Raw genomic sequence first — 70522 nt, forward strand, 5'->3', positions numbered from 1 at the left:
TGCTTCCCTGTGGGATTAAATGAGAATCTCTTACTTAGAACCACCCCTGGCACAGAGCAAGTGCACAAGAAATGCTCTTTAGAAGTGAAAGGTAGGTAGGAGTGGCGTGCACATCCCCCTAATCGCGGCACTTGGGGGACGGAGGCAGGAGAATCCGGAGTTCAAGGCTAGCCTGAGCTACATAGTGAGTTCAAAGCCAGCTTTGGGATACATTTGGCTATGTCCCGCCCTGCCCCTCGGCAAATAAAAGGGTGAAGGGTAAGGAAGGAAGGCGTGGAGGAGCCTCATGGTCCTTATTATACCCTGCAGGGGGGGAGTCAGGTCTCTCGCTTCCAAGAGTGATGGGCGTGGCCAACCCGGAGGACCGTGGCCCTGGCTTCAAGGGTGGACCAATGGGGGCGCCGAAGGGCGTGGCCCTGCCTGGCATGGGCGTGACCTTGCGCGAGTGGGAGGGGCCAGGACGCTGTGGGAGCCTAGGCTGAGAAGATGCTCGGGCCAGCAGCCACCGCCACCAGCCCCGTCGCCGCTGCCGCCCGCGCCCGCAGCCCCCCGGGCCCCCACTAGCGGCTGCCTCCGCTTCTTATCACCGGCCCCCCGCCCTGAACAGGGCCTTGGGAGGGGGGCTCGGCCCTCCGCATCTGTGGGGAGCCCCCAAGAAAGGGCACAGGGAGGGTGTCCGGTCCCCTCTGCACCCCACGGGCTCAGCCAAGTGCCGGCTTCGGGTGATCTTTGAGAGACCAGGACCCCACCCCTCAGTTCTCCATCCCAGACCCCCTACCCACCCACCCTCTCCACCCTGCTCTCCCCCCCCCCCCGTCCTCCCAGCTCTGTCAGCGCTCTCCCCCCCCAGCCCCCTCCCGCTTCCCTCCCCGCCGCTCCCCTCCCCCCTCCTCACCGCCCCCTCCCCTCCCCCTCCCTCCCCTCCCCCTCCCCCGCCCCCCCACCATGAGGATGATGGCCGCCGGCGCGGTGCACGGCCTCTTCACGGCCTCCGCGGCCCCGCAGCCGCCGCCGCCCCCGCCGCCGCCGCCGCCGCCGCAGCCCCAGCCTCCCCAGCAGCCGTCGCCGCCGCCACAGCAGCCGCCGCCGCCGCCGCAGCCGCCGCAGCAGCAGCAGCAGCCGCCGCCCCAGGCCCCCCCCATGGAGCCCGAGGCCCCGGATTCCCGCAAGAGGCCCCTCGAGACGCCCCCCGAGGTGGTCTGCACCAAGCGCAGCAACACGGGAGGTGAGGCAGGGCTGCGGGACCGTGGCGTGGGGCGTGGGGGGGGGGGAGGAATCGCGCGCCGAAGGGGGCATCGCCGTCCTCCATCATCCCCCCCCCCATCCCTGGCTGGCAGGTGCAAGTGCTCCGGGGAGGGGAGGGGCGGTCCTCCGCGAGGAGCTGGGGACCCGGACGGACCCCTTTCTCTTGTCGCTGAAGCCCCTGGGGCTGAGAGCTTTGTCTGCGATGAGAGGGGCTGGGGGGGAGGGGGTGGTAAGTGTCCTTGTGGTGTGGGGGGGAGTTACGGATGAGGGGCGTGGGTCCCTTCTGGGCCAGGGTGTCCTTGAGGGGTGTGTGATGTGACCCTTTGGGGCAGGGGTGTTCCCCCGGGTTTGCGTGTCCCGGTTGGGGGAGGGGAAGGAGTAGAGACAGGCCTGCCGACCGACCGACCGGGAGCTTCTGAACCTCCCTCCCTGGGGATGTCCTGAGCAAGGGCTGTCCCGGAAAGGGGCGGGTGTGGACAGTATGCGGGACCGTGCGTGGGGACAAGCTGGGTGGGTGTGTTGGGTGACAGGGAGGAACGGGTGGGTGTGTAAAGCTGGAGGGGAAGATGGAAGGGCAGGACAGGTGTGTGTATCTGTGAGGGTCCTGTGGGGCCTGGGTATGTGACATGAAGAGACCATGGATATGGCAGGGCAGGGGGTGTGAGTATGTATGTGAAAGACGGGGCTGAACACAAGACCCTCCGGGGTGGGTGTGTGACAAGAGAAGGGATGTGCTTGTCACTCCGGAGGGGGCTCTCGACACACGAGCGAGAGGGGTGTGTGTGACGTGCAAGGGTGTGTGTGTAGGGAGGCAGAAAGGATGGACTCTGGGTGTGAACCATGAGAATATGTGTGGACTGGGGGGACAGGGGTTCTACCAGGTGGGGTACCAGTGCGAATGGATGGGGTGGAGTGGGACCAGGAGAAGCTGGTGCAGGGATGTGACAGGGAAAAAGGGTGTGGGTGTGACTCCAGAGAGGCTATGGTTGGGCGTGACACATGGAGGTGTGCAACGGTGACATCAGAGGGGGTGTGTAACTGGGGGTGGTGGGGGTACGAAGAGGGAGAGCTGGGGCTCGTGGCTGGGTGAAACCCGTTGAGGGTGTGTTCACAAGGAGAGTGAAAAATGGAGTTCCAAGTGACTTAGGGATGTATGCTCGGGACACCCCGGATCCGGGAGATGTGCGACACCCAAATGTGTGTAGATGTGTAACGCGGGGAGGTGTGTGTAGAAGAGCTGGGTGTGTTACACCAGAGATGGGGTGGGGGGAGATGCAAGGGGGTGACAGCATGGGTGTGCATGTGTGTATGAGGCAGCTCCATGTTAGATACCTCGGAGACGCGTAGGCTGCACAAAACGGACCCTCTGTGTGTGCCGTCTGTGAGAGGTGTGTGTGTGTGTGCACAGCAGAAAAGGCTAAGCAGGGGACCCGAGGCGCTGTCCTCGATGCCAGTGGGGACAGGAAACAAGTGGGACATGGGGGAAGCGAGGATCTTCAGAGCTCTCCGGCTCTCTGATAGGAAGGAGACCCCCAGAATAGACAGATTCTCCCTCGTGATCCCCAAACCCCCTCTTCATCTTGTTTGAACAAGGAGCGCATATAACCTCCCTCCAGCTTGGCTCAGCAGCAGTCAGGTGCCGACTCCCCATGCCTCCCCTGGAATTAACGGGAGTCCCTTCCTTCTTTCTCTCTCCCCAGGCCCCCTCACCTCAAGCCAGGTGGGACAGGATTCCAAGTTCCCTGGGATGCCTGGGAGGGTGCTCAGCAGAAATTGAAGGAAAGGGAAGTTGGGGGAGGGGTGAGAGAGAATTTCCTGCCTGTCTTCCTGCCCCCACCCCTAGCACAAACATGAAAATGTCCAAAGCCGGCTTCCTTTCTTCCTTCCTGCCCTGGTGCTGATGCCAGTCTCAGTAAGGATCAGGGACCCAGATCTGGCTAGGCGGCAGTTGCCGTGCGTGGCCGCTGGTGACCGTCCCTTCCAGTGCTGCTGTGGCAGGCTCTGAGATCCAGGTGAATTTCTCAATTCAACACTCTGAATTGGAGTATTGGAGGTGTGGTGTGTGTGTGGGGTGTGTGTGTGTGTGTGTGTGTGTGTGTGTGTGTGTGTGTGTGTGTGTGTGTGTTAGCCAGTGAGGGAAACTGAGGCTCAGTGAGATGAAACAGCTTATCCAAGGTCACAGGGCTCCTAAGAGGCAGATCCAGAATTTATTGAACCCTGGACTGATTGGTTGCAGGTCACCAAGACTTAATCACTGGGATTTCATGTTTCCTTCTACAGTGGCAAAACTAAGTGGAGTCTTTAGGGACTGTAACCTGCAGACCCTCCCCTACCTCCAGACCATATCTGGGGAAACTGAGGCCAGGAGATACAAAAAAGCGGTCCTCTATTGAGAGAAATAGTCTGGAGCAAGGCAAATGTCGGTGACTTTGATCTCAGATTTGTTAGTTCCTTTCAGTGGAGGACCGTGGTGGCTGTGGGATGCTTGGCCAACCTCTCCCTCTTTCTGCGCCTCTGTGTCCCCAGCTTCTAAATGCACGCATGACAATAACGATATTGATAATGTCATAATGGCTAGCATATCATTGCTTAATGTCAGACATGCAATTCCATCTCATTCTCCCAACATGCTGTGATGTAAAAATACCAATAAATTATAATCACGGCTAACATTTATGGTGCCAAGAAGTATTATGGAAACTATTGGACATGGGTCAGTGAATACTTCCGATTCTGTTACCCATCTTTCAAATGAACGCTGAAGCACAGAGAGGTTTGGGAACTTGGGCAAGATCACTCAGCTAAGAAGAAGCAGGACTATGATTTGAACTAGGGAGGCCAGCTCCACGGTGTGGACAGATTCTATGGAGGATGCCTTATTCAGAGAGGACACAGGTTCAGAGTGGTGGAGGACTATACCAGGGCATGACAGGTGATAACAGACCAAACAAACCTTGTTGTTAGGGGCATTGGGGGCGGGGGCAGGAACTAGTGGCCTTTCTGGCTGGTGTCTGGAAACCTGGCTGGCTGACAAATGTCACTGGAGGGAAAGGAGGTTACTCAGAGCAAGAGGACTCCAGTGAAGAGATTGGAAGAAAATCCAGCCTTGGGAGTTATTTGAAAAAAAAAAAAAATCAAAGAAACTGCCTGTAATCCCAGCTATGGAGAGGCTAGCGTGGGATGATTGGAGATTGAAGGTCATCCTGGGCTACACAGCCAGACCCTGTCTCAAAATAAAAAAGTAAAATGAATAAACAAATAAAAAATGGAGCTAGGGATGTAGCTCAATTGTGGAACCTTTGCCTAGAATCCTCTCGTGGGGGCCTGGATGCATGTCACAGTGGTAGATCCCCTGCCTAGAACCCCCCAGTGAGGGGCTGGGGGTGTGGCTCAGTGGTAGAGCCCCTGCCTAGAATCCCCCAGTGAGGGGCTGGGGGTGTGGCTCAACAATCAAATTCGTGCCCAGCATGTGCAAGGCACTGAGCTTTATACCCAGTACCAAGGTTTTTTTTTTTTGGGGGGGGGGGGTGACACCTGTCTGGTAGACTTAAGAGTGTCCCCAGAAAGAGCCTCAAGTGGCCTAGCTGGTACAGGTGCTTTCTGCACAAGCCTGGCCATGTGGATGTGATTCCTGGATCTCACGCAAAGGCAAAAGGAGAGGCACACCTGCAAAAAGCTGCCCTCTCCCCTTCTTGCACACATCGTGGCACATGAGCGCACACATACATCATGCACACACACAATAATAAAAAGTAAGTGTAAGAGTGTCACCTATTAGCCGGGCGGTGGTGGCGCACGCCTTTAATCCCAGCACTCGGGAGGCAGAGCCAGGCGGATCTCTGTGAGTTCGAGGCCAGCCTGGGCTACCAAGTGAGCTCCAGGAAAGGCGCAAAGCTACACAGAGAAACCCTGTCTCGAAAAATCAAAAAAAAAAAAAAAAAAAAAAAAAAAAAAAAAAAAAAAGAGTGTCACCTATTGTGCAGGCTGTAATTTTTGTTTGTTTGTTTTGTTTTTTGATTTTTGGTTTTTTTTGTTTTGTTTTGTTTTTCGAGACAGGTTTTCTCTGTAGTTTTGCGCCTTTCCTGGGTCTCGCTCTGTAGACCAGACTGGCCTCGAACTCACAAAGATCCACCTGCCTCTGCCTCCCAAGTGCTGGGATTAAATGCGTGCGCCACCATCGCCCAGCGCAGGCTGTAATTCTTAAGCTCTAACTTCAGTGACCAGATCATCTTACTTGGCCCGCCATCGGCAGGCACAGACATATCTCACACCCCAGGAGCTCCCCACCCAGATCTCAACCCCAGAGTCGCTGACCCCAAACACACACACACACACACACACACACACACACACACAGAGAGGCCACCAGGACAAAAGCCCTGGATGGACAGAGGCTGGAGAGATGGCTCAGCAGTAAAGAGCACGTGTTCTCACAGAGGACCCAGGTTCAATCCTCAGTGCCTGCACAGTGGCTCACGACCGGTTGTAACTACAGTTCCTGGGGAGTCAATGCCTTCTTCTGACTTCCGAGGGCACCGGGTAATGCATGTGGTACACTTTAGACATTTTTAAAAGATATTTTATGTCTTTGAGTGTTTTGCTCACATGTGCTCACTTAAGCAAATCACTTAATACATATAAAATATATAAATCTAAAACTAAGAAAAAAAAGTCATGGAAGGAAAACTTCCTTGCCAGCTTCAAAGCATATCACCACCGTGTGTTTGGCATGGGACTCTTAACAAGGGATATCAATGCTCCAAACCTCAGTCTCCCTTCTGGAAAATGGGGTCAGCAGGATTCACTGCTCTAGATAAACTGACTGGTCTGGGTGGTTCCGTCTAGTTACTGAAATTCCCTGTGCAAGCCAGACATGGTGACCCGTGTTGGTAGCTCCCCAACTTCCCCCAGCATCCATATAGGTTCTGGGGATTCAAACTCCAGTCCTCTTGCTGGAGCGTATTATCACTACTCCATCATGGCTTCCAACTCTGCCACCAAGAATATGGAAGAATAATCCTTTCTTAAATTATTTTTATTTTAAGTGTGTGTGTGTGTGTGTGTGTGTGTGTGTGTGTGTGTGTGTGTGTGTGCATATGCTCATGTGTGTGGGTGCCCTCAGAGGCCAGAGGTATAGGATCCCTGCCTGGAGCTGGGGCTCCTAGCAGTTGTAAGCCGCCAGATGTGGGTACTGGCAACCAAACTCCAGATATTTGCAAAAACAGTAACTGGCTTGCCATCTCTTTAGTCCCAGAATAACCTTTTTTTTTTTTAAGTGAGACTTGCCCAAGGGGGCTTTACGCTTGCTTTTTGTCTGGTTTGTTTTGTTTACAATCGTATTACATTTATTCATTCAAGTGGATGGGGCACATCAGGTCAGCTTATGGTTCTTTCCTTCCACAGTATGGGTCCCAGTCATCAAACTCAGGTCTTCGGATCCGGTGGCGGGCACCTCCGCTTGATAAGCCACCCTGCCAGCCCCACCCCTTCCTCCCCTCCTCTTTTCTTCTATTTTGGTATGCTGTGGAATTGAACCCAGGACTTCACATAGGCTAGGCAGGTGCTCTACCCCTGTGCTACATCTCCAGGCCCACTGCACCGATCTCTCGGTCTCTCTAAGAGCATCACACCCTCAGGATGTTACTCTGAGCAGGCACAATCCAGACAGGCTGCTCTTCTGCACAAGCTAGCACATGATCATTCATGAAGAGACCCAAATGCCTTGCCGCCCCACCCCTCCCCAGCACATGCTTCCACACCATGCCCTCGATGTTTCTTGGCTTCCCCCAGTAACCACCCCCTCCACCACCAATGCTTCCAGTGACATTCTCAAACTCACACCCTGGGCTCCTCTTGCCTTTGTACAACACATCAACTCCCCCAGCCCCAGCCCCCACCACGAACAGGTACCATGAGGACAACACCCCAACTTTGGTTCCCTCTAGACATAGTATCACCCAAAACAACCTCGCTAAGATGTGTGCTTCTTTGACCCCACGTGCATGCTCATGTGTGTGTGTGTGTGTGTGTGTGTGTGTGTGCGCGTGTGCGTGTGCGTGTGCGTGTGCGTGTGCGTGTGTGTGTGTGTGTGTGTGTGTGTGTGTATGCATGGAGGCCAGAGGAAGATCTCCAGTATCCTCTCTATTACCTTCTGCCTTATTGAGTTGGAGGTCTCTGCTTGAACATAGATCTGGATTATTTTCGGCTAGGCTGACAGCAGGCAAGTGCCAGCCAGCCTCCCGTCTCCACCCACCACAGCACTAGGTTTGAGGCATACTTGAGTGTGAGACTTTTTGTATAGGTGCTAGAATCCCATGGTTGCACAGAAAATACTTTCAACCACTGAGCTGTCTCTCCAGTCCCAAACGTTTTTTGGCTTATATGCATGTGTGTGAGTGGTGTTTTGTTTTGTATCAAGACAGAGTTTTGCTGTGTAGCCCTAACTAGCCTGGGTGGTGTAGCCCAGCCTGGCTTTGAACTTGGGGCAGTCCTCCTGCCTCTGCCTCTGGAGTACTGAGATTAGAGACGTGTGCCACTACGTCAGCCTGGGCTCTAATTTTGTCACTGGTGACCCCTGGGGAACTAAGCCACCTTACAGGATCCACTCGGTGGCAATGTCCCACTCTTGCCTGGAGAGTCCAGATCTCTTGGGTAGGCCAGATTTCTCTGTAAGGCAGTGTACTGGGTGAGTGTACCGGAAGCATCGTCAAGGGAGATGGGCGTGAAAGGAAGTGTTGGCCGGGGGCCTGGTAAGCGGGAGGGGCCAGCTTTGTCTTGAGGTGGCCATGCTTGACACTGCACCCCGGAGGAGACCGGCGAGAGGGGCGTGGGAGCTTTCCTCATCAACTGCTCTGTCACTCTGTCACTGTCACTGGGCTCTGGGAGCTGTGTGGACGAGTGTGAGTCCTGGCCTCTGGCCTGTCTTCCTCACGGGCACAGAAAGCTCAGCATTGGCTGTTCAGACAGGGAAAGAAAGGCCTGTGAGGTCTCCGGGTTCCAGGTTCAGCCAAGGTCAACGTCTCTGCCTTTGCTGTAGGAAACAGAGGCTTGGCTCCTTCCCAAAAGAGGTGGACTCCGTAGTGTGCTGTGCCCCAAACAGGGAGGCTAGGTGGAAGTTTCTAGAAAGGACAGGTGACAGACAGAGGTCCACAGTGGGGACTTCTGGAGTTCATATTTTTGAGTCTCTATAGTCAGGAGGCCTCATCACCCACAAGTGTTTTTATGTTCTTCTTGACTATTGTGAGTTTATGTTGATACACTGAAAGAGGTAAAGCCATTTGTAATTATTGGCAATGGTTTTTAAATCTCATCCCAACTCTTTTAGTGGGCTATTTTCTTTGAGTTAATTCTGTGTGTGTGTGTGTGTGTGTGTGTGTGTGTGTGTGTGTGTGTGTGTGTGAAACAATGAGTTTTATTATGAATTTTTAACATTTTAAATTACATGTATTCATTCATGGTGTGTGTATGTGTGTGGGTGTGTCTGGGTATGTATGCCGCAGCACACATGTGGAGATCTGAGAAGAGTGGCTGATAGACTGGGGGGCAAATGCCTTTACCTGCTGAGGCATCTCGCTGGCCCCTCGTTATGACATTTCCATGAGTCTATCACATAGATGATGGATGAAGGGGTAGGTGGATGGATGGATGGGTGGATGGATGGATGATACATACATATACATGATACATATATGTATAATTTGAGGTAGGGCCTTATGTAGTCCAGGCTCACCTTAAGCTCTGTAAGTAGCCCAGCATGACCTTGAACTCCTGATCCTCCTATTTCCGCCTCCCAAATGCTGACGTTACAGGTGTGTGCCACTGTGCCCGGTTTACACAGCACTGGGGACCAGGTTGGACGTGGGCATCCCACGGGCTAGCCGAGCAACCTGCCTTTGAATACATCTGCCTTCCCAGGAATTAGATGGATCCTGCATCTGAGAGAAACTAGCTATATTTTTGCTTCGTGTTGGGTTTTTGTTCCTTGTTTTTCTCGTCAGAGACAGAGTCTCATGTGGGGTAGGTAGGCCCACAGCTCTCTCCGCAGTCCGGGCTCGCTTCAGTGGGGCTGGGATTAGAGGTGTGCCCCATCAGGTCCTGTTGTGGTAGCTGTCTCCCTTCTGCCACAGTTGTTTGTTTTAATTACATTTATTTGGTTAATTACTTATTCACTTAGGGTGTTGTGTGTGTGTGTGTGTGTGTGTGTGTGTGTGTGTGTGTGTACGTGCCTGTTCGGTGGGGCACAAGTGGGGGTCACAGGACGGCTTGAGGAGCTGGTTCTCTCCTTCCCCCCAGGGGGACTGAGGACTCGAACTCCAGTGGTCACGTTGGAGGCAAGCGCCCTCACCTACTGAGCCATCTTGCCGGCCCAAGTTTCTTTGGTTGTTTTTTTAAAAACAGAAACTCCCTCTGCAACCCAGGCTGGGCTGGACATTTCAAATACTTCACCGTCCTGAGTTCTAGGATCCAGGATGTGCACAGCCATGCCTGGCTTGAAATCTTCTGAGCCATCTCGCTGGTCCAGAATTTCCCCCCTGTCCATACATGTGTTCATACGTCTTAAAAGTTTAAGGAAAAGGGGCTCCCTGCTGTATCCCCAGCATCGAATGCCAGCACGGCCCCCGAGCAGGTGTTCAAGGAAGACTCATTGCAGAAAGGGAAGGAAGAAGGAGAGGAGACGGAAAGATGTCGTGATTCAGGGGTGCATAGGAGGGCAGAAATCAAGTTTACGACAGAAGAAAGCTGGAGAGAGCTGGTGATGGCTGAGCAGGTTTAAAAAAAAAAAATACTTCCCACCCAGCTTGATGACCTGAGTTCACTCCCCAGGACCCACATGTAGTTATTCTCTGACCTCCATACTCACACCACGGCACCCCTACAAACACACACACACACACACACACACACACACACACACACACACACACACACGGGGAGAGAGGAAACAAAATGTAATGACAACACCCTACAAAGGAAGGTACCAGAGAGATTTCCGGACAAGAGACTAGGCATGGGTTGCCCTTGTATCAGAAGGCCTTCCCCAGGCAGGGTGGGAAAGTGCTGGCCTGTAACTCCAGCTATTCTGGAGACTGAGGCAAGGAGGACTGTGAGTTGAAGGTCATTCTGGATAACTCAGTTAGATCCTATCTCAAAATAAAAAACTTTTAAAAAGGCTGGAAATGTAACTCAGTGGTAGAGCACTTGCTTCAAATCTGACCATGTAGGAGTTGGGGCATGGCTCAGTGGTAGAGCCCCTGCCTAGAGTCCCCCAGTAAGGGGCTGGGGTGTGGCTCAGTGGTAGAGCCCCTGCCTAGAATCCCCCAGTGAGGGGCTGGGGTGTGGCTCAGTGGTAGAGACTCTGCCTAGAATCCCCCAGTGAGGGGCTGGGGGTGTGGCTCAGTGATAGAGCCCCTGCCTAGAATCCCCCAGTGAGGGGCTGGGGGTGTGGCTCAGTGGTAGAGCCCCTGCCTAGAATCCCCCAGTGAGGGGCTGGGGGCGTGGCTCAGTGGTAGAGACCCTGCCTAGAATCCCCCAGTGAGGGGCTGGGGGCGTGACTCAGTGGTAGAGACCCTACCTAGAATCCCCCAGTGAGGGGCTGGGGCGTGGCTCAGTGGTGGAGCCCCTGATTAGAGTCCCCCAGTGAGGGGCTGGGGGTGTGGCTTAGTGGTGGAGCCTCCACCTAGAATTCCCCAGTGAGAGGCTGGGGTGTGGCTCAGTGGTAGAGCCCCTGCCTAGAATCCCCCATTGAGGGGCTGGGGTGTGGCTCAGTGGTAGAGCCCCTGCCTAGAATCCCCAGTGAGGGGCTGGGAGGGTGGCTCAGTGGTAGAGCACTTGTCTAGTATGTAGGAGGCTCTGACTTCAATCCAATTGTTAGTACCACAAAAAGAAAATAAAAGAACAGGTGAGATGGCTCAGCGGGTAAGACGGGCACTGCCGTGTGTGGTGACCTAAGGAGAGGTAAAGAACCGGCAGCGGCCCCAGATTGTCCTCTGACCTCCGTGTGTGCTGCATACATACAGAGAGAAGGTGGGCTAAAGAAGAAAAAATCAAAGAGGACATTTCCAAAAAGTGGGTCACAGCTTGGGCAGACTAGATGATGAGGGACATAAAGTTCCCCCTCTTTCTCTGGCTTTCTACTCACAGAGCACCCATCATGTGCTGAGCACTGAAAGGTACTTTACTACAAGCTCTTGAAAGGCAGAGGCAGGAGGTTGGTGGCGCAGGCCTTTGATCCCAGCACTCCAGAGGCAGAGGCAGGAGGATCTCTGTGAGTTGGAGACCAGCCTGGTTTACAGAATGAGTTCCAGGACAGCCAGCCTCAAAAACAAACAATGGATGGTCATAATGATAGCAGCATATGGCGTGGATAAGTGCTGTGTGCCCAAAACATACTAGCTGCTTTTCGGGTCACTGCTGAGTGAATGATTATATCCCCTGGAAGTCAGTGCTACTGTGTCTTCAATTTTACTGTTAGGGAATTGAGGCTGGAAAAGAGGTGAGACAAAGTATCCAAAGCCATTTAGACTTTCAGTAACAAAATTCACACTTCATTTGTGATCCTCTGCCTGCTCCATATGGAAATCGCCAGCTGGAGCTTGAGGGGTCACAGGACAGAGGGAATGAGGTGTGGACATCCCAGCTTTCAGAGATGATAGACACTTCTGAGCACCCAAAGGGAACCCGGGAGGGATAGTCGTCATGACGCAGCCTGTCATTCCAGCACTTGAGTGACTGAGGCAGGAGGATTATGAATTTGAGGCCAGTCTAGGGTACATGGCTAAGCTGTATTAAAAAAAAAAAAAAAAAGAGGAGGGGAGAGAAGAAAGTGAATGGAGCAGGGGTCCTGATGATGGATGAGAGGGCTCCCTGGGGGAGGGGGGAGGTTAATTACCTAATAGGCTTAATGGTCTGATTAGGCCATTTTAAGAGGATTGCCTTGGGCTCAATAAAACCCTTTTATTCTTGACTTCCTCCTCATGCTTAGAAGGCCAGGTCCAGCCACTGTGCCCCACACCACCATACAAAACATATTAGGATCCCAGATCCCTCACTCTGAAGGACCCCTGCTGAGGTGGAAGAACTTAGCACCTACCCCATCCAGGTCAGCTTTCTATAGTTTGTGCAGGGCTAGAAGTGGAGCTCAGGACCTGGAACAGTAGGTGGACGCTCCACACTGGTGCACTCTGGGCAGGGGCTCTACCACTGAGCCACGCCCCCAATGCCTCACTGGGGGATTCTAGGCAGGGGCTCTACCACTGAACCACACCCCAGCCCCTCACTGGGGGATTCTAGGTAGGGGCTCTACCACTGAGCCACACCCCCAGCCCCTCACTGGGGGATTCTAGGTAGGGGCTCTACCACTGAGCCACACTCCCAGCCCCTCACTAGGGGATTCTAGGCAGGGGCTCTACCACTGAGCCACACCCCCAGCCCCTCACTGGGGGATTCTAGGCAGGGGCTCTACCACTGAGCCACACCCCCAACCCCTCACTGGGGGATTCTAGGCAGGGGCTCTACCACTGAACCACACCCTAGCCCCTCACTGGGGGATTCTAGGCAGGGGCTCTACCACTGAGCCACACCCCAGCCCCTCACTGGGGGATTCTAGGCAGGGGCTCTACCACTGAGCCACACCTCCCAATTGCAAATAACTATTTTCTTTTATGTGCTCTGGGAGGCAGCTTTGCTCACCCTACTACCATTTGGGGTTTTGTGTTTGATGGTTAAAAATAGGCATTCTATACTTAAAAGAAAAAGTTGAAATCCCTGGGGGACGGTAAAGCCCTGAAGCCTTGGAAGCAGAATGGCCCGACTCCCTTCCTTTTCCCACTTTTTATCCCAAGCCTACTGTGTGCTGTTGATGGTGCAAGGGACACAGAGGTGCGCTCTGTGGGTGGGGTCCGTGTTGGCCCTGTGTGACAAACTGCTCTGGATGTATGAAGCAAGGTGTGTGTGTGGGGGGGGGTGCCTTCACTTCTCAGTGTTGCAGGAAAGGTTGTGAGAATAAGTAACATTGCAGTGAAGTCCCCCAAAATGAGAGGAAGTGCCAGGCAGAGAGCATCTGCAAAGGCCTTGAGGTGGGAGGGAACAGGTAATATCCGAAGAAATAGAAGGACAGTGAATCTGGTCCCCAAGGGTGATGAGGAGGCGAAGATGAGACACAGGGTCATATTACAAAAGGCCTCCCACTGAAAAGGCTGTAGAATTTTCATCCTGGGAGCACCGAGGGCTAACTGTTTAGAAGTTAAAAGTTAGGTTAGAGATTTGCCTTAAGGATGCACTAACTAGGTGTTTCACGTGTGGCTGAATTACCGAGAACATCGGTCTATAAGAATGACTGTCCAGAGGTCAGCAAGCTGGCTTAGCAGGAGCCCGTCGGTGGTGGCGCACGCCTTTAAATCTCAACACTAGGGAGGTAGAGGCAGATGGATCTCTGAGTTCAAGGCCAGCCTGGTCTACTAAGCGAGTTCCAGGACAGCCAGGGTTACACAGAGAAACCCTGTCTCAACAAAAACAAAACAAAGCAAGATGGCTCCATAGGTAAAGAGGCTTGCTGTCAAGCCTGAGGACCTGAGTTCAGTCCTCGGGTTCCTCACCGAGGGAGGAGAGAACTGACTCCCACAGGTTGTCCTCTGGCCTATGTAAGGTAAACCTTGCCCTTTGGAACCACGAGTTCCAAACCCATAAGGAATCCTATCTCTTGTCTCCACACACGTGCAAACATGTATGCATTCCCCCAACGGTGCACAAAGTGAAAATCTCCAATCCAGCCCTCATCGGTCCATTTCCCCGTCGTGGCTCCCTAAGTCAGTCCACTGCCCCTCGGGACCTCTTGTAACACCTGCCTCCTTCCCCTTTGCCCTTACGATCTGTTCCTGTCATAGGCATCAGAGGAATATTCTTGTTTTGTCTTGTTTTCAAGATAGGGTCTCATATAGCGCAACTCGAACTCACTGTGTAGCCAAGGATAACCCTGAACTCCTGCCTCTGCCTCCCAAGTGCCAGGATCACAGGTGTGCACCATCACACTCAATTTATATGGTGCTGGGGGTCAAACCCAGGGCTTCATGCATGCTAGGCAAGCACTCTGTTGTATCCATAGCCTAAAGCCAGGCATGGTGGCATGTGCTTTAATCCCAGCACTTAGGAGATGGATACAGTTGGATATCTATGAGCCTGGTCTACATAGTGAGTTCCAGGACAGTCAGGGCTACATAAGAGAGAGAACTTGTCTCCCAAAAAAATATATTTTTGCTTTTTATTTATCTGTGTGTGTGTGTGTGTGTGTGTGCGCGCGCGCACACACGCGCGCGCGTGCGCACATGTATGCACACGCACCATGGCATGCTTTTGCAGACCAGAGGACAGCTTGCAGGAGTCAGTTCTCTCCTTCCACAATGTCGGTCCTGGGTATTGAACTGAAGTCCTCAGGCTTGGCAGCAAGCGCCTCTCACCACTGAGCCATCTTGCTGGCCCCGGAGGAATGTTCTCAAATCTTGAATTAGTTCACACACCCTTGATCCTCCCATCCTGCTGGAGTAAGAGCCACAGACGTCACCGAGGCCCACAAGCCCACCACTGCACCAGCACCGTCTCCCCTTTCCCCGCCCACCAACCATCCACCGTTGGCTTTCCTAAGGATTCACTTTTGCCGTGCGGCTCCTCTCCTCCACTGTACCTCAGTGATAACAGACCAGGACATGGACTCCAGAACCAGGCTGAGTCCACATTCCAGCTCTGCATCCTACCAGCTCAGGGACTCTGGGAGGATTCCTTGTTAACCTTATTTCTCCCATCTGTAGAATGGGTTTCTTTTCAGGGACAGCGTGAAAATTAAAATAGCTGATGTTTGTAAAGGACTTTGGGTGGAACTGAGCGTTTATCGGGTGCTGCACATGAGTGATGAATACACGTGCCTGCTCAGAGCTGGGCCGGGTGGCCAGAGGCCTGTCATCTCAGACCCTCCGAAAGCTGAGGCAGGAGAATCAACCCCCAAGTTCAGTGCTTGCTTAGGATACAGAGTGAGTTGAAAGCCAGCTCTAGGCAACCTGGTGAGACCCTGTCCCAAAAATTTTAAAGGGGACTGGGACATGGCTCAGTGGTAGAGCCCCTGCCTAGAATCCCCCAGTGAGGGCCTGGGGTGTTGCTCAGTGGTAGAGCCCCTGCCTAGAATCCCCCAGTGTGGGGCTGGGGTGTGGCTCAGTGGTAGAGCCCCTGCCTAGAATCCCCCAGTGAGGGGCTGGGGTGTGGCTCAGTGGTAGAGCCCCTGCCTAGAATCCCCCAGTGAGGGGCTGGGGGTGTGGCTCAGTGGTAGAGTCCCAGCCTAGAATCCCCCAGTGAGGGGCTGGGGGTGTGGCTCAGTGGTAGGGCCCCTGCCTAGAATCCCCCAGTGAGGGGCTGGGGTGTGGCTCAGTGGTAGAGTCCCTGCCTAGAATCCCCCAGTGAGGAGCTGGGGTGTGGCTCAGTGGTGGAGCCCCTGCCTAGAATCCCCCAGTGAGGGGCTGGGGGCATGGTTCAGTGATAAAGTATTTGCAAGAGACCCTCAGTTCAATACCCAGTACCCTAAAACAGTAAAAGAAAGTGTGTGATGTTGAGGATGTGCACTTCGGTAGGCCTTCACATCTGATCTTGTACTCCTCTGCCCTCCCCATTCCTTTTCCTGCTGCTTTTTGCTCTCACACCACTTCCTCTGGTCTTGCATGAACTCCGGGGTCTTTCCTCTCGAGAAGAATGTAATTGTCCGAGCTCTAGCTTAGCTTACTCCAATCCTCATGGCCTTATTTGCACACAGAGTGCGGGAAGCTTTTACTGTTTCCCCGCATTCGTGCCAAGTATGTATACAAGCAGGTGCTCAGTCATTGTTTGTTGAATGAATGAATGAGTCCTGAGGATGTGGCTTAGTCGACAGAGTGCTGGTCCAGCAGGCATGGAGCCCTGAGTTCCATCCCCAGCACCACATAAATTCAGTATCGTGGTGCACTCCCGTGATCCCAGTACTTGGGATATGGTGTGGAGAGAGGAGGATTAGGAATTCAAGGCCATCCACAACTACATAATTTGAGTCCGTCCTGGGCTGTGTGAGAGCCTGTCTCAAAAAAAATAAATTGAATGTAGGTCAGGCATGGTGGTGCACAACCTTGAATCCCAGCGCTGGGGAGACAGAGGCGGGAAGATCTCTGTGAACTCGAGACCAGCCTGGTCTGCATAGTGTGTTCCAGACCAGCCAGGGGCTACATAGTGAGACTTTGTTGCAAAAAAAAAAAAAAAAAAAAGAGTGAATGAGTGAGTGAGGGAAGCTGGTTTTGTGCTTGCTCTCTTTCTAACTGCTGTTGCCATGGTCATTACTACAGTGTGAAGCTGTGATTTGGTGGGCCCCATGCTGGGATCTTCCTGGAGGTGCCTTTCTAAAGTGGGACCCCTCCCTCGCTCACTGCCTCCCCCCCTGTATGCCCTGCAGAGGAAGGCGAGTACTTCCTGAAGGTGCTCATCCCCAGTTACGCAGCCGGCTCCATCATCGGCAAAGGTGGCCAGACCATCGTGCAGCTGCAGAAGGAGACGGGAGCCACCATCAAGCTATCTAAGTCCAAAGACTTCTACCCAGGTAAGCCCCAGACCCGCCAGGTGCCTGAGCATCGACCTCGCTCTCTCCTCTCCACTTTCCTGGGACTGTGGGAGTCATGGAGGGGGCCTGCCTTCCCTCCCCATAAAAGAGTCTGAGCTGCCTGCAACCCAAGGGGCCTGGCCTGAGCAGATGGGGGTGGGGGCAGGGCCAGACAATGAGCTGCTGCATATTCATGACCTCATTTGCATTATGCCAGGCAGTTGTGTCCCTTCCCACACACCTGCCGCCTCCGGTCAGTTGGAGCAGCCAGGGTGGGGAGGGTGGCAGGTGTCATGGCTGGGTAGGGGCAGCCATCCCAATTACTCATACCCCTCTGTCCATTTGGACTTGTTACCCTCACTTGCATCCAATTTACTCTCCTCTGAGTTGTTTTGGAGAGGGGGCACTTTTTTATTTTTATCTTTTCTTTTCTTTCTTTCTCTTTTTTTTTTTTTTCCATTGAGATAGTGCTTCACTTAGCCCAGGCTGGCCTGGAACTTCCTTAAGTAGTCAAGAGTGACCTTGAAATCATGTGCGCCCCATACGCAGTTTGTTTTCTTGGGGCATTTTGATTTTGTTTTTTTGTTTTTCAAGACAGGGTTTCTCTGTGTAGCTTTGCGCCTTTCCTGGAACTCACTTGGTAGCCCAGACTGGCCTCGAACTCACAGAGATCCTCCTGGCTCTGCCTCCTGAGTGCTGGGATTAAAGGCGTGCGCCACCACCGCCCAGCTTGGGGCATTTTGAAAGAGAGACTTTCTCACCCTGTAGCGCGTTCTGGCCTGTAGCTTCCCAGTCTTTTCCCTGCCTCCCAGCGCGGGGATCACAGACGGGCGCCACCATGCCCTGCCTGATGCTTCTCACAGAGCTGTCTCTGCCCATCCCATCTTCTGTGCCCTTCTGCCCCTCTCTGCTCTTGTCTCTAGGGATCTGTCTGCGTATCCCTGTCTCCTGTCCTCTGAGGCTCTTATCTGGTCCATCTGTCTGTCCTTCTGTCTGCCATACCTTTCTGTCTTCCCATCTCTCTCTGTTCCCCTTCCCACCCACCTCAGAACTTCATTTGACCAACTTAACAGCGACCCTCAGTAGGGTCAATCCTCCTTGGCTCCTGCTTCGGTTCACTTGTCTCTGCCTCCCTTTAGGTGTCTACCCTACAAAGTCTCGGCTTCCAGTGGCTGTTCTTTTCTTCACTGATTTCAGCCCAGCCCATTCCCTGCCTCTTCTTAGGCTCCATCTTGGTCTGTCTTAACCACATTGTTTTTGTTTTGTTTTTGATAAGGTTCTATGAAGCACAGTCTCACTTCATACGTACCACATAGCCAGGGATGACCTTGAACTCCTGGTCCTCCTGCTTCCACACCCGACGGGCTAGGATTACAGGCTCCACTGCCATTGTGTGAAATTTATGCAGTGCTGGGGATCAAACCCAGGGCTTCCTGTATGCTAGGCGCTCGCTCTGCCCCTGAGCTGCATCCCTAGCCCCCAACCCTCTACCCTCTACCCTTTCTAAGACCCTTCAAGGTCTCTCGCTCTCCTTTGCCCCCTCCCAAGAGCAGAGCCTGAGCTTTGGCCGCAGGAATCCCAGGAAGGCCCCAGAACTGCACTAGCATGCTGCCGGTTCTAGTTCATTTGTAATCCTCTTGGATCTTTTTAGGTCAGACACCAGAGATGTAGCACAGGGTCTCGGTCTCTCTCTCTCTCTCTCTCTCTCTCTCTCTCTCTCTCTCTCTCTCTCTCTCTCTCTCTCTCTCTCTCCTTCTCTCTCTCTCTCTCTCTCTCTCTCTCTCTCCTTCTCTCTCTCTCTCTCTCTCTCTCTCCTTCTCTCTCTCTCTCTCTCTCCTTCTCTCTCTCTCTCTCTCTCTCCTCTCTCTTTCTGTCCCCCTCCCTCCCTCCCTCCCTCTCTCTCCAATCCTCCCTCTCCCTAGTTCTCCTCCTCTCCTCTCCTCCCTTTCTCCCTCTCTCTCTTTCTCAGTTTCATCCTTTCTCTCTATCCTCTCCTCTTCCCCCATCGTTCCTCCCTTCTCCTTCCATTTCCTCCCATCCTCCCTCTCCCGGGTCCCCGTCTCCCTCTCTTCCATTTTCCCTCCCCCCTCCCCTCGCTGTCTCCTCCCTCTTCCCCCTTTCCCTGCTCTCCTCCCTTCCCTCCCTGCCTTTCATCTTACTAAGCTGCTTTGACCAAGAGTTTAGAGAAAAATCTAGTGGCCTGGCCGCCCCGCCTCCTTTCCTCCACCATCCTGGCCCAGTGTCTCCTTCCCCTTCTAGCCCACACCATGTGGGTGAGACCTCTCTGCCGGGGACATCTGTCTGAGGACACTTGGCTCCTTGCCTCTGCATCACATTCTGTGCTATGAGACGGCGACATTCCCTCCTCCCGACTCGGCGCTTCACCCCGGGGCCAGGCTGCTGAGACACCCCAAGAGATAGGACAGTCCGTGACGCTCCTATACCACGTACTTTGTCCGTGAGCAAACCGATGTGAGTCACGTCTGTCCCCGTCTCAAAGACAAACAACCAACTCTTGACCTGAACCATCCAGGACTCACAGCAAGGCTGGCTCCTCTTAACCCCACCCCACCTCCATACCTAGGGACCCAGAACACAGAACTATCATCACTTCTGCGTGCATTCCCTTGGTCTCCTGACTGACATGCTTTCATTCAGTCACTTAACACACATTCTTCTCCTCTGTGTCCCTGGCTGGACAGACATGTGGACACAGCAGTAAGAGAAGTCTAACCTAGTTTTCTTGGATCTGGAGCCAGGGAGACAGAGCCCTCGCCGATGATGACCCAGAGTGGCCAGGGATAGACTAGGAAGGTCACAGACAGCGTGGCGCTGAGACGGAGTGTTTGAACCAGACCAGGGAGGGCAGATAGGGCTGCCGGGAGGAGTAGCCTACAACAGTGACTTCAGATGAGCTAGGGAAGGGTTACAGAAGGGACCCCACCAGGCCACAAGATAAGTGCTGGGAGATGGTTTGCTGTAAGGTGAGGCTGACATGTGGAAGCAGGAGAGAAATGACAGCAGAGAAACAGTATGAGAGTAAGATTAGGCCAGGCATGATGGCCTGGGTCAGTGCTCCCAACCACTCAGAAGGATGGAATAGGAGGATCACAGGTTCAAGACCTGCCCTGCTAACTTAGCAAGACCCTGTGTCAAAGTTTAAAAAGAGAGGGCTAGGACATGGCGTAGGGCCAGAGAGCCTGCCTTGAATCCACCAGTGAAGAGCTGGGGGTGTGGCTCAGTGGTAGAGCCCCTGCCTAGAATCCCCCAGTGAGGGGCTGGGGTGTGGCTCAGTGGTAGAGCCCCTGCCTAGAATCCCCCAGTGAGGGGCTGGGGTGTGGCTCAGTGGTAGAGCCCCTGCCTAGAATCCCCCAGTGAGGGGCTGGGGACCTGTGTCAGTGGTAGAGCCCCTGCCTAGCATATGAAGATCCTGCAGGGGCTCAATCTCCAATAACAAAAACCAAAAAGCCAGTGTGGGACTAAGATTTTCACACACTGCACACACACGCACACGCACACGCACACACACTTGTCTGCTTCACAAAGCTAAGCCTACCCAGCCTTTAACCCAAAAGAGAAGAGATCAGAACACACAAAAGGTGCCTCATCTTAGTAATGGAGCCCTAAAGTTAGGTTCAGTCCTTTGGAGTTTTTCATGATAAAGTGGAGAACCGGGGAAGGCAATACTGACCCAAAGGACTCAAAGACTCCTGACCACATCACTCCCCTCGTCAAGCTTAAACGCCTTCAGAGTTGGGATGTCAGTAAAAAGCTCTGAACCTGACTCCCACGAGCAAAGCACAGATGTGGCGATCCTCATGATTATCATTGATTTATAATGTAGCTGCACCAAAGTATAAAATCCTCTTTTTCTTTTCCTTTTTTTAAATTTTTATTTATTTGTTTGTTTGTCTGTTCGTTTAATTATTTATTGGCTTTTTGAAACAAGATTTCCCTGTGTAGCCCTGACTATCCTGGAACTGGCTTTGTAGACGAAGCTGGCCTGGAACTCACAGAGATCCATCTGCCTCTGCCTGCCAAGTGCTGGGATTATAGGCAAAGGTGTCCATCACCACCACCAGGCTATAAATGTACAATGTTAAAGTTTTTTTTTTCCTCTTTTCTTTTTCTTTTTTCAGTGCCAAGAATTGAACCCAGGGCCTCAGGATTGCCAGGCAGGTCCCTTATCACTGAGCCACATCTCCAGCCCCAAAGTGTAAGATCTGAAGTATCTACTAATTGACGTCATTCATATTCTTCCTTGACATTACAAAGCAAAGCTTCAAAGCTGGAGAGATGGCTGAGTGGTGAAGAGCACTGGCTGTTTTTCCCAGAGGGACCAGGTTCAGTTCCCAGCACCCCACATGGTGGCTCACAGCCATCTGTAACTCCAATTCCCTTGGATCTGCCGCCCTCTTCTGGCCTCCAGGAGCACTGCAGGAACAAACATTCATGCAGGCTAGCCAGGATGAAAATAAATAAATCACTAAAAAGCAAAGCTTCGGGGTGGAGAGATGGATCAGCAGTTAAGAGCACTTGCTGCTCCTTCAGAGGACCAGCACTCACATCAAGCAGCTCACAAACATCTACCTATAACTTCAGTTCCAGGGGATATGGCACTCTCTTCTAGTACACACACACACACACACAGTCACACACACACCAGGCATGGTAGTGTACATCTGTAGGGGGTTAGAACGGGAAGACAACTCAAAGAATCTCAAGTTTAGCACTGGCTGGATTAGGATTAAGAGTACAGACAGAAACTAGTACACGAGGTATGGTGGTATAGATGTGACACCTCAGTAATTGGTAAGCTGAGGCAGGGGGATGGCAGGTTCAAGGCCAATCTGGGGTGCAAAGAAAGACATTGCCTCAAAGCTGAAAAAAAAAAAAGACTGAATTCTGAAGCCAGACGCCTGTGTTGAGAAAGCCTGATGGCGGACCCGGGGAATCAACTGAGCTGTACTGGCCGTGCGAATATGGGTGCCCGGGTTCAAGTCCTAGGACCCATGGAAGGTAGGGTGCAGAGGGGCGTGTCTGTAATCCCTGTGCCGCTATGACTACATGCAAGGCAGAGACAGGAGAATCTCCAAATGCTTGTAGGAGAGCTAGTCTGGCCTGCTCCACAGCGGAGAGCAAGACACCCTATCTCAAATGAAGTGAAAGGTGAGGACCAACGCCTGAGGTTATCTGTCCCCTGAACCACGCGCGCACACACACACACACACACACACACACACACACACGCACGCACGCACGCACGCACGCACGCACGCACGCGCACACACACACGCACACACACAAGCTCTGATGATTCTCTACCGCCTGGGTGATCTAGGACAAGACCAGAGTCCTCTGTGTGTCCTTAACAGGACATCAAGGCAACCAAGACATGGGCCTGCCTTATATGCCAAGTGAACAGACACCAAGTCCTCAGAACAGGGCCTGGCGCTGAGTGTTATGTAACCACCAGCTGTTATTATAGGACACTTTTTTTCAGGGCTTAACAGGGTCTCCCTTACCAAACTCTTGTGGACCCCGGTAAGAACTGCACAGGGGCGGATGCACACAGACTTCCTGAGTTGGAAAGGAAGCCTTGCAGAGATGGCGACCCTGGCCACGTCTCCCACACTATCCCTGGGGTTTCCCCCACCCCACCTCCACCCCCCATCCCCACCCTCATTCCCAGCCCAACCCACACCCTTTCCTATTTACACCCAGACAGAGTCAGCCTACAGCTGACTCACCCTTGGCCCACAACAAGCTATTGTTCTTGGGTGAAGGGGACATAAAAGTGAGGATCACGTTGCCAAGTAGGGGTTTTCAGCATCCCGACTGGCCAACGGACAGGGACACCCCAGATGCATGGCAGGGTTGACGGGCCAGGCTGAGAGACGGCAAGGGACGGACGGGTCAGGGCTGGACACGGAGCACGCCGCACTGAAGTGCTCCACAGACAATGACACTCAGCACTAAGTGTCCCAGACACACAGGCACAGGACCTGGCACACATTCAAAACCTTTTACAGACCCAGGGAGCTGGCGGTACAAGCTGAGTCCCTCCTGGGGACAGAGACGTCCACACATCACACCAGAGAGGCCCAGGCACACCAATGCACTCATATTCTCACACAGGTCAGGCGCGATTGAGGGTTCTTTGTTTCTCTGTGATGCACACACTTGGAAATGTGCACATATACCAACCAGTACACCTGCCAACCAGCCTCATACAGTCGCTTAAGTCTGCCGGTGTCCTCACATCCACACAGCCAGTAAAAGGCTGGTGACTGACTCCCGTGTGTGTGTGTGTGTGTGTGTGTGTGTGTGTGTGTGTGTGTGTGTGTACAAATATTTTCGCACCACATGCTCACCACCCAGATAGCTTGGGAGCACCTGGAGGTGTGCCCTATTCTTTTGTCTGGCTCCTACAGTGGCAGGCTGAGGACATGGACAGGTCACTGCACAGCCTCTGTTGCTTACGTGCCAAAGTCTTCGGGCTCCAAACCTTGTTACTCCAGTCATTCTCTTATATTGCCTGTCTTGGGGTGAGTGTGTGTGTGTGTGTGTGTGTGTGTGTGTGTGTCTGTGTCTGTGTCTGGGGATTTAATCCAGGACCTTGTGTATTCTAGGCAAGTGCCTGGCTGAGTTACAACCATAACCCCTATTGGGGGATTCTAGGCAGGGGCTCTACCACTGAGCCACACCCCCAGCCCCTTACTGGGGGACTCTAGGCAGGGGCTCTACCACTGAGCCACACCCCCAGCCTTACTGGGGGATTCTAGGCAGGGGCTCTACCACTGAGCCACACCCCCAGCCTTACTGGGGAACTCTAGGCAGGTGCTCTACCACTGAGCCACACCCCAGCCCCTCACTGGGGGATTCTAGGCAGGGGCTCTACCACTGAGCCATACCCCCAGCCCCTCACTGGGGGATTCTAGACAGATGTTCTATTGCTAAACCATGTCCTCAGCACACAGTATGTTTCTATTGCAATCTCTTCTGGTCTTTTGCTTAGACGCACACCCAATATGGTCATCTTTCCAACCCTGCCCAAGTATACAGATACTCACATAGCTCCCTCAGGGCAGCCTCAGGTGCACACACAGATCACAGTGTCACCTAGTCTTTCTCCTCCGTGCATACATTTCAGCATCGCCCAGCTTCTCTCTCTCCTCCCCTTCCCCAATACACACATAGCACATACAGAGAATGCCAGGTCAGACTTGCAGCCAATACCTGGAGGATCTCCAGAAAGGCAAGCTGGCTACCCCGCCCTCTATTCCCAGTCTCTGGACTCCCATTCTCTAAGAGTTGCCTTTGACCTCGCCTGCTCTTCCCCTAAGCACACCCCTTGCCCTCCCCCACCCCCCAGACCTCCATCTGGTGGGTCTAGGCTGCACTCTGGCCTCTCTTCTGCCTCCCCCATCCCCCATCTTCTCCCCATCCTCTCCAAAAGCCCAGAGGCCAGGCGCTGTAGGCTTTCAGCAGTTGCCATGGCAACCGAGCCTCATCCTTCATCCCCCTGGGGGTGGGCTGAGGACCCGGCCAGCCAGACCGATAAGGGGGTTCCAGTTACTGTGGCAACCGTTTCGGGCCTAAGCTCTCCCCTTCTGGAAGGAGAGGGGGGTGAGTGGCGAGTGAATGGTTGCCACAGCAACCAAGGGGCGCCCACAAGAACTGGGAAGAGGCAGCTGAGCCCTACCTCCCGTGCCCAGGGCTGCTGTGGGCACTTAAGCGTCATTCTCCCATCCCCACGGGGTTGTTTCAGGGGAGGGAGATAAAGTACAGATTATAAAACAGGGATTCCATTCATTCTCTCAGCTCGCTACCCACCATGAACCAGTCACCCACATCAGCTGGCCCAGACTCACGCCCCAGACCCTTCCCACGAAATGGGTCCAGTCTGTCAGGAATGTCTCCCATTGCTGTCTCATATGTGTGCCCTCCTCTGCCCCTTGCTTAACAGGAACTACAGAACGGGTGTGCCTAGTACAGGGCACGGCAGAGGCCTTGAATGCCGTTCACAGCTTTATCGCAGAGAAGGTCCGAGAAATCCCTCAAGCGATGACCAAGCCCGAGGTGGTCAACATTCTTCAACCCCAAACCACGATGAACCCCGACAGAGCCAAGCAGGTCAGCTGGGAAAGGAGAGTGGGTTCTGTTAAAGATGCGATGTGTGTGTCAAATGCCTGCCTGCTGGTGGTTAATAGTCGGAAGTCAGCTCTAATAGTCTAGAAAGGGCTCCATACTGCTGGGAGCGGGCTGGATTCAGAGGGATTGGGGATCAAGGCTGGCACTGCCATCCATCCATCCTTCCGGAGACACTCCAGCTCCTTTCCTTTCCACCCTTGTCTCTCAAAGGAACCTGCCTCCTACTTCCTGTGTTCGCCGGAAGTGACTTCAGTGACAGCCCAACCCCTCCAGAATTCTAGAAACAGCCTCTTTATCTCCCGCCTCCTCCCTAGTACCCATTATGGGGATATCGTGCTTTGCTTAGCGGAAGAGAGGGGCCGGTCCCCACCCTACCCAACCCTGTCTAGAGAGGATGGAGAAGAAAAGGCAGCCTCTCAGTTGCCTTAGTTACCAGGAAGCGGTGGTGTAAGGGGTGTGGCAGAGAGCGGACCAATGGGTTCCTGAGCCTCTCCGGTTGCCATGACGATGTTGCGCCTGGGCCAGGTGGGCCCTTCGGAAAGTCCCTGATTTGCAGTCTTGGTTTTTTTGTTTGGGTTTGGTTTTTTGTTTTTGAGGACCTGACCGAGAGGGAGGATGGGGATGAGAAGAGGAATGCAGGGATGGATGGATACAAGCGCTCCGGGTTTTCTCTTCACTCCCGTATACATGAACTCTTGACACAAAGGAGAAAAGCCCTTGCGCCGGCTAACAGAGCGCTTGCGAGAGCGCCTTCAAGTCCATCTAAAAAGCAAAGGCTTGGTTTTAAGGTGCTGGGATTCTTCAGCCTTGGCATTGAGGAGACCATAAATCTGAATTCCCCTAAATCCTGGGGACACGGTGGGAGGAAAGCCCTGGAGGAACGCGTTCCTGGTGACCGCTACCCACCAAAACAAAACAAAACGTTGCGGGCTTGAGGCTTCGCGCGCGAGGCTGCTGTCCTTGGTGCTGAAGAGGCTGGGCTCCTAACGCCCAGCCAGGTCTCTCCAAAATGCCTTCGCACCCGGCAGGGCGTGGATTCCACGCAGCTTAGAGAGAAGAACATGGCCCCTTCCCTCCGCTTTGGTGGTGGCCACAAGGGAGTAGGGACTCATCGAGTGTTTCTGGATGTGGCGTGGGAAATGGGATCAGTACCACATAGGCCTTACACTCACACAGGACGGTCACGAAAGGTTTCAGAACCAGGATCTATCCTTTCTTATCATTCCGAGGCTTCAGAAAATGAGAGAGCGCATGGCTGGAGGCCCAGGCTGTGGAGGCGCATTTGAGTTGAATCCTCTCTTCTTCCATAGTACTTTTGTGGCCCTGAGCAGATGACAAGATTGTGACTGCTCCTTGCCTGGTTTTTCTCATCTGTAAAATGAGATTTATTATGGTATCGATAGATTTGTGAACGGTGGTTAGCACATCGGTGTTTGAAAAGCATTTAGCGTGGATGCCTAGTACACAAACAGTCCAAACAAAATGCCCTGGGCAGGGTGGTACATTGTAATCCGGCATTGGGGTGGTGGAGGCAAGAGGATGGAGAGAGTTTCAGGATATCTTGGGCTACACAGCAAGACTCTTCTCTCCCCTTCAAAAACAAAATGGTAGCTGTTCTGGACTTTGTTTTGAGACAGGGCTCATGCTCATACTGTGGCTGACACTGGCCTTGAACTCACAGTGATCCTCCTGCCTCAGGCTTCCGTGTTCTAGCATTAGAGGCCTGAGCCACCATATGTGGCTTTCTTTCCCGTTTTTCTTTTTGGCACGTGTGTGTGATGTGCTTGTGTATATGAAGAGTGTTTACGTGTGCATAGGTGCACTCACGTGTGCATATGTGTACGGTGTGTGTGTGTGTGTGTGTGTGTGTGTGTGTGTGTGTGTCAGGTGTCTTCCTCAGTCTTTCTCCACCTTATTTATGTAGGCGAGGGTCTGTTGCTGAACTGACCAGCCTGACTAGCCAGCAGGCTCCGAGGACGCCCTGTCTCTGCCTCCTGAGTTCTGTGACTATGTACAACCCCCACACCTGCCTGGTTTTCACAAAGGTGCTGGGGATTTGAACTCCATCCTTGAAGTTTCAATCCACTGAGTCATCTCAGAAACCTATTTTTTGGACATAGGGCTTTTTTTTTTAATTAAAGTTGGCCTCAGATTCACTAGGTAGCCAATGCTACCACCACCCACCTCCTGAGTGCTGGGTTTACAGATGTGCACCCCCAAATCCTGTCTCTCTGGTGCTGGAAATTCAGCCCAGAGCTTTGTGCATATTAAGCACAAAAATCCACCAACTGATCTACAGCCTCAGCACTGTTACAGCATTTCCTCCCACATTTAGTGTGTGTGTGTGTGTGTGTGTGTAGGTCAGAGGGCAATCTGTGGGAGTCGGTTTTCTCCTTCCACCACGTGGGTTCCAGGGTTGCCACTCAAGTAGTCAGGCCTAGTGAAGCAAGCGCTTTAACCCACTGACTCCGGTTACAGGACTCGCCTCAATCAGGACCGCCATCCGCCTCTCTTCCACTCTGGGCTTCTGTTAGACGCTTCCTTTCTGCAGGCCTCGGCTTCTCTTCTGCTATGGCACAGCAGCTACATCCAGGACTGTACATTCAAATGTTTTCAAGATTCAGGAAGGGACTAAAAAGCATTAAGGGCTGTGTCTCTCTGAAGGGCAGGCCATCTTAACAGGGACAACATAGCCCATGACCAGCCACCCCCAATTCTTCTCATTGGGGAGCACAAACCATTTCCACATTTTGGAGACGTCTCAAAAGAAGCCATGATTCTCCAGCTGCTGGCTTTCAAAGGTTGATCCCATTCTTAGTTCATTATTTTTATTTATTTTTATTACTTTTTTATTTTGACACAAGGTCTCACTCTGTAGCCCAGGCTGGCCTAGAATCCCCTATGTAGCTCAAGGTGGCCTCAAACTCAGGGCGAATCTTCCTGTCTTAGCTTTGAAAGTGCTGGGTTACAGGCATAAGCCACTATGCTCAGCTGCCATACAGAACTTTGACAAAAATCCCTGGCAAGTGCTGGCTGCCACTGTCAGGGCTTCTGTCCTTGGTAGTCCTGTTCGGAATTTTCCATGAGCTTGTAAATCCCAAAGGCAGATAACAGGTGTTCCTCTGGCCTCTCAACCTGCCTCCAAGGGCTATGCTCTGTGATTCCAAGATTCTAGGCACATCATCACGTACACACCTGTCATCTCAGCACCCGAGAGGCTGAGGCAAGAGGATCTCTAGTAAGACCTCTGACTCTGAAATTAAAAAAAAAAATCCTTTTCTCAGTATATATTCTTATTCCGAGATTTGGTACTTTGGGGGGAGAGGGGTATCTCTCCTTTTTAAATTTTTTTTTCACATTTATTGTGTGCATGAAAAAAAAAAGAGAGAGAGACAAAAAAAATACAAAAAAAGTGGCCGGGCGGCAGTGGCGCACGCCTTTAACCCCAGCACTCCGGTGGCAGAGCCAGGTGGATCTCTGTGAGTTCGAGGCCAGCCTGGGCTACAGAGTGAGTTCCAGGACAGGTACCAGAACTACACAGAGAAACCCTGTCTCAAAATACCAAAAAAAAAAAAAAAAAAAAAAAAAGAATATTGTGTACATGCATGTTCATGTTGTTATGGCCACCTTGTGGAGTTCAGGAGACAATTTGAAGGTATCAGTTCTTCTCTCTCTCTCTCTCTCTCTCTCTCTCTCTCTCTCTCTCTCTCTCTCTCTCTCTCTCTCGGGTTTTGGAGATCTAACTCAGGTTGTCAGGCTTGGCAACAAGCGCCCTTTCCTGTGGGATCATCTCACTGGCCCAGCTTTGCCTCCTCGAGTATGTGTTTCAGGACTCTGTGAGTCCGCACCTACGAATGTCGAATTCTTTGGTGCTTTAATTCAGAGCTTGTCCTGAAGGCAGCTGCCATCTTCTTCGTGGGATTTTCCTTGTTTGTTTCCTTGTTTCCTTTTGCTGCTGTTCTTGTTTCTGTTTTTGTTTTGAGGTAGCGACTCACTCTGTATGGTAGACTAGCCTGCAACTCACTACGTAGCCCAGGCTGGCCCGTAACTCTCAGTTATCCTCCTGCCTCAGCTCCCTGAGTACTAGGATTACATGTATGGGATACTATGCCTGGCTTTCTTTTCTTCACAGTCACTGTGAAGAAAATGTTCTAAGTCTTTCCTTCTAGTCTTTTGAAATGTAGATACATAGTAGCTGTATACCATGAGTTAGATTTAGCCAGTTCAGGTTGGCGAGATGGCTCAGCCGGTAAAGGCTCTTGCTGCCACACCTGCCCACCTGAGCTGGATCCCCAGAACGATCGTGGAAGGAGACAACTGACTCCCGAAAATTGTCGCAAATTGTCCCCTCTGGTCACTGCCCTCCCCCGCACCGTGGCACACGGTAAACGGAAAACCTTATTAAAGGTTGAAATGCATTTTTAAATGACTTAGCAGTTTCATTGTGTTTTACTCGGGATTCCATTGCTGAGATAAAACACTGGCCAGAAACAATTTGGGGAAGGAAAGGTTTATTTGGCATAAGGTGGCAGTCCACCATCAGAGGAAGCCAAGGCACGAATTTGGCAGGGGGAACTACAGCAGAAACCACGGAGGAATGCTGCTTGCTGGCTTTGCTGGCTTTGCTGGCTTTGCTGGCTTTGCTGACCTTGGCTTCCTTAACCCAGGGGTGGCACCGCCCACAGTGAGCTGGGCCTTCCCACATCAACCATAAATCAAAAGACTGTCCCACGGGCTTGCCTACAGGCCAGTCTGCCAGAGGCATTTTTCCAACTGAGGTTCCCTCGTCCCCAATGACTCCAGCATCTGGCTAGCCCGGAAACATCAAACGCAGTCTGCATACTAGCCATTTGCTTAAGTATGGAGTCAGCCCGGGCTGGTGGCCCACGCCTCTAATGCCCGTTACTCAGGAGCCGGAGGCAGGAGGGTAGGACTGTCTACATAGTGTGTTCGAGGGTAGGTGGGCAACTGAGGGAGACTCCATCTCAAAAAAGTAAAAAGGAGAGCTGGGGGTACAGTTCAGTGGTGGGGCGCCTGCCTGGCACGTGTGAAACCCACGGTTGAATGCCCACTATCAGGCAAAACCGAGAAGTGTGCAGCTCAAAGACTCAGTGTGTACGTCGAGATGTGCATCCGCCAGTTCTAAAATCCAGTTAATTTTAGAACACTTTCTCACCTCCCAAGTTAATCTTTAAAAAAAAAAATTCTTTAAAGACAGGTTATCACTCTGTAGACCCAGGGTGGCCTTGAACTCATGCTGACCCACTTTCCTCTGCCTCCCAAGTACTGGGATTATAAAGGTATGTGTCATCATGGCCAGTTAAAATTATATTTGTTTCATCTCGATAAGTTTTTCTTTGTACTTGTTTAATTTTGCTTTGTTTTGTTTGTTTTGAGATGAGGTTTCACTATGTAGCCCAGACTACCCTTGATCCTACCGCTGAAGTCCCTGAATGTTAGGATTACAGTCTTGTGCCATCATGGCTAGCTTCCAAAAGAAATCCTTCAAAACATTTTTCTACACTTACTCATTTATTGGGTGAAAGAGTAGGTGCGTTTTACAATCATTGGTTCTCTCCTTCCACCATGTGGGTCCCAGGGATCGAACCCAGGTCCTCAGGCTTGGTGGCAAGTGCCTTTATTCATGGAGCCATCTCACCAACCCTCCAAAGAAACCTTGATCCGCTTGGCTGTCACCCCTCAATCCCCTCCCCAGCTAATTCTTTCCTCCTCTCTAAGCCACCACTAATCTGCTTTCTGTGTCTACAGATTTTCCTGTTCTGGACACTCGTAGAAATACAGTCATAGAATATAAAATCAAGCAGGGTGTGGTGATGTAAGCCTGCATTCCCAGAGCTCAGGAAGTGGAGGCAGGAGGATCAGAAACCCAAGATCGTCCTCAGCTACATAGTGAGTTCCAGGCCAGCCTGGGCTATGTGAAACCATGTCTTAAAAAACCAAAACAAGCCGGGCGGTGGTGGCGCACGCCTTTAATCCCAGCACTCGGGAGGCAGAGCCAGGTGGATCTCTGTGAGTTCGAGGCCAGCCTGGACTACCAAGTGAGTCCCAGGAAAGGCGCAAAGCTACACAGAGAAACCCTGTCTCGAAAAACCAAAAAAAAAAAAAAAAAAAAAAAAAACCAAAACAAACCGAGGGAGCTGGGGAGATGGCTGAGCAGCTCAGAGCACTGGTTGCTCTTCCAGAGGATCCAGGTTGGATTCCCAGCACCCACATGGCTGTTCACAGCCATCTGTAACTCCAGTCCCAGGGGATCTGATACCTTCTTCTGGCCTCTGCAGACACCAGGGTACCCATGTGGTACACATACACATGAAGGCAAAACACCCATACGTACAAAATCATAAAATATATTTTTAAGTATAAAAACATGTGGCTAACCAGAGCCACCATCGAACTCCAGAAGATTTCTACTATTCCTGTGGCTGTCACCCCGGGCCCTATCTCCTCCCTCTGGCACCCACTAACCTATTTTATGTTTCATGTGGGCTGAGGAGCATGCTAAGGCCACGGCAGATTGCTGGGAGTCTGCCTCAAGAGACCCTTGAGTGTCTACTGCCAAAACTAGAGGCCCGCTGGATGGGATGACTCGCCAGGAAGCTCTTGGGGTCTACCCGTCCGTCCCCAGCGCTAGGGTCACAGCACGTAGAGCCATGCCTGGCGTTCTACACAGGTGCTGGGGATTCAAACTCAGTCCTTGGAGCCGGAGCACTGGCTCAGCTGGGAAGAGCTCTTGCCTCTCTGCTAGAGGACCTGGGCTCAATTCCAGCACCCACCTGGCATCTAACAAACCGTCTATAACTCCACTTCCCAGGGATCTGCTGTCCTTCACTGGCTTCTGGAGACAGGATCCTACGCATGCATACATGCAGGCAAAACACTCACACAAAAAAAATAAAAATAAATATTTCATAAAGATCCATTTTTATAACCGGGTACAGTGGCACACACCTTTAATCCCAGCACTTGGGAGGCAGAGGCAGGCGGATCTCTGTGGAGTTCTAGTCTAGCCTGATCTACAGAGTGAGTTCCAGGACAGCCAGAGCTATAGTGAGACCCTGTTTAAAAAAAAAAAAAAGATTTTATTTTTTATTATTTTTTGATTATATGTAGGTCTGTGCGTCTGCATATGGGTATGTGCACATGAATGCAGGTGCCTGTGGGAGCCAGAGGTGTTGGATCCCCTGGGCCTGGAGTTACAGGCAGTTGTGAGCGACTCGATGTGGGAACCAAACTTGAGTCTTCTGAAGGAGCAGCAAGCGCTCTTAACCGCTGGGCCATCTCTCCAGCCCCCTAACCAGTTTCTCTCCGTCCATGTGGATTTGCATATTCTGGACAGTCACGTAAATGAAACCACGTGGCCTTTGATGTCTGGCCTCTTCCACTCAGCTTGTTTTCTAAGGGCACCCATGTTACAGCGTGAGCTATGCCAGCTCTTCATATTTACTCACCAATACTACTCCGTTACATGGATGCACCTCACACTTTATTGTTCTTATGCATCTTTTTTAAACACAGAAGACCAGGCCACGGAGAAGTCTCGGTGGGTCAAAAGTGCTTGGTCCTACCAAGTCTGACAGCCTGAGCCCTCCCAGTGAAACCCACAAAGAACGGTGGATACAGTGACGTGAGCGCCCTCTGACCTACACACACACACACACACACACACACACACACACACACACACAAAGTTAAACCAACTGTACAAGAGATGGATATAGTTCGTAATTGACATCCCAGCACCGGAGTGGCAGAAGCTGACAGATCTCTGTGCGTTCAAAGCCAGCCAGGTCTACGCAGCAAGTCCAAAGACACTAGTAAGACTCTGTCTCAAAACAAAATAAAAAATGGGGAAGAAACTAAATACAAGAGAAATAAAAGGCAGGCGATTTGTTGTAAATGAGGTGGGTTTTAACATGTAACTCTTCAGGTGGGACCACAGTGGAAGAAATGATATCACAGTTCATACCCAGATTCCAGAAAGCAATCAGCTAGATCACAGGGTGGTTCCCCAGACTCCTTCTTTTGGTTTTGGGGTTTGTTTGGCTTTGTTGTTGCTGTCTTGTTTTGTTTTTAAAGTCTCGAGGTGTAGGCCAGGCTCACCCAAACTCACCATGTTGCCCAGGCTGTTCTTGAACTCATGGCCCTCTGGTTTGAGTATCCTGTGTGTGCCAGAACTACCGGCATTCAAAACCACACCAACATCGTGCCCCCAATCACAAACACGTTCTGAGGTGCCAGTCGGATTCTGCGGTGTGGATTTTGACACAAGAGTTTGAGGGGAAAATCAGGAGGCTGAGTCAGGAGGACCATGAGTTTCAAGCCAGCCTGGGCTACAAGAGGGGAGAGGAGAGTGGAGAAGAAGGGGAAGGAGGGAGGGAGAGAGAGAAATTTGTAAAGTAAGATTCGAAGCCCTTGGAGGGGAGACTAGGAGCCAGAGCACACAAGGACAGAAGTCGGAAGGGATGGCGCAGGCTTGGAGCCGACTCAAGATGGGCTCCTAGTGGGTACGCCATTAATAAACCTTTACCTGACACGGAAGAAGCAGCGTTCGAGGTCCCAGGAACGTGGACCAGGGTGGCTGGGGGATTGCTAAGATCTGCATTTTTTTTTCTTCCTGTTTTCCCCTGAGATGGGGTCTTGCTTATGTACTTATAGCTCAGGCTGACCTCAAACTTGACATCCTCCTGCCTGGAGTGCTGGGATTACAGGCATATCCCGCCAGATAGTTCCAAATTTTCCTTTAGGAACCAGTAGGGCTGTCCCGGCTTATCAGGGGACCGCGGTGGGCCTGATGATGGACACTGGAGGAAAGAAAGACAAAACAACCCAGAATTGATTTGAGACGGCTGCGCGCCCCGTTCTCCCCGGCGCAGACTCTGTCTCTTTCTCCTCTACGCAGGCCAAGCTCATCGTCCCCAACAGCACGGCGGGACTGATCATCGGTAAGGGGGGAGCGACCGTGAAGGCGGTGATGGAACAGTCCGGCGCCTGGGTGCAGCTGTCGCAGAAGCCCGAGGGCATCAACCTGCAGGAGCGCGTGGTGACCGTGAGCGGCGAGCCCGAGCAGGTGCACAAGGCCGTGAGCGCCATCGTGCAGAAGGTACAGGAAGACCCGCAGAGCAGCAGCTGCCTCAACATCAGCTACGCCAACGTGGCGGGGCCCGTGGCCAACTCCAACCCCACCGGCTCGCCCTACGCCAGCCCGGCCGACGTGCTGCCCGCCGCGGCCGCCGCCTCTGCCGCCGCCGCCTCGGGTCTGCTAGGCCCGGCGGGGTTGGCGGGCGTGGGCGCCTTCCCCGCCGCGCTGCCCGCCTTCTCGGGCACCGACCTGCTGGCCATCAGCACGGCGCTCAACACGCTGGCCAGCTACGGCTACAACACCAACTCGCTCAGCCTGGGCCTCAACTCGGCCGCCGCCTCGGGCGTCCTGGCCGCGGTGGCCGCGGGCGCCAACCCCGCCGCCGCCGCCGCAGCTAACCTCCTGGCGTCCTACGCGGGTGACGCCGGGGCGGGGCCGGGGGCCGGGGCAGCACCGCCACCGCCACCGCCCCCCGGAGCGCTGGGCTCCTTCGCGCTGGCCGCGGCCGCCAACGGCTACCTCGGTGCGGGCGCGGGGGGCGCGGCTGGAGCGGGGGGCGCGCCCCTGGTGGCCGCCGCGGCTGCGGCCGGGGCTGCCGGCGGCTTCCTGACGGCCGAAAAGCTGGCGGCCGAGAGCGCCAAGGAGCTGGTGGAGATCGCGGTGCCCGAGAACCTGGTGGGGGCCATCCTGGGCAAAGGGGGCAAGACGCTGGTGGAGTACCAGGAGCTGACGGGTGCGCGCATCCAGATCTCCAAGAAGGGCGAGTTCCTGCCCGGCACGCGGAACCGGCGGGTCACCATCACGGGCAGCCCCGCGGCCACGCAAGCCGCTCAATACCTCATCAGCCAGCGGGTCACCTACGAGCAGGGGGTGAGGGCCTCAAACCCACAGAAAGTGGGATGAGGCCTGTGGTGTGCGTCCCCACCCCCTCCCGCTCCTCCTCCCTCTTCCTCCTCTCCCAGCTCCCGCCAGACTTCAGCTTGGTGTGACTCCTGCTTGGCTTGGGATGGGGCTGGGGTAGGCCTGGCTGCACCCTCCCTTCTGGTAGTCATAGGCAGGATTGAGTGACGGCTGGGGAGGGGGCTCTTGAGAGCCCCCTCCCCAGCCTCGAATTGACCCCTCTTCTCTCCCTCCCTGTGCTTAACTGGGCCTGACCCGCCTCCCAGGGTCCAGGTCTATGTGATATCTGTATATATTGCATTTTGTTGATTTTAATAGAAAACAAAGCGTTATTTTCTCTTTCTTTCCCTCCTTTTTTTTTCCTTTTTAACTTTTTCTTCTTTTTTTGATAAGGACCCCCCCCCTTCCTTTATAAGATTTTTGTTGACATATGGGAGGAGGGGAGGGAGCCTCCAGATCACCTGGAATGAGGTGCCTCCCCCAGACACAACATCCTGCCTCTCTGATTGCAGTTCCAGATCCTGGGGAAGTGCGGAGTGCAGAGGAGTAGAGGTAGCCACCCAGGAGTCAGAGCTGAAATGAGGGGTTTGGAACATAGCCGCCCCACCCCCCGCCCCAGGATTCCCACATTTCCTAAGCTCCACTGTCCCCCTGCAGTATTCCCTCGGTTGGAAGTGTAACTCTCTTCGTTGAGCAGATATGTTCCTGCTGGAAATGATGCCAGCTCTGGGATGCCTCGGGTCCTGAGAGCCGCGGTGTTGGGAGAGGCGCAGGAGCAGTTGCTGTGGCTTCTCGTGGCTTTTGGTAGAGAAACGAGGGTCCCCGTTGTGATGTCACTGAATCAAGTATTTATAGGGTGCTTCCAGTAACTCCCTATGATGTCATAGGAAGTATTTCCTCAGAGGCCACTTCCTGTACTGGTGAGAGAGAAAAAAAAAAAACCACTTCCCGTGAGGTCACAACAAAAACCCTTCCTCAAAGTCGCTTCCGTGATGCCAGGGGCAGGGGCATGTACTTCCTATGGAATCTCGAGGTCACTTCTTGTGGCATCATCGGGATGAAGCATGCGCTTCCTGTGTTGGACAGTGGCCAATCCCTTCATGCCCCTCCTCCTTCCACACTCCTCTTTGGTGGGTGTTGGCCCTGGGGGAGGGGGATCCCTAGGAAGAGACTGAAGGATGGGACTTGGATCTAACATAGAGGATTCTAAAGAGAAAAAAAAAATACTGTCAGGGTCATCTCCATCCACACATGCCATCTATGAGCTTGCCTTCACAGGCAAGAATGGGAGATGAAGCCAGTGAAAATAATTGCTAAAGATCCCCCCTTCCCCACCCCTGCCTTCTGTGTGCATGCCTGTGTCTACGTGGCTTCATTTCATTGATGGATGAGCCAAATGTATGGTGGCTCAGTCAGGCCAGCGTGGTCTGGTATAGAGTTCAGTGAGCCTTGCAAAGCTTAGGGCATCTCGGGCTGAAATGCCTTGCGTGGTCTGATGAATTCAGTTGGCTTGGTGGCTGGCTTCCAGGGAGCTGTTAGTGAGACGTCTGGTAGGTCAGAAATGTTGAGTGTGCTCAACCTTAGGCTCAGAAGATTCTGGCAGAAGTGCGGCAAGGCAGGCTGCCCTGAGAGTTGTTTTGGGAGTGATTCACTTAGCATGGTGGCTCTGATCAACTCTAAAGACAGATGTCAGGGCCTGAAAAAAAACCTATAGACTAGGATTGCTGAGACGCACCCCTGTTCCCTCCCATCTCCCCCCTTCCTGTTGGAGGACACCTTCAACTCCTCCAACCCCAAGCAGGGTCCTCAGAACCCTGGCTCCATCATCAGCATCTCTGGGGGAGGGGCACCCCATGCCTCCTGCTCCCTCCTCCATCCTCTCTCCTAGGTCTTCCAGACCCTGCTCTTCTCCATGGCTTTGGGGATATCTGGCCTCCTTATTTCTATCCCTACAAAGGAGCGGAGAGGAGAGAAGCCACCCAGACAATGCCTACCCCTGAAGCCTGGGAGGCCCCCTACCCCCAAGCTAGAGAGCCACCCCCAAATCAAAATGTGAAAATCCCTAGAAAGCAATAGCCTTCGAGGTACCTCGCACTGACTCTTCCCTCCCCCGCCCCCAGCCCTTCCACCGGAATGGAATAGCTTGGGCACTGGGGTGACTTTTCCATGTCCTCATCTCCCCAGTGAAGGGCAGGCCCCATTTCCTTCACACACACCCCATCTCCCACCTCCTGTCGCTGCTGCCCTCTACCCCTCATCTCCACACTGAGCCCTGATGGAGATTTTAGTGCCAAAACAATTCTTGATGCCACTTTGTACATATCTTCTACGGTTCGGGGCTGTTGGGATTGGAGATGGGGGCGGCCCACAGGGCCATTGCTCCCCTCCACTTCTTAAATGACCTTACAGTATTTCCTAGTAGCTCCACCTGCATGTGGGTAGTAATGAATCTAGCTGGAATGTCCCCCTGTAAAGCCCTCAGGCCCTATGAGGAGGGGAAGGAGTGGGGGGGTGAAGCAAGGTCCGGGATAGGGAGGTGGGTTAGAAAGGCCATTGGCAAACCATGTGTATCCTCCCCTAGGCAGCCTGCTTTCTATAAGCCCATTGGCTGGAGTCTGGGTCCAGTACTCCTCTCACACAGATGTAGCTCTGAAAAGTGTCCTCTTGGATGCCTGTGTGACATGCCCGTCCCTATTAACATTTCTTGGGGACCCCTTACCCCACCAGCCAGGGCTATCTGAAAGGCAGTTTGCTAGTCGAGTAAGCAGGTCCACTCACCATGTTGGTGAGTGGGGAGCCACACACCTTTCCCCCATTTCACCCTGGGAAGTTCCCATCCGTCATCTTCCCTATCCCTTGAAGGTCCTTCTGCAAACTGACCTCAATCTTTCTGTGCTGTAGTTTGTCCAGAAGGGACACAGATGCAGACCAGGGATGGGAATTACTTTAAAAATAATAGTAACAAAACCCATTGCCTCCTCCTCTGCCCGTTAGCCACTCAGGTCTCCAAGAGTCTGAGTGGCCTCCTTGCACCCCACTCCAGCACCCAGTAGGTGCTTAATAAGTTAATAAGTGTTGCCTGCATTGACGTGTCTCTTCATCTGCCCTCCAGCTGCCAATACCTTCCCCCGGCATTCCCCTCTCTCTTTATTTCTCTGGCTCCCTATGGCCCACTGGGTTTCCCTCCTGTGGTCCCCCCCTCCCCACTGTTCTCTGTCCTGTCTCTATCTTCGTCTGTCTGTCTCCTTCCCCTCCTAAATTCTCAACTCTTTCATTTCCCCTTTAAAAGCAAAAAGTGCCAAACTTCCTTGGAACTGAGCCGATCTGGGGGGGTGGGGGGGAGAGGATCTTAGACGGATGGGAGGAAAACACCTCTCTTAGAGGAGGCCCCTTAAGAGGCAAAGAAAACACCTGCAGATGCTGAGCTAAATTGGATCCCCTTCCTCGTTCCTCTCACCCTGAGTTTTTCTTAGAATCTTTATAAGAAAAAAAAAAAGAAAAAGAAAAAAAATACTCATTTTCAACTAACCCCTACTTTTTTGGATTCCCCTCCCCCAAATTCCACCAGCCAAGGAGAACCCCTTTTGCCTCTTTCTGGGCACATCTGTAGAAATTGGGGAGGGAGAAACAGACTCCATCCTCTTCTGCTGGCCCAAGGGGGTGGTTGCTGGGGAGGGGCCTCAAAGCACTTAAGACAAAAAGGGTTCCAAAGTGCCAAATTCACCTTCTCCATTCTGTCTTGGGCAGGGCTCTGAGCCAGCCTGCCCAGCCCATCGTCTTTGCCCTCTCCCAGCCATCTCTACATGGGCGAGGAAATTTTGCCGCAATAATTAGCAGGGCGGGGATTGGAAGGCAGTGATTTTGCCAACTCTGTACTGGACTTGTAGGTGGGAATCCTGGGAGCTTGGCAAGAGTCGTCTTACAGATGGTTGGAGACCTATACTCGGAATATTACGGTACCACTTGTTTTCCCGCGGTATTTTTTTTTTTTTCCTCCACTCTTGGCCAACCAAATCCCTTGGAATCCCACCCGTTCTGTTTCTTCTGCCGGTCCGTCTGTCCGTCGTCCCTGCCCCCACAACGCCATTCTTATTATTTTATGCCTGGTTGGTCTCCGGCTATTTGACAGAGGAGAGGAGGTCCCCTTTGCACGGACTCTTGCTGTTTCGAGCCCAGGATAAAAGGTTAATTTGCAAAAGCGTTCACCAGAGCGGCGGTGAAGGTGGCAATCTAGGCGTCCAGGATGATTCACTAGGTTGCACACCTGTCGGACAGCCTGACAGGCCTTCTCTGTGCCCAATGCATCTGCCCCCAAGCGCCATCTGGAATCGAGGCCAGTCGTCGTCACAGTCTGAACTGGTTGTCACCATGGGGGAGGACAGAATCGCAATACCCAGGTCGGGGGCAGAGAAGCCTGGTTTACACCCTGTGGAGTCTGGACACCCAGCCTCGCTGTCCGGAGCCCTCTCCACCACAGTCAGCGCGGTCTTGATGTCCCAGCTGGTGTGTCCGGTCCAGCGGGTCCCCACTCACCAGTGGCCTAGACGACCGCCCGCTGAGTGGCAGGAGGGAGGGAGAGTCTCTGTGGAGGGTGGTGGTGGTGAAGACTGTGGGTTTTTAACCCCTTCTCAGCCAGTCTAGGACACTCGTCTCCTTAGACCTAATATAGGGAGACCCTCCTCCTTCCTCCCTCCCCCGACCCTCCTCCCACTCCCCAAAACCACCAACCTTTCATCTTCTAAGTGACTCCATCACCACCGGCCACCACTGGAACCTGCGGCCTCATTGCTCCAGCCCGCCCCACTCGACCGTCAGATTCGCTCATCGAACTCTTTTGATTAACCCTTTCTGTGTTCATCCCACGGAAAACTTGTGTGTCCGGCAGGGAGGCCAGGGGGGATGCTAGGGGCAGTTGCTACCTTTCCTCCATCTCCTCCCAGCGCCCATGCCTCCCCATCCCATGCCCCCATCCCCATCCCTCACCCCTTAGGATCCGCCTCCCCTGGGGGCCCAGGGATCCTCTAGAATTACCTTTGCTGTTTGGCTTTGCACCCTTTAAAAGGCGGGCCTAGGGGGCGTGGCCTCCCCAGCCGAGCGCTCACTCCGACTGCCCTCGCAGTCGGCCCCACCCACTCCCCACGCCTTCATTGTAAATAGTCACTTTTGTACTTGGTTTGAGCCAGGCGACGTGGGGAGTCTTTCTCTCTTTTTTTTTCCTCTCTCTCTCTCCTTCTCTCTTTCCTTTTTTATTTGTGTTGGCATCTCAGCTACTGGAGGCATGGTCCACATCCCAGTTCGATTTGGGAGAAGCCCAAGGTGTGCCCCGCCAAAATGCTAAGGATTTCGAGATAACAGTATTAACTCCGACAGGCCTGGGGTGCACAGGTCCCCCGACCAGAGGCGGGAGAGTAGGGCTCTGTTCTCGAGATCTGTGGAATGGATCCTCCAAGCTCCCTGAAGAACCTCGGTGTAGTTGAGAATTGAATCTCTCCTCCACTTCATCTGTTGGAGGCTGGCGCGCCAAGAATGGCTTTGGGGATGGGGCTGTCTTTGGAGAACTGACTGCTGAATCCTTCCTGGGACCTGAAGCTAACCTCTGCTAGGCGTGTTTTCTTGCAAAGAGGTAGTCAGATGAACGTCTAAGGTCCTTCTCCAACCCTTAAAGGAAAGGTTCAAGCCCGCGGTTGGCCCCTGCCTGCCGGCCGCTCTGCTGCATTCCAATTTAGGGGTAGGGTGGGGAGTGAAGTGGCCATGCCTCCAGTTTCTCCATTCAACCCCCTCTTAACTGGTTTCCTTCCATCCTCTCCGACCAGCGCCGCCGCCCACTTCCTCTCCGCCACCTCCAGAAGCTCTTGGCTGGGGTCACCGCACTCCCCTCCCCTCCCCCCATCGCCATGCCTGGGCCATGCCCACCTCTCCCACCCACTCACCCACCCCCAGTGTCCGTTGTGTGACCTAGTGCACCACGTATTAGCTTCCATGGACCCCACCCACCCACTCCTTGCTCCCACCACACCCCTCCCCCCACCCGTTCTCCCTCGGCGACTTCACCTTTTTTTGCCGCGATAAACGTCATCTCAGCATCTGTGTCTAATGTTGTCTTTTTTGCTTGGCATCACACACGCCTTCTTAACCCATCCCCTTCCCTCTCCCTCCTCCCTGGCACCTCCACCCTCATCCTCAACTCTTTCCCCCTTTTCCCCATCCCTCACCCAGGGCTCTGGGCACTTAGGGGAGGGGGGACCCTTAAGGATGGTCTCAGAGGAGGGAGGGGTGTGTTGTTTTCTCTGAACTGGGTGAAGGAGAAAAAAAGAGTAAGCGCGGCCAAAGACAGTAAGTGCTTCAAGGTTGAACTTAAGGGTTTCAAGGTCCAATCCTCGGAACCAGGGTCACCACCATCCACACATACACAGAACCCACAGACAGCTCCTGGACGCCCAAGTCCACACAGGGAGCAGCTCCTCCAGTCCAGTAGCACCAGAATAGCCCCGGGGCCAGGTGCTCGGAGTAATGTGAGGCCCCAGTTCAGATCCCTGAGACTTTGCCCGTCTGAGCCACCACCTTGCCAACTGTAGAATGGAAAAAATTTTTTAAATGTTATTTCTACATCCATGGTTTATGCTTGAATTTAATACATCATTCACTTTTTAAAGAGTTTATTAAGCACCTGCTATGTGTAAGGCACTGTTCTAAGTGCCAGAGTTAGAAAAATGAACTAAACAGACCCAAACATGTCTGCCTTCAGGGAATGTGTGTTCTACTAGAATCCAAATTCTTTCTTAGCCTAAGTTTGGCACACAGCACACACAAAACAAATTCGGGGGCTTCAGGCCATCAGCCAGAGGGGTTGTCTGGCAAACACAGAACCTGTTCCCAAATCCCTGAACAGCGTTTTGTGGGAAACTTTGACTTGAGGAAAATCCAAGATGGCACCAGGCATGGAGGTGATCCCAGTACTGAGAGGCAAGAGAGTTGACTGGCTAGAGCTGGAAACTGGCATGGGTATGGCTGAAAGCTGGAGGCCAACCTGAGCTATATAGTTTCCAGCCAGGCTGAGTTATGTGCAGCAAGACCCTGTCTCAAAAAGCCAAGGAAAAAGAAGACGGTAAATCCAAGATGGCATCTGGTTGCTATCACAAGCTAGCCTTGATGGACGAGGTAGCTACAGCCTGTTTCTAACCCGAACGGTGTTAAATGTGTTAAAATGCATCGCCTGGATGGATCGGAGGATGCAGCCCCTGAGTAAATGCTTAACACTAATTTCCTATACCTTCGAGATTACCATGAAGCTGAGCAGGTGAGACCGTGCTAAGCAGGGAAGTCTGACGTGGAGACAAAACAGACTGAGGGAGAATGTGTAGGGTGCATGCTCTGATTCTGGGGGTGCCCAGGACATCCCTCATCTTCTCTGGGTCAACAACAAATGGAAAGCGCTCTTCCCAGCTGTACTTACCTTCTGAGATATCAGATGAGGATAATATGTGTGAGAGTCTGCTCACCAGCATCTAACAATACTGTGGTTAACACATGGTGATTATGGAAAACCCTCCAGCTGTAAGAGAGAAAAGCCAGGGGGGGAGAGGATGGGAGAACAGAGAGGCCAGGAGTTCTGACAAAGTAAGAGACCTGGGGGGGGGGGGCGGTGGTGGCGCACGCCTTTAATCCCAGCACTCGGGAGGCAGAGGCAGACGGATCTCTGTGAGTTCAAGGCCAGCCTGGTCTAGGCCAAGGTCACACAAAGAAACACTGTCAAACAAAAACAAAACCCAGACAGACATAGGCACTGGGATCAGTAGCACACACAGTCAGATCTCTGAATTCGAGGTCAGCCTAGTCTACTTGGAGAGTTCCAGGTCAGACACAGCTACATTGTGAGAGAGAGAGAGAGAGAGAGAGAGAGAGAGAGAGAGAGAGAGAGAGAGAGAGAGAGAGAGAGAGAGAGAGAGAACCCAGATACAAGCAGGAATGAAACATCTGTAGTCTCAGCATTTGCCAGGTGGATCAAAGAGGATTTTCAATTCAAGGGCAGCCTCAGCTAAGGATCAAGTTCAAGGCCAACCTGGTCTAAAAAGAGTTGGTGGTGGGGAGGAGGCAGTAAATACAGTGGCCATGCAGTCAGTTCTGACAACAGCACACAGTAGGTCCTCAAAAGACTCAGGCTGTGAGTCACAGGCAAGTGTCAAGAAGTATTTCCAGGCAGGGCTCACTTTGCAGGAAGAAGGGGCTGTGAGTCAGTTCCTGTTCTGACTTTGGGACACTCCGCTGACCTCTCTTGCCCAGGAGATGGGAAGGAAAGATGAAATCGGGACCAAGGTGAGTTGTCAGTTGGTAGGAGCAAGGCCACCGAGGCAGGCGATGAAGGAGACTTTCGGGGAGAACACTCTAGAAGGAGGGCTGGGATGGCAGCAGCAGATGGGGGTCGTCCAGGTAAGTGTGTAAAGGTCAAACGTCATAGCATGTCACACACCAGAGCCAAGCCATTGAGAGAAGCAAGGATACGAGCAATCTTAGCACTCCGGATGCTGAGCCTGGGGGTTGACAGTGCTAGGCCGTCCTGGGCTGTGCAGTGAGGTCCAGGTCAGCCCAAGCATCACTGTAAGACCCTGGAGAAGGAAGGGAAGGAGGGGGCGGGGCGGCGAAAATGACAGACAAGAAAAGAACCTCCCAGGTGAGCTTCTACTCTCCCTAGGTGACAGGAAGCGCTGGCGGACAGTGCGACAACGATCCACACTGGCTAGAGACGACCTCCAGGGTGCTTCTCCGTCCCTATACACGCTGGTTATAAATTCATTCAAGCTTCCCGCTAAGGCGTCTGATTGGTGGGCCCAAACTCCGACCGCACAGCTTCCTGGGAAATGTAGTTTTAGCCTTCTGCCGACGCAACCACTGGCCAGTGGAAGCCACAGCCCCTGGAAGAGACCGAAAGCCCCAGTTTACCACATGATTGCACGGTTTTCTGTTTACACCTGTTTCTCATTTTCAGTCTTTCTATGAATCTCTGTTTTGAGTTTTTTTCCAGAATATATTTTATTTACTCTTTGGCAATTACACACTTGTATACAATGAATCTTGCTTGATCTTACCCACCCAGCCACCTCGCCCTTCCCTCTCCCACAGCACCCCTCAACAGGCTCCCCCCCTCACCCTCATGTCCTTTCCTTTTGGTTTTAGGGTTTTTAAGACAGTTCTCACTCTATAGCCCAGGCTAGCCTCAAGCCATCCTCCAGTCTCAGCCTCCATCATTGGAATTACAGACCCGAGCCCCTTCCGCAAGCTGGATTTTGTTTCTAATTTTCACAGATTTAAAAACTTAAGATTTATTTTTTATTAATTATAATTGGGGGTCTGTGTGTGAGTATGTGCATGTGAGTGCAGGTGCCTGGCGAACCAAAGTCTGAAAGAATCGTCAGTGCTCTTAACTGTTGAGCCCACACTCCAGCACCACCACCCTCTTTCTGGGACTGTATCTCAGTTCCCTTGCTGGCTCCCTGGCTGGCCTAGAGCCGCGTACATAGACCAGGCTGCCCAGGAAGCTGTGGGGGATCTTCCAGCCTCTATAATGGCTGAGATAACAGACGTCAGCCATTTTAACACCAGGTCCTGGCTCCAGCTGCATTACCGGGTGAGTCTCCCTCTTCGCCTTCATCTGATTGGAGCTGGGCCTCAACCCCAGACCCCTAAAGGAGAAAGCGATGGAAAGGTGGGAGAGAATTGGTGAGGGGGTGCCCCGGGGTGAAGACTAACCTTTGGTTTCCCTTTGATCTCCCTCTGCATGGGGGATGCTCAAGACTGGGTCCCTAAAGGAGAACCAAAGAATCCAGTGAGAGCTTTGTGTCAGAGCCAGGCCCTCAGTCAACCAACTATAACTGACCAATAAGCCTGTCCGACGATGGCTGTGACCATCTCAACCCTGTCCCCTTTACCTGCTAAGCTTAAACCTGCAGGGAACACAGATTCATCCTTCTGAAAAAGTCTGGAGGCGTTTGAAAACATTTAGTAAGCACCTCCTGGATACAACAGGACAAAATAGCAGGGTGTGGTTTCTCACACCTGTAATTCTAACACTCAGGAGGCTGAGGCAGGAGGACTGCCTGGAACTCAAGACCAGCCTAAGATACCTGGTGAGTTCAGTCCTATCCTGGGCTACAAAGTAAGACCCTGTCTCAAAAAACAGGGAGGTGTGGTTGAGGTGATGGCTCAGTAGAGACAAGGCTCAGAGACCAAGTGTGGGAAGGGACTGATGGCTCAGTGGTTAGGGAGTAGTTGCTGCTCTTGCGAAGAAGCTGGATCTGAGTCCCGGCACCTACATGGTGGCTCACAGCCATCTGTAACTCTAGATTCAGGGGATCGGACACCTTCTTGTGGCCTCTACAACACCAAATGTGAAGACTTCAGTCCAGATCCCCAGCACCCGTGTGGAATCCAGACAGGAATGGAGGCCTGCCTGTGATCCTCCAGTTGAGAGGTGGAGACTGGGCTCCTGGGGTCAAGTGGCTAGCTAGAGTATCCAGATTGCTGAGCGCCCGGTTCATCCAGAGACCCTCCCTCAGCTATCCAGGAAGACATTTAACATCAATCTCTGCTCTCCACAGGTGTGCTTAAACACTTGCACACACACATGCTCACACATGTGTGTATACGTGTAGACACATACACAAATGCAAAAGAAAAACCAAAAAAAGGAAAATAAAAGGAGAAAGGAGAGAAGAAGGGAGGTGACCCCCCCCATGCGCGCCCCAGTTTCAAGCCTCTGGAGTCCTGGGGTTATAGGCACCAGGCTCAAGACACAGTTTTTGTTTTGAAGGAAGAAAGGGGGTGTCGGAGGCTCAAGGAAAGAAGAGGGAGGAATGGAGAGCGGGGAGGAGGAGGGAGGAGGAGGAGGGAGGAGGAGGGAGGAGGGATTAAGCTGAGGAGTGGAGGTAAATAAACATGGGACATGGAAGGCCATAAAGAAGGCTGGGTGTGGGTCTGGAGAGATGGCTCAGTGGTTAAGGGCACTGGCTGTTCTTCCAGAGGGCCTGGGTTCAATTCCCAGCACCCACGTGGCAGCGCACACCTGTCTGTAACTCCATTTCCAGGGAATCTGACACCTTCACACCAATGCACCTAAAATAAAAAGTTAAGTAAATTATTTTTTTTTTTAAAAAGGCTGGGGGTGTCGGGCGGCGGTGGCGCACGCCTTTAATCCCAGCACTTGGGAGACAGAGCCAGGCGGATCTCCATGAGTTCGAGGCCAGCCTGGTCTCCAAAGTGAGTTCCAGGAAAGGCACAAAGCTACATAGAGAAACCCTGTCTCCAAAAACCAAAAAAAAAAAAAAAAAAAAAAAAAAAGGCGGGGGGGGGGGGGGCGTAAAGGTGCTTTTCCCCAAATGGAGTTTGATCCTCATAACCCATCCCTGTAAAGGTAGAAGGTGAGAACAGACTCTACAGAGCTGTCCTCTGACCTCTACATGTACACTGTGGCACACACACAATGCATACAGTAATAATAATACATTTTGGATGCGGGAAGATGGGCGAGAGAGTGAGGACCCTGGTTAAAGCTAGATATGAATCAAGATGGAGGCTGGGATTATGGCCAAGGTCAGAGCTAAATTTTGGTTGGGAACATGACTAAGAGTCAGGGTGAATCTCTGGTCAGGTTAGCCTGGTCTACACAGTGTTGCAGGCCAGCCCAGGCTACATAGTGAAACCCTGTGTCAAAAATAATTAATTGAGGGCTGGAGAGATGGCTCAGAGGTTAAGAGCACTGGCTGTTCTTCCAGAGGTCCAGAGTTCAAGTCCCAGCAACCACATGGTGGCTCACAACATCTGTAATGGGATCTGGTGCCCTCTTCTGGCCTGAAGGCATACATGCAGGCAGAGCACTGTGTACATTAATGAATAAATCTTTAATTAAAAAAATAATTAATTGATTAATTAATTAAGGTAGGGTGGGGATATATGTGTGCAGAAGGTTCAGACTTGTTCCTTCCTTTCGGGTTTTTGAGACAGAATCCTCACTCTGCTCTGTAGCCCAGGCTATCCGAGAACTCTGTAACCCAAACTGGCCTCCACCTCACAGCAAATCTTCCTGCCTCAGCCTCCTAGAGCTGGAATTGAAAGAGTGAATCAGCATGCTTGCTTGGCTTTTAAAATAAAACTTTTTGGTTTTGTTTTGAGAAAGTGCCTCACTGTGTTGCCCTAGCTGGCCTAGAACGCAGTATGTAGACCAGACCAGCCTCAAACTCATAGAAATACACCTGCCTCGCCTCCCAAGTTCTGGGATTAAAGGCGTGCGCCACCATGCTTGACTCTTATTGTTTTCTTTCTATTCTTTTATAATTTATTTATTTTCGGTTTATGTGTTTGAGTGTTCTGCCTTCATGTATGTCTGTGCTCCATGTGTGTGCCTGATGGCAGGTCAGAAAGAGGTCAGGAGAGGTCAGAAGAGGTCAGGAGAGGTCATTGGGCCCCCTGGAACTGGAATTACAGGTGGTTGTAGCCACCATGTGGATGCTGGGAATCAAACCTCTTAACAATTGAGACATCTCTTTTTTCTTTTCTGGGACGTTTTTTCAGATTTATTTATTTATCATGTATACAGTGTTCTACCTGCATATATACCTTCGGGCCAGAGGAGGGCACCAGATCTCATTACAGATGGTTGTTGGGACTTGAACTCAGGACCTCTGGAAGAACAGCCAGTGCTCTTAACCTCTGAGCCATCTCTCCAGCCCCTCCTTTTTCTTTTCTTTCTTTCTTTGTTTTAAAGGATGTCATTTTAAAGTCCTGGCTAACCTGACTCATTATGTACACCAGGCTGGCCTTGAACTCATGGAGACCAGCCTGCCTCTGCCTCCTGAATGCTGGGATTTAAGGTGTGCGCCACAACAAACACCACACTGTAGCCCAACTCACACTGGTCTCAGATTCATAATCCTCCTGCCTCAGTGCTAGGATTGTAGGTGTGCCCCATGAGAGCTAGTTTGCTGTTTTCATCACTTAATTTGCTTTTAGTTTTTGTGTCCCAAAGACAAGGCCAAGGACTTCCCCAAACCTTACAGCCTACTCCACAAACTGCAGGAAACTCAAACCTTCAGTCACTAGAGATCCCAGGCGCTGGGTGTCCAATGAGAGTACACGAGAAACCGAGGGACAGGGGGATCCCCACATTACCCCAGAAGCACTCTGCCTCCAGGATGAGGATCCCCAGAGATGCTGTCAAAAGAGAGGTCACAGGGCCTGCCAATACAGCTCAGTGGTAAAGGCAATGGCCACCAACCGTGATGGCAGAGTTTGAATCCTGGAACCCAGGAGGTAAGACCCACCTCCCAGCAGGTGTGCACTGACCTCCACACATGCACCACCGTGCACATGCACGTGTGTGCACATGTGCATACACACACACACACACACACACACAGAGTAAATACATACAGTTAGGGTTTGGGGGGTTGCTTAATTTAAGATAAACAGTTCAGGGCTGGAGAGATGATTCAGACATTAAGAACACTGCTCTTCCAGAGGACCTAGGTTCAGTTCCCAGCACCCACTCGGTGGCTCACAACCATCTGTAACTCCAGTCCCGGGGAATCTGATACCCTCTTCTGGACTCCATAGGCACATATGTGGTGCACAGACATACATGCAGGCAAAACACCCATGCACACAAAATGATAAAACATTTTAATTGTCTTTGAAAGAATGACAGTTCATGTAGAAAGGAAGGGCTGACAGGAAGAGACACACTGCTAACGGTGTCGGGGCCCGATCTTCGGTGGTCGCAGATGTCACCCTCATGGCTTCTGTTTGCTGCTCCAGTGCCCGGAGAGGAGCCTCAGGAGGCCCTCATACAATGTGTAACTTGTCAGCCCTTACCCCAAGACCTTTATGAGCTGAGTCCCCAACACCTACACTCCTCCAAAATTTAGTGACTGCATAAAACTTAGGGTATCTGGGTCTGGAGGCACAGCCTCTGATCCCAGCTACTCAGGGAAACTCAAGTTCAGTCTTATGTGGGCTACAGAGGGAATTCAAGGCCACCTTGGTCAACTATCTGGAAACTTGTCTCAGAATTAAAAATCAAAAGAGCTGGGGGTGTGGCTCAGTGGTAGAAGCCCTGACTAGAATCCCCCAGTGAGGGGCTGGGGGTGTGGCTCAGTGGCAGAGCCCCTGCCTAGAATCCCCCAGTGAGGGGCTGGGGGTATGGCTCAGTGGTAGAGCCCCTGCCTAGAATCCCCCAGTGAGGGGCTGGAGTGTGGCTCAGTGGTAGAGCCCCTGCCTAGAATCCCCAGTGAGGGGCTGGGGTGTGGCTCAGTGGCAGAGCACTTACCTAGCCATGTCCAGGGCCATGGGCTCCATCCCCAGCACTGAACAGCACACACGCAGAGCTGAGGAACTAAGCTGAGGTGTGGGCGGCTGTGCTGACTGTACCTTGATAGGGAGCACAGTAGGCGGAAGGGTGGTGGTTCCTGAACAGGTTTCTGCAGACCCAGACCTGGAATTGACAGGGAGGCGTGGCTTAATATCTTCATGCCTGGAATTGGAGGACTGAAACCATCGGTGGGCACAGCTAAGGCACCCAGGAACAGGAATAAGGATGCCAATGCTGTTTATCTCTGGGATCAAAGGACTGGGTTGAGGACATGGCTAAGGAGCCCAGGAGATACAGCAGAGGTCACAGATGGCTCCATCTGGGGACGTACACGAAGTACAAAAGGTATAAACAGTACTGAAGACTTTGGAACAGACACCTCGTTCTTTGAGGCAGGGTCTCTCAGTGAAGCCAGGAGGTCACAGATATGACTAGCTAGCTAGCTTGCCCCTTGCACCCCATCTCTACCTTCCAAACAAATTACAAATGGGCTGTCATGCTCACCTAGAATTTACCTGGGTGCTGGGGAGCTTAACTCAGGTCACCACACAAGCAGGGTAAGTACTGAGCCTCTCCCCAGCCCCTGTGGAGAGCTTTATGGATCCAACACTGTGTCCCTCACAACACCCTGTGAGCTGGGCCCTTCGCCTGTCCATCTCACAGACAAGGAAAAGGAAGGAATGAAGATGTTAAGCAACGTCTCCAAAGTCATACAGCTACTGAGACAGGAGCTTAGGGCTGAGGTCCTGAAAACTCCACCCAAAACCTTCATCTGATTGCGGTGTTCTCAAATGTTCACACACCCAGGGAGTAGACACAGCACAACCCATTACAAACTTGCTATAAGCTCCAGGAGACACTCACCCAGACTGCCTATAGATCTCCTGATTTGGTCTTTGGTTTTTGTTTTGTCACAGTCTCAAGTATCCTGAGTTGGCCTTGAACTAATTATACAACTGAGGCTGACCTTGAACCCTGATCATCCTGCTCCCACCCCTCAAATACACGAACTGCAGGTGTGAGTGACCATACCCCATTTTCTGACTCCTGTCTTGCTGGCTAAGGGGATCTACCCAAGTGCCACCCAAAGACATACGGTCTCACCTGATCCCAGTGATCACCTTTACTGTACCCACCTTCCCTGGGCAGCCAGGATCAAAACCTGAGCAGAGATTGTGGCAGCTGGGAGGACACAGGACTTGGCTCCCAAGACAGGCTTGACTTGGCACAAAACTTGGCCTGTTACCTAAGATCAGAGACTCTGCCTCTGTCACAAGGTTCTTGTGTGATCATGAAGACAACATTCTCTCTGGCTCTGACTTTCCATGGTTTGTGTCTTAGGTTTCTATTGTTGTGAAGAGACACCATAACCACAGCAACCCTTATCAAGGGAAACATTTAATGGGGGCTGGCCTACAGTTTCACAGGCAGGTGACATGGAGGCAGCCATGGTGCTGGAGAAGGAGCTGAGAGTCCTACCTCTTGATCTACAAACAACAGGAAGTGAACTGCCCACACTGGGAGTAGCTTGAACATAGGAGACCTCAAAGCCCACCCCCACAGTGACACACTTCCTCCAACAAGGCCACATCTGCTCCAACAAAGCCACACCTCCTAATACTGCTGCTCCCTTTGGGGGCCATTTTCTTTCAAACCACCAGATTGTAAGGCCTGAGGTATCTGCTTGCAAGGCATTCAGAAGCAAGCCTGTCCAAAGCAGGTGCTAATTGTTACCAAACATGACTCACTTTACCTAAGAGGCAGAGACTCAAACAGAGAGCCTCAACGTGATCATGAAGTTCCCCCACATTTCTATGTGTTTACATACAGTTTTTATTAGGGTCCCCTATGGGACCCCCAAATAGTGAGAGAAACACAAAGGAAAATAAGTCTCTCTCCTCAAGAGGCATGGTGGACCACCACGGTAACCCCAGGATTCTGGAAGCAGAAGCAAGAAGATCAGAAGTTCAAGGTCATCCTCAACTCCAAGAGTTCAAGGCCAGATGAGGCTATGTAAGACTCCTTTCTCAAACAGAGAAAGGAAAACAGGAGGGATGGTTCAGTGGTGAGGACTAGATTTGGTTCCCAGCACCCATATCAGGCAATCTCTGTAACTCTACTTCTGGGGGATCCGATGCCATCTTCTGGCCTCCTCAGAGACTGGGCATACACTTGGTACACATATATACATACATGCAAGCAAAGCATTCATGCTCATATAAAAATAAATAGATGTTTAAAAGAAATAGGGATTCTGGAAAGATGTTCGTGCGGAGGAGCTGAGTTGAGTCCCAGCACCCATTTGGGGCAGCTTGCAACTGCCCATAACCCAAATTCTGAGTGATCCAATGTACACATGCACACACACAGATGTGCATGCATACACATAAATGTGAATAGAATAAATATATATATATTTTTTTAACAAGAAAGAGAAATACAAATCCATCTACAGCAAGGGCAAAATGCATTCTCATCATGTCAGACCCTCCACTTGCTCCCATGTGAATTCCAAGTTATCCACAGGGGGTCTGCAAATTCCCATATCATGCACGGCTCTACAGCCTGACCTCATGGAGACACAGGATCGTTTTCACACACTGTCCATGTGGGACCAATCACATAAGCTGTTATCCTTTGTAAGTTAAGGTACTTCTAATCACACAGGTCGGGGGTGAGGACTTGTTAGGTGACTCATCAGGTAGAGGTGCCTGCCACCTAGCCTGAGGACCTGAGTTCAATCTCTGGGACCCACAGAACTAACAAGCTGTCCTCTGGCATCCACCTGTGAGCTGTGGCGTTTGTACACACACACACACACACACACACACACACACACACACACACACACACTCCCCTGACAACAGGAGCATCTTCAAGCTTATTTCTGCTGTTTGTAGAGGTGGGGTCTTTAAAGAGATACCTTGGGCTGGAGAGATGGCTCAGTGGTTAAGAGCACTGACTGCTCTCACCGGGGCGGGGCAGTGGTGGCACACACCTTTAATCCCAGCACTAGGGAGGCAGAGGCAGGAGGATCTCTGTGAGTTCAAGGCCAGCCTGGGCTACAGAGTGATTTCCAGGAAAGGCGCAAAGCTACACAGAGAAACCCTGTCTCGAAAAACCAAAAAAAAAAAAGCACTGACTGCTCTTCCAGAGATCCTGAGTTCAGTTCCCAGCAACCATACAGTGGCTCACAACCACCTATAATGAGATCTGGTGCCCTCTTCTGACAAGCAGAACACTGTATATGTAATAAATAAATATATTTAAAAATTCAGAAATAAATAGAGACACTTTGAGGGCCACCGTGCTGGTCCCTATAAAAACGCTTGGTGATGTGAGTGTCTGTTTTCCATTCTACTGTGAGAGGACACAGCACCAGGGGCACCATCTTCGAAACAGAGACAGAACCCTCGCCGTGAAACCTGCCAACGTGAGCTTGGGACTTCCTGACCTCCAGCACTGTGAAAAATAAATTTCTGTTTCTTATAAACTACCCAGTCTCTGGTGTTTGATTAGAGCAGCAGAAATGGCCTGACATACTGTCCATGAATACTTCTTGGCTGTGTATCCATAGCTTTCCATGAAAATTCTGAGGGAGTGCGCCATGCCTACCTCATGGAAACAACACCCAGATGTCAGGCCAGGCTGTACATAGTGACCCAGATGAAGGAAGGCATAAAATAGGAGAATTTGTACCTCACTGCTCACTTTTTATTTTATTTATTTATTCACTTACTTATTTGGAACTTGATGTGGAAACCAAGAAGGCCTCAAGCTCCCAGAGATCCACTTACCTCTGCCTGCCAAGTGCAGACCTTAACGGCACCAGCCTTCCCTCTTGGTTTTATTTATTATTATTACTGGAGGAGTGAGGAACTGGCGAGGTGAGGTTGGATGTGGCTTGTTCTGCTTATCTGAGTTTTCAATGTTCACCCCAATACCTGGATCCGGGGTGTGTTTATTAATAAGACCTTTTAAGATTGGTGCTACACCTGGCACCCAACTTGTAGGATATTAATTCACAAAAAAGCTACTTGCCTGTGGCCTTGCGGACAACAGCTCACGTCTGAGCTGCCTGCAGCCCGTGGGATTTGCTAAAAGAGACAGAAGCAGGGGGGGAGGGCTGGGGGGTGGGGGGGAGGACAGGGGAATCTGAGGTTGGTATGTAAAATGAATAGAAAATGTCTTAATTGAGAGAGAGAGAGAGAGAGAGAGAGAGAGAGAGAGAGAGAGAGAGAGAGAGAGAGAGAGAGAGAAGCAGGAGGATCCCCAGTTTGAGGCCAGCCTGGGAGTCTTGCTGAGGAGAAACTGAGGCCCAGGTCGGGTCAGACCACAAACGGTGGCAGCGGGACCATGGAAGCAGCTACTGCTCCACGTTGCCAGCTGCTTCTCATCACGTTGGTGGCGATGGCGACGCTGCCGCCAGAGATGAAGGGTTTACCGTGGCTTGTTCAGGGAACAATCGCCAGGACCATCGCGTTACAAGAAAGCATCGGCAAAGGTCAGTTTGCGGAAGTTTGGCGAGGCAATGGTGGGGAGAAGAAGGTGCCGTGAAGATGCTCTCTTAGATGAAAGAGTGTTCGTGCTTCTGAGAGACAGACATTTATCCGGCTGTGACTGCTCCAACCACAGAGGAGGCACACACACACACACACACACACACACACACACACACACACACACACAAAATTCTGCGGGGGAACCATAACCACGCCTAACAGCGACTTTGAAACCTTCACGAGGATGATGGGGCCCCACAAAGATGGTTCCACATGGACTATGATAAAGCCATTAAACTGATTAACGCCATGGAAAGATCTGCTTTGTACTTGGACTACAAACTACTCAGGACAATCTTGAGATGGCTAGCTAAGGTGATCCAGATTCACAGACTACTCAAGCAAGGACTTGAGACAAGCCCCGAATTTTCCCATTATGCAGAGACTGGATAACAAATGATACAGCTAACTCTCCCAGAACTTGACAATTAACCCAAAAAAATTCTTTTCAGGATCCCCTAAAGATGTCTTAACTCCCAGAAAGCAGGAAGTTATTTTAAGAAAATGATGCCCACATTCCCAAGATGTGGGATGGGAGGTTGTGGTTGTTTAATGAGTTATGGATATTGTTATTGTTTACGATGGTTGGTTATAAGTTGTCAATTGTTAATGGTCAGGAAAAAAGCTAAACAAGGAGATTAGATTCAGGGTTTTTGTTTAAAAGAAAAGAAAAAGAAAAAAGAGAATATACATATGAGGTAGATCATTGAATCTATTCTGAAAAAAAGATATAGAAATGATAGTATAAAAAGGTAGATTATTGAATCTATTCTGAAAAGAAAAAAAGGAAGATATAGAAATGATAAGATAAAAGTTAGATTGTTGAATCTACTTTTAAAAAGGAATTGCTTGTTTTAAATAGGATAAGTAATGAAGTTTTTTTTGTCTGAATCTGTCAAATGTTAATGGACTAGACATTGTTAATGTAATTCTTGACTGTATACATTGTATATATTTATTGTATATACTTTTTCTTATATTAGTTATAATTTTTTATTTTAAACAAAAAAGGGGAAATGTGGTTGATATATTGTGTACCCCAATAAACTTATCTGGGGGTCAGAGAACAGAATGGCTGCTATATTAAACATAGAGGTTAGGCAGTGGTAGCACACACCTTTAATCCTAGCCTTCTGGAGACAGATCCATCGGAATCTCTGAGTTCAAAGCCACACTGGAAACAGCCAGGCATGGTGACACACGCCTTTAATCCCAGGAAGTGATGTCAGATAGCAGAAAGGTATATAAGGCGTGAGAATCAAGAAATAGAGCTAGTTAAGCTTCAGGCTTTCGAGAAGCAGTCCAGCTGAGATCCATCCGGATGAGGACTCAGAGGCTTCCAGTCTGAGGAAACAGGATCGGCTGAGGAATTGGCGAGGTGAGATTAGCTGTGGCTTGTGTTCTGTCTCTCTGATCTTTCAGTGTTCACCCCAATACCTGGCTCCCGGTTTGCTTTTATTAATAGACCTTTTAAGATTCATGCTACAGAGGAGGGGGTATTGGGGAAAATTATAAAGGCCACTCCACGTAGTTAAAAGGAAGATTTATTTAGTGGATGACTTACAAATGAAGGAATGGATAGGTTGCGGGGGTCTGGGGAAGGCGTATAGCAATCCAGCGGTGTTCTCTGGAGCTCTGCACAATCAATCTCCACCATCCAGGGTCCAGGCGCAGAGAGCGCTCCCAGAGCGACCGCTTGCCCATCCAGCTCTCAGGTTTCCAGCACCTCCCCTCGCCCCGCCTCATAGGCGTGACAGTTGCCAGAGTCTCAATGGGGGTTGGAGCTTCCAGATCCAAGCTGGAATGGCTACCCACTACATCGGGGTGCATCCCAGCGTGTGGTATGAAGATTAAAAGACAATCTTGCCGGGCGGTGGTGGCGCACACCTTTAATCCCAGCACTCGGGAGTCAGAGGCAGGCGGATCTCTGTGAGTTCGAGGCCAGCCTGGGCTACCAAGTGAGTTCCAGGAAAGGCGCAAAGCTACACAGAGAAACCCTGTCTCGGAGGAAAAAAAAAAAAAAAAAAAGACAATCTCACAGAGTAGGTTCTCTCCTCTTACTTTTGTGATCTAAGGACTGAACTTAGGTCCCCAGAGTTGTTCAGGGAGTGACTCTGTTGGACCCCAAAGTTTAGGGCCTCAAGTGGGCGCCCCAAGAACCCAGACTCCAGTCCAGTTGATGCAATAGCATGAGGATTTTATTATTAAAGCTTCTATATAGAAGGGCAATCCCTGCTCCTAAGAGTATAAGCAGCATCTTACTGCAGCCCCAAGAGGGCTTTTAAAGGAAAAACCCACAAGATTACAATTCCCATACAATTTCGTTTCACAAGATCATGGTCTGAGTACAGAGTGATCACAGAGGGGGTACAGTTACGTCAACAGGTACATTTTTCCTGAAACCTCAAGGGGGGTATCAAGGCTGGAGTGGAGTTTACACACAGGTCATGGTGGTCCTTCCTGGAACACCTGCAACTATCCCAGTCACAGTTGAGCACATCTCTTAACAGAAATCTCTTTACATTGTTATATGGTTGCAGGGGAGATTGAACAATGGCTGAGTCAGGTTGCTCTTGGAACTAGAATTTTAGTTTCTCATTTCCTGGTGCTTGAAGTTTCTCTTTTCCTGAGGCTTGGGGGTATAAGCCTGAAGGGCTAGGGTCTTTCAGCTCTACCCACTGAACCATCTTGCCTGGTGTCTTTTGTTTTGTTTTACTGATCCTTTTAAGTTTATAGATTTGCAGCCAGAGAGATGGCGCAGTGGGTAAAGGCTTCTGCCACCAACACCGACAACCTGAGTTCCATCCCGGGTACTTACTTGGTGGGAGGAGAGAAACCAGGCTTTCCAGCCTCCTCCACTCAGCATCTTCACAGTTTCCTGCCTATCACTAGCCGGAGGAAAGGATCCAACTGCATGTGTCTGGCTTGCCCACCACTGTACAGTCAAAATATCATGAGTCAAACCATCCTTCCGTGCGGGACCATCTGTATTTATGGTTGAAGTGACAGTGTGGCTGGGGTTTGTTTGGGAGCGTCTAGCAGAGGTGGGAGAAAACGACGTGGCCTGAAATGAAATAAGAGATAAGTACTAGTGGGAACTGTGCCTAAGTGGTGATGCACAGCTGTCATCCCCGCATGCAGAAGACTGCGGCAGGAGGCTGGAAAGCTACGGGACAGCCTGGGTTACAGCAAGACCCTGTGGGTGCGCACGTGCGCGCGTGTGTGTGATATAAACATAGTATAACAGAAATGTATGTGTGTATATGTGTGTGTCGGTCATATATGTGGCTTCCCTTCCACCATGTGGGTCCCAGGGATTGAAACTCAGATCCGAAGGCTTAGCAACAACCACCTTTTCCTGCTGAGCGGTCTCAACAGCCCGGTATTTTAATGAGTTAGGCTCCCTGTTACATTGTTACAGCACTATACTGGTGCATCAGACAAGGTCTCGGGTAGCCCAGAATAGACACGAACTTGACATGTAGCTGAGGATGACCTTGAACTCCTGGTCCTCTTTCCCCTGTTTCCTAAGAGCTGGGATAACAAGTGTACACCACTATGCCAGACTTCGGTCTTTTGAATCTCAGTTCTATGAGACAGGGTTCTGCTACGGTGCTCGGCTTGGTCTGGAATTCACTACACCGCTAAGCTGGCCGTGAACTCGTAGTCTTCTACTGAGCTCCTACGTATTGATAGAACTGCAGGCTTGAACCACCAAACCCTTTCAAACTTTGTAGACCACCCTCTTAGAGAGATGAAACACCATGACCAAAAGCAGCTTGGGGAGTGTGGGGTATACTGTGTATCAAATAAAGCTTGTCTGAAGATCAGGGGACAGAGCAAGCCACTAGATTAAACACAGAGGCCAGGCAGTGGTGGCACACACCTTTAATCCCAGCACTCATGAGTCAGAGATCCATCTGGGTCTCTGTGAGTTCAAAGCCACCCTGGAATACCTGAGATTGAATCAGTCTAGGAGAGAAACAGAGCCAGGGTGTGGTGGCACACACCTTTAATCCCAGCACTTGAGATCTCATGCCTTTGCTTGGGAAGTACACACGCCTTTAATCCCAGGAAGTAACAAGGCAGGGCAGAGAAAGGTATATAAGGCGTGAGGAAACAGAACTAAGGACTTTTCGGCTAGAAGCCTTTTCAGCTGAGGCAGCTCATTCGACTAAAGGTTTTTTCGGCAGAGACCTTTTCGCTAGAGTCTTTTGGCAAAGGATGCAGAGGCAGTCAGAGGATCCATGGAGTTGGCGAGGGGAGCGTGGCTGTGGCTTATTATTTTGTCTCTCTGATCTCTCAGCATTTACCCTAATGTTTGGCTTTGTTTTTTGTTTTTTATTATGAGACTTTTTAGAATTCGAACAACAATTGGAAGAGTAAGTCCATTTCAAGAGCACTCGGAGCTGGTTTTCACCTTGAGGAAAAGCCACTTGCGGCCTGAGAATTCGCCCGATATGCTTAATAAGGGGGACGACTGCTATTTTTACTTCTATTCTACATGCACCAAGGGTGCCAGCTGCCCATTCCGCCACTGTGACGCCGCACTAGGAAATGAAACTGTCTGCACACTCTGGCAAGAAGGTCGCTGTTTCCGACGGGTGTGCAGATTTCGCCACATGGAAATTGACAAAAAACGAAGTGAAATTCCTTGTTATTGGGAAAATCAGCCAACGGGGTGTCGGAAACTAAACTGTGCTTTCCATCACAAGAGAGGTCGTTACATTGACGGGCTCTTCCGACCTCCAAGCAAAACTGTGTTGCCCACTGGGCGTGAGTTGCAAGAAGTAAAGGCTAGCCAGCTCGCAGATCGACAGAACAAACTGTGGGTCCCGTTTAATTCCCCCCCTCAACTGCAGTGTGTAATGGAATCAGAAAGTGTTCCTAGGCCCACGCATCCACCCATTGTAATCAATCTTGCGGAGGATGATGAAGACGATGACGACGATGATGATGATGATGATCAGTTTTCGGAGGAGGGCGATGGAAGCAAAACACCTGCCCTGCAACCGACTCCTGAGGTTCATAACGGAATAGGAGTGGCTTCTGCCCGGAAACCCGGAGTCAGTTTAAAGCAAGGTGAGTGTTTGAATTTTGGAATAAAAACTCTTCAGGAAATTACATCAAAGAAAATGGAGGAAAAATCCAAGAAGCAAGGTGGCCCTGGAAAGGAGAATGTTTGGCCTGCAGTGAGGACAGGAGCTCTATCCAGCAAACAAGAAGAGCCCTTGGTTAGGTTGCCTCTCACTGAGAGAGTGGGGAAACGAAAATTTTCAGCAGATGGTGGCAGTGGTCCCCCGTTAAAGCGAGGCCTTGCACAGAGGCTGGGAAGAAAGGTGGACGCTCCAGAAAATAACGTTGATAAAGCACCAAAGAAAGAGAGACTTAACGAAGCTGGTGAGATCCACGTGAAGACACTGGAAGAAATTCTTCTTGAAAGAGCTAGTCAGAAACGTGGAGAAAATTGCAAACCACACTAAAAACACAAGAACCTTCCCGGACAGATGAGTCTCCACCAGGAACAAAAAGCTCTTCCTCCGTGTGGATCAAAACCTTCTCTGAGGTCCTGGCTGAAAAGAAACATCGGCAGCAGGAAATGGAGAGACAGAAACCCAAAAAGGATACAAATTGCCCCGTGTGGACAGCAGATACTGGCGTGAAGAAGACAGGGAGTCTGTTATCTGTTGCTGTCTGGACAGCCTGAGGAGGCTGCAGGAAGAGCCACCTCGATGCAGGAGGTGCACATGAAGACGCTAGAGGAAATCCCTGGAGCACAGGTAAACTCTGAGAGCAGTGCCAGCTCCTGGCCTCAAGCGGAGGCTAGCAAAAGAAGAGAGAAACAATACTTGAGCTTGAAGACAGAGACACTGGTTCTCAGAGCAGTGTGACTAAGACAGAGGCTACTGAGGCTTCAGATGAGACCCTAAGTGATAGCACAAAAATTCCAGCCAATAGAGGTGACACTGTCAGAGAGAAACAGATTGAGAAAGGACTGGAGACAGGTGCCTCACAGAAGGAGAAGCCAGCCTTGACACCTGTCCTGGAAGACCGAGCCTTGTACTATACCTGAGTGGTGGGGGAGGCCAGTGCTCACGGTTGTGTGGGGATACATTGTGTACCCTAATAAAGCTTGCCTGGGTATTGGGGACTATGGGGGTCCAGCCCCTCGGCAGTCCCCTCCCAGGGTCCGGGAAAAATATACAACCAGCTCATAATTAATCTTTGATGAAAGGAAATGAATCTATGTACACAAAACTTCTTAGTCCATACACTTTATTATTTATTCTATGATGGTTCTCTCTCTACACAGCTTCTATTCTGCTCTCATGCCTAGCTCCTTTCTTGCCTGATTTCTCCCTATGTTTATCTACTGCTCCCTCTAAGTTCTATCTTAATTCTCTCATCTTAATTCTGCCTCATCTAGGTCCTTTTCATCTTGTTCTTACCCAGCTAGTACTTCCCCATCTGACTCTTCTTCATCTTCCCTCTCGTCCACACGCTCTCTGTGGTCAAAATCCTCCTTATCCCTCTCTGTTCTCCCCAAGTCTCTCCAGAGTCCAGTTATAAACCCAAGCAATAGCAATCCCCTGGTCAAGCAAGGTCACCAGGCTTGAATTCTACAGGGTCATAAAGGCAGCTAAGAATTTTCCTCAAGCAGTGACCACCAGGCTTCCAGGGTCAAATGGGGGGTGATAAGAATCACATAGAGGGGCAGTAATTGTTAATTATCATTTGCAAACCAAAAGGGAAGTGACTAATGAATTAACTAAAGGCTAAATTCAGGTAATATCTAAGAAAAGGGATCTTATGTGCTCAACTATAATCTTTTTTTTTTTTTTTTTTTTTTTTTTTTTTCCGAGACAGGGTTTCTCTGTGCAGCTTTGCGCCTTTCCTGGAACTCGCTTGGTAGCCCAGGCTGGCCTTGAACTCACAGAGATCCGCCTGGCTCTGCCTCCCGAGTGCTGGGATTAAAGGCGTGCGCCACCACCGCCCGGCAACTATAATCTTAAACATGATTGGTAGAAAATGTTAAGAATCTATAAGTTGCTAGGTCAATGGGAAAAAATAAAACTGTCTTCTTTTTTCCTGTGACTCCTATCTGTCCAAGCTATCTGCCGTTTTTTCTGCAGGGTGGGGGAAAGCGTGCTCAGTCGCTAGGCAACCTGTATACAGCTAGATGCCTCTGGTAATAGTTAAAGGGAGATCTGGAACTAGAGGTAAGATTTGGGAAAGGAGGAAGTTAAGTTTAATTGGCACATCTGCCAGGCCTTCTCAAAAAGGTAGCCTAGATGATTAAGTCTGTTCTTAGAGAGTACAGAGGTATCTCTGATAAGGTACTCTCCTCCATTTGGGGATGGACCCGGCCGGATGCTGCCAATGATGATAATTACAGGGAGTCTTGAACTGGGGTTCTGGCTGAGCATAGCTGTCAGCATAGAGAGTTATCTAAAGATTCCTAGAAGTGGTTAGGAAAGGAGTTAGAGGTCCATAAAGTTAGTAAGGTGTAAGAAAGGAGGGTCCGAGCTCAATTGTGTAAAGCTATTACTTAAAGTCCACCTGACCTAGGCGGTGTCTCCTTGTGGAATTTACCTTAAATCAGGAGGGTTGCATGTGGACTGTTATCACTGTTAGTCTTTGAAAGTGGCTAAGGGAGATATCTGATTCCAGAGGAAGCCTTTCCTGAGGCAGTTCTCCAAATGCCTGGAATGTGTATGTCCAGAGAGTGATCAGTCCACACTGTTAGCCCTTCTAAGGGAAAAATCAATTGGGAAAACTATGAAGGCACTCATGATTTTCATAACAGAAGACAGCTGATATATAACAAGCCAAGTAACACCAAAAGCAGGCCTCCATGGCAAATTCGGTTCAGTTCTTGCCTGCCATCATGGAAGAAACTCTTTCTCAGAGCAGTTAAAGAACCTAATGCATATTGTAAAAAATCATACTGCTCTAGATGATAGAACAGCTATAGAAGAGAGAACAAAAAATCAGGAGAAACTATAAATCAAAATTGATAAAGATTAAATAGGCAACAACCTTCCCAAAGTTAGGGTTGGGGAAGGGTTTTGTTTTTTGTCTTCAGGAGAATAAAGGCTGAGGAATTTGAGGCATACTGAACAAATGAGACATCTGAAGAAAAAAGATAAATCATTGAGAAAAAAAAATGTCCCAAGAAAAAGAGTAAATTGGCCTATTGGTATATCACATATCTAACAGGATAAAATTTCATAAGTCTCCCTAAATGTTTGTTTCTGCTGTTCTCTATGATAAGTTTTTTATGCCTGATAAGCCTGCGCTGATGCAGCAATCCAAATCAGACCGAATTAGAAAAAGCCCTGGTTTAATGGGTAAAGCATTCCCAGGTGATTCTTCGGCCTCCCAGAGAGAAGACAGGGATGAGAGCCCGGAAAAGCACATGTCTGTTTTCTGGGATGCAGCTTAAATACCCTGTGGGAGTGGCCTTGAGCATCTCTTGGGGAGGAGCTGTGTTTGCTGGGCTTTGAAGGGGCAGGTTTGGGGAAAGAGATGGGAGAGGGGAGTTGAGGTGGATCTTCCACTAGAACGCTCTACAGACACATAATGCAAACGGTCTTTATGTAGTCCCAGCTCAATTAAAAATTAAAGCTGGCCTTGGAGTTACAGTGTGGCTTTCTCCTCTAAACCCAAGCATGCTTATTAAAAGGAAAATCCAAAATCTCTGTTTCATGTCAGAAAAGCCACCTGATATGGGACTGAAGAAAAAACAAAATTAAGGGACTGTTATATTGCTATTAATCTCATAATTGTTTGGTTTTATTTTGACTCTTTAAAACTTTTCTTTTTTTTGTTTTGTTTTGTTTTGTTTTGTTTTGTTTTGTTTTTTTCGAGACAGGGTTTCTCTGTGTAGCTTTGTGCCTTTCCTGGAACTTGCTTTGGAGACCAGGCTGGCCTTGAACTCACAGAGATCTGCCTGGCTCTGCCTCTGGGATTAAAGGCATGCGCCACCACCACCACCAGGCCAAAGGAGGCTTTTGATTGCTGGACTTCAATATGATAGCTGGACCTTGGTAGTCAGTCTCAGGAGGAGGAAGTGACCAAATAAGGGAACAGACCTTGGTGTCCAGCTTTAGGAATGTAATCTAGCAGTTTTTAGCAAGACAGAGGGAATGGGGAGAAGGGCAAGGCCTGCTAGAGCCACATGTTCGAGTGGACTAATGTCCCTTCACTGGTGATGCTGTTGCTGGAAGAATATGGACTTTGGGACTTTGGACTAGAAAGTGCTTGGACTCTTTAAGTGGGGCTTAACAAGCCATCTCAGTAGACATGGACGGTAGTACAGAGGGAGATGTGAACTGTGGGAGCCCAGTTCAAGACGCTTCACAGGGGAAGAATACTAGTAAGCGGCCTAAAGACTATTCTTGTGGTATTTTTGGAAAAGAATGTGGCTGCTTTTGGCCCTGGTTCTAAAAATCTGCCTGAGGCTAACTTGAGTTTTTGATGGTGTGGACAGAGGAGATTTCCTGACAGTCCAGTATTGACTATGTCCTGTGATTATTAGTGGTCACACTCATGGAGATCTATAATGAAAAGGAGCAAGCTGGGCAAAAAGAAATATAAAATGTACAGTAGGAGAAAAGGGACACCAGGAAGTGTAATGGAGTTAAGTCCAATGTTTAAGGAGATTTTAAAAAAAAAGAAACCGATGCTAAGTGAAATAAAGGGAGTGAGGACCTCTGACAAGACCCCACCCAGATAAACTTTCAATCTGTGAAAAGGAATTAAAGGAAAGCTTAAGCAGGGCTGGAGAGATGGCTCAGAGGTTAAGAGGTCCTGAGTTCAATTCCCAGCACCCACATGGTGGCTCACAACCATCTGTAATGGGATCTGGCGCCCTCTTCTGGCCTGAAGAGATACATGCAGATAGAACACTATACACAATAAATTCAAAAATCTGTAAAAAAGAAAGAAAAGAAAAACTTAAGCAGGTTCTAGAGAGATGTCTCAGCGGTTAAGAGCACTGGCTGCTTTTCCAGGGGAGGAGTTTGGTCCCCAACAACCACATGGTGGCTCACAATCACCTAGCATGAGATCTGATGTCCTTCTCTGACATGTAGATAGAGTACTCATATACATAAAACAAGTAAATCTTTTAAAGTGCCAGGTGGTGGTGGTGCACACCTTTAATCCCAGCACTTGGGGGGCAGAGGCAGGTGGACATCTGTGAGTTCGAGGCCAACCTGGTCTACAGAGCGAGATCCAGGACAGGCACCAAAACTACACAGAAAAACCATGTCTCAAAAAACCAAAAAAGGGGCTGGAGAGATGGCTCAGAGGTGAAGAACACTGATTGCTCTTCCAGAGGTCCTGAGTTCAAATCCCAGCACCCACATGGTGGCTTACAACCATCTGTAATGAGATCTGGCACCCTCTTCTGTATACATAATAAATAAATAAATCTTAAAAAAAAAAACAAAAAAGAAAAAGAAAAGGAATGAAAAACTTAAGCAGTGAAGGAAACCACCAACCACAGAAAGGAGGGGCCAAGTTCCAGCCTCATCAAGCAGCAGAACTTGGCAGCTTTGGCCACGTGGTTCTGGCTGTAGAGTCAAGGATACAAGACAGGGGTTGTAGAATCTCCCTCTGCAGCTAAGGAAAAGCCACTGAGGACAGGGATGTGTCAGCGGTGTCCTTGCATGGAGGCCCAGAGAAGCCCTTGCACAAAGCCGTGAAGGTGAAACCTGGATGGCCTTGGAGAACCCAACATGTTAGAGATGTCAGAGCCTTGGGATACCCGCTGAGGAGAGCTGCTAAGGGAGTGGAACCTGGGAGAAGTGTGTGGCAGTCAGCAAGGCTCAAAGGAGCTGGAGATCTGAAGAGGGCTTTGACATCAGACATGGAGATGCAGAGTTTGGAGTTCGCCCAGCTGGTTTCCAGTCTTGCTTTGGTCAGTATTTCCTCACTGTTCTCCCTTTCCTCCCTTTTGTATGGTAATGTATGTCCTGTGCCATTGTATGTTGGAAGTATGTGATCTGCTTTTTGATTTTGATTTTACAGGGGATTACAGTGAAGAGATTGTCATGAGTCTCAGAAGGGACTTTGAACTTAGGATTTGTTTTGGTATGATTTGGTTTTTCGAGACAGGGTTTCTCTGTGCAGCTTTGGTGCCTGTCCTGGAACTCACTCTGTAGACCAGGCTGACCTCGAACTCACAGAGATCTGCCTGGCTCTGCCTCCCGAGTGCTGGGATCAAAGGCGTGTGCCACCACTGCCCGGCAAATGCTTTCTTTAATAAGCATTGCCTTGGTGATGGTGTCTTTTCACAACAACAGAACAGACTAAGACGGGCCCCTCCCTGATGACTAGACATGCAAATATGTAAGCCTGTGGGGGCCATTCTTACTCAGGCCACCAGACCACGTGCTTGTCTTCCAGCGGGTGCTCTACCCATGGAGCTGCACCCTCAGCCTAGTTAACTTTTTTTTTCTCCATTTGAGAAAGGATCACTTGTAACTCAGAGTATCCTTGAGCTCATTATGTAGCCAAGGATGACCTTTGAACTCCTGGTCCTCTTGTTCTCCTCCCCACCCTCCCACCTCCCACCCCGTACCAGAACTATTAATGTGTGCCACCAAATCTGGCTTAACACTTTTTCAAAAACTTAAGGTCACATTTATTTAGAAGCAGACACACGCCACTGTGCTGTAGAGGGCAGAGAACACCATGTGAGTCTACTATGTGGGTCCTGGGGATCAAACTCAGGTCTTCAAGCTCGGTGGCAAAGTCTTTGGCCACTGAACCATTTTGCTGGCCTTAACATTTTAAAAAAGAACCATGTAGCTTGAGCATGGTGGCGTACACCTTAAATCCCGGCACTGCAGTGGGGCGGGGAGAGGCAGAGGCAGGTGGATCTCTGTGAGTTCGAGGCTAGCCTGGTCTACAGAGTGAGTTCTAGGACAGCTGGGGCTACACAGAGAAACCCTGTCTCAAAAAAGCCAAAAACGAAAAGTAAATATATATATATATAGCTGGATATAGTGGTGCACAGCTGTAGTCTAGGAGCTTGAGAGACTGAGGCAGGAGGATCACTGATTAAGGCCAACCTGGGCTATACAGTGAGATCTAGGCTTAAGAAAATTTGTAATAGCCAGAACCTGGAAACAACCTAGATGCCCATCAACGGAAGAATGGATGGAAAAAATGTGGTACATATACACAATGGAGTACTACTCAGCAGAGAAAAACAATGAAAGCATGAAATTTGCAGGCAAATGGATGGAACTAGAAAAAAATCATCCTGAGTGAGGTAACCCAAACCCAGAAAGACAGTTATGGTATGTACTCACTCATAGGTGGCTTCTAGATATAAAATAAAGAACAATCAGACCACAACCCATAGAACCATAGAGGCTATATATATAGAATGGAGGTCCCTAGGATGACTGTGGCTTATAATAAATTTCCGTTTTACTCAATTATTGGAAAAAAAAAATAGCCAAATGAATGGAAACACATGAACTATGAACCAAAGGCTGAGGGGCCCCCAGCTGGATCAGGCCCTCTGAATAGGTGAGACAGTTGATTGGCTTGATCAGTTTGGGAGGCAACTAGGCAGTGGGACCGAGTCCTGTGCTCATTGCATGAGTTGGCTGTTTGAAACCTGGAGCTTATGCAGGGACACTTGGCTCAGTCTGGGAGGAAAGGACTGGACCTCCCTGGACTGAATCTACCAGGTTGATCGCAGTCCTCGGGGGAGGCTTTGCCCTGGAGGAGGTGGGAATGGGGGGTGGGCTGGGGGTAAGGGGAGGGTGTGGGAGGGGGGAGAATAGGGGAACCCATGGCTGATATGTAGAACTGAATGGTATTGTAAAATAAAATAAAAATAAATAAATTTTAAAAAAAGAAAGAAAATATGGAAGTAAGTTGATAAAAACTCTAGATGTGGTTTCATGATTCTATGGAACGTGATGAACCTCCGACTCTCCATCAGGAAAGTGGGCGGAATTCTCCTTAAAGTAACGTTTCCTTAGCGCCTGCCTTTTGAAAGTTTGTAATCCTTACCGGACCCACCTGTCTGAAACCCCCTTGATCTGTTTTCTACCCGGGGGGGGGGGGGGGGCAGGCTGAAGACAAAGTCAGAAGTAAACAGGTTGGCGGACCCCTGCAGGGCCAGGCTGGGGGGGGGGGTCGTGCACCCCTACAGTAAACACAAGTCAGTTTCACCTCCGGTAGTTTCCTTTCCTCTCCGTACCACCCAAGACTGGGCTTTTCTAAAGAGGTGCCTGCAAACAGCCAAAAAATAAACCACAACAGAGGCCCAGAGGAAAGGCAGGCGAAGCTGAGTAACAGCAAGATGAGATGGGAAAATAAATAATTGTTACTACTGAGTTCCGCAAACCTGCCTTCCTTTCCCAGCTACCAGACCCTCAACTAAAGAGGTCATGGTCAAGAATCAGGATCAGGCTCTGCCACGCACAGGACGCTCAGCAACCCCCAACAACATATAACCTAAAAATTCTAAAAATTACCATCATGACTATTTTTCCTTTTCACACACACACACACACACACACACACACACACACACACACACACGCACACACACACACCCTAATGCTTTGCAGACCAGCCTGGATTCAAACTCAGAGAGCCACCTGCCTCTCCCTCATATATATGCCTCCCCATGGATTAGAACTCATGACCCTCTTGTCTAAGCCTCCCCGACCCTGGAATTAACAGACTTGACCCACCAGGTTTCCACTTCTGATGTGGTATTGTACTGAGCCTGTTCTGGGCCCCCCTCATCAGAAGCCTTGCTCTCCCATACAGCAACCGGTGTGTGTCTCTTCTGCCTGGGAGGTGGTCCCTGGTTGAAATATTGGTGGCATTATTCTGTGTGAAAAGCCAGTGGTTCAGACATGCCCTCACTGCAGGCCCTGTACCTCAGTGCCCACCTGCATTAGGCATGTCCCACCCAGCTCCCCTTGCTTTGAGATGGCCCCTCACTGTGTAGCCAGGCTGGCTTTGAACCCGCGGCAACGCTCCTGCCTTTGCGAGGATTACAGCACCTCCTTGCTCATCTACCTTGACTACCACCATATGCAGGTTCAAAGGACTCAAGATCACTCTGGGTTTGTGTCCCAGCTAGCCACGTAGCTTTGACTCCAGCCTCTCTGGAACCTCTCTCTGCGCATCTGGAAGATGGGACCATGACGGTGTTTTTGGCTTTCTGTACCGGTCTTCACTGTAGCCCAGGCATCAAACCCAAGAGCCTCGTGAGAGCTCGGCTTGTGACCATGTCACCCTGCCTAGCTACAGTGACGGTTCCAAATGTGTTTCAGTGTTTATTTAATTCTGTGTAGCTGCACAGGCCTGTGTGCTGGAGGTCAGAGGAAAACCTGAAAAGTGGGTGTTGAGGATTGAACTCAGGTCCTCAAGCTTGTTGGCCAGCACCTTTACCTGCTACCTGGCACTACAATGGATTTTGTTGTTGTTTGTCAAGACAGGGTTTCTATGTGTAGTCCTGGCTGTCCTGGAACTCACTCTGTAGCCCAGGCTGGCCTCGAACTCACAGAGATCCACCTGCTTCTGCCTCCTGAGTGCTGGGATTAAAAGACGGGCACCACTATGCCCCGCTTACAGTTGGTTGCATACCAACACTGCACAGTGGTACACACCTGTAACCCCGGTACTTGGTAAGTACAGGCAAGAGGATCAGAAGTTCAGGATCACCCTCAGCTACACAGAGAGTTCAAGGCCAGCCTGTGCTACGTGAGATCTTACCTCAAAAATAAACACATTGAAGCCGGGCGGTGGTGGCGCACGCCTTTAATCCCAGCACTTGGGAGGCAGAGCCAGGCGGATCTCTGTGAGTTTGAGGCCAGCCTGGACTACCAAGTGAGTCCCAGGAAAGGCGCAAAGCTACACAGAGAAACCCTGTCTTGAAAAACAAAAAAAACAAACAAACAAAAAAAAAAAACATTGAGGAGCTAAAACTATAAACACATAGTTTTAGCTCCGTGATAGAATGCTTGCCTAGCAAGCTCAAGGCCCTGGGTTTGGTCCTTACCTGGGGGTGGTGGGAGGCGGGGGTTGGGGGCGGAAACCAAAAAAATCACATACACGTAGGTGTCAGTTCCATCTCCCCAGTTTGTGACCTCGGGTGTGCTCCTCCTCGTCTCTGAGCCTCATACCCTCTGTGACACGGAAGGAACAGAGTCCTCACCTCCCTGCCTGACAGTGGCCTCCAAAGAATCAAACTTGTAAAGCACGGGGCACCATAAGCACTTGTTTGGATCCAGTCTGTCCATGCTGTGTGACTCCAGACCGATGAAGTTCCCTCTCTGAACTTCAGTTACTGGTCTGCGATACAGGACCCGAGCTGGGCTCCCCTCGTGGAGCTGTGAGGATTCAGTCAGACCGTGTAGGTAACTGTGTGGCAGTGTCTGCCTCACGAATTCAGGGCTACTGAGACAAGTCAGGCCGAGCAGGCAAAGACTGGCACAGAGGATAAAGGCCTTGTCTCCAAGCCTGACAACCTGAGTTCAAGTCTCATGACCCATGGTGGACAGAGAGAATTGACTTCTGAAAGCTGTCCTCTGACCTCTGAATTTGATCCCTGGAATCCACTTGGGAGAGGGGGCTGCCTCCTGCAAGCTGTCCTCTGAGCTCCACATAGCAGCAGCCGCATGCCCCCCACTGTGAAGTAAATAAACGTAATAAAAAATTAAGCTGGCCGTGGTGGTACATGTCTTTAATCCCAGCACCTGGGGAGGTAGATTCTGAGGGTTTGAGGGCAGCCTGGTCTACAAAGCAAGTTCCAGGATGTCCGGGGATACATAGTGAGACTCTATCATGAAAAACAAAACAAAGAAGCAAAACAAAACAAAACAAAAAAATTAAGTCAAATCTAAGGTTCTGAGAGAAGGAAGGGGGATGTGAGAGTGGACAACGGACAAAGCCCTGAACTGAACAGGAGGGAAACTGAAGCCTGTGGAAACAGAAGATCCTTTCCAGCAAACAGAGTGCCTTGGAGGAGGGGCGCCCTGGGAAATAAACTACTTCCAATCTCCGTGGGAGATTGGAGCCAGACAAGAATCATGGGCTGGAAGTGGGCCCTTTAAATCTAAGCTCCACCTTTGCTTGGAGTGGTCTGTAGGGGAGTATTTATAAGGGGGTGTGCCTCCTCTCTGCTCCACACAGGCCTGATGCTCCTGCCCTCTGACCTCACAGCCCCTGGCCCCGAGTCCCTCCCCAGCACCCACAGCCACCAGCCACATAGAGGTAGCATGGAGCTACCACCCTTTGACATGTGGAGGGACTACTTTAACCTGAGCCAGGTGATACTGACTATAATCCAGGGCCGGAGGCAAAGGCTGGTGGGTCAAGGGGCTGAAGTTCCCACCCCCAGCCCCCAGGAGAAGAGTGAACAGGAGCTGGGGGCCTCCGGGAACCTGGCCACCCTGTGCAACTTCTGCAAACACAACGGAGAGTCTCGCCACGTCTATGCCTCACACCAGCTGAAGACATCGGAAGGCGTGGTGGTGTGTCCCATCCTGAGGCATTATGTGTGCCCCCTGTGTGAGGCCACCGGGGACCAGGCTCACACCCTCAAGTACTGTCCACTC

At 50.9% G+C, this 70522-nt stretch overlaps 2 protein-coding genes and 1 pseudogene across 2 annotated transcripts in view; all 3 read left to right on the forward strand.

The window, feature by feature from the left end:
- The first annotated feature begins 1027 nt into the window (after window positions 1-1027).
- On the forward strand, window positions 1028-42938 carry Nova2 (NOVA alternative splicing regulator 2). The gene is made up of 4 exons (XM_076572331.1): window positions 1028-1225; window positions 16700-16843; window positions 24813-24979; window positions 33918-42938. The coding sequence occupies exons 1-4, from the start codon at window positions 1141-1143 to the stop codon at window positions 34998-35000; spliced, it is 1479 nt and encodes a 492-aa protein (XP_076428446.1). The 5' UTR covers window positions 1028-1140; the 3' UTR covers window positions 35001-42938.
- A 15277-nt stretch (window positions 42939-58215) lies between these two features.
- Window positions 58216-60578, forward strand: LOC102926168 (zinc finger CCCH domain-containing protein 11A pseudogene; annotated as a pseudogene).
- Window positions 60579-69810: 9232 nt separating this feature from the next.
- Window positions 69811-70522, forward strand: part of Nanos2 (nanos C2HC-type zinc finger 2) — a 1413-nt gene continuing 701 nt past the window's right edge. Inside the window, exon 1 of the mRNA XM_042272528.2 lies at window positions 69811-70522. This exon is cut by the window's right edge and continues 701 nt beyond it. Within this exon, the coding sequence (XP_042128462.1) occupies window positions 70103-70522 (420 nt within the window). The 5' untranslated portion in view covers window positions 69811-70102.

Source organism: Peromyscus maniculatus, chromosome 1 (assembly GCF_049852395.1).
Source record: "Peromyscus maniculatus bairdii isolate BWxNUB_F1_BW_parent chromosome 1, HU_Pman_BW_mat_3.1, whole genome shotgun sequence".
NCBI lineage: Eukaryota > Metazoa > Chordata > Mammalia > Rodentia > Cricetidae > Peromyscus > Peromyscus maniculatus.

Bases quoted from the DNA above. Each gene is read 5' to 3' on its own strand.
- Nova2 (XM_076572331.1), top strand. From the start codon at position 1,141: ATGGAGCCCGAGGCCCCGGATTCCCGCAAGAGGCCCCTCGAGACGCCC. The intron at 1,226-16,699 runs GTGAGGCAGGGC...TATGCCCTGCAG, and splicing joins CAAGCGCAGCAACACGGGAG to AGGAAGGCGAGTACTTCCTG. The intron at 24,980-33,917 runs GTCAGCTGGGAA...TCCTCTACGCAG, and splicing joins ACCCCGACAGAGCCAAGCAG to GCCAAGCTCATCGTCCCCAA.